This window comes from Lathyrus oleraceus, chromosome 6, assembly GCF_024323335.1.
Source record: "Lathyrus oleraceus cultivar Zhongwan6 chromosome 6, CAAS_Psat_ZW6_1.0, whole genome shotgun sequence".
Classification (NCBI taxonomy): Eukaryota; Viridiplantae; Streptophyta; class Magnoliopsida; order Fabales; family Fabaceae; genus Lathyrus; species Lathyrus oleraceus.
In genome coordinates, this window is record NC_066584.1 from 458,799,812 (window position 1) to 458,871,900 (window position 72,089).

Here is a 72,089-nt window from a genome sequence, read left to right on the forward strand (position 1 = left end):
TCTTAGCATGAATCATAGCTCTGGCAGATTCTTGGAGAGTTCTATTTTTCCTTTCTACCACACCATTTTGCTGAGGGGTAGTGGGAGATGAGAACTCGTGACTAATTCCTTCAGATGAACAGAATCCAGCAAATTTACTGTTCTCAAATTCTTTCCCATGATCACTTCTGATTCTGATAACCTGACTTTCTTTTTCTCTTTGAAGTCTTAGGCAAAGATCTTTAAATACCTCGAATACATCAGATTTTTCCCTTATAAAATTTACCCAGGTGTATCTGGAGAAGTCATCCACCACCACATAAGCATACTTTTTCCCACCAAGACTTTCCACCTGCATAGGTCCCATCAAGTCCATTGGAGAAGTTCCAGCACTCTGGATGTGGTGTCATGTTTGATCTTATGATGTGACATCTTTGTCTGCTTTCCAATTTGACACTCCCCACAAACTCTTCCTTCATCAATCTTTAATTTTGGGATTCCTCTGACAGCTTCAACATATATAATCCTCTTCATTCCTTTAAGATGCAGATGGCCCAGTTTTTGATGTCATAGTTTCACTTCTTCTTCTTTGGCTAGAGTACACATTGATGAATAATCAGTTTCTTGAGAACTCCACATATAGCAGTTGTCCTTAGACCTGGCTCCTTTAATGATCACTTCATTTTTTATTAGTAATCATACATTCAGTTTTTGTGAAGTGCACATTTAGACACTAGTCACACAATTGACTGGTGCTAATTAGGTTTGCAGTCAGTCCTTTAACAAGTAGCACATTATCAAGGTTAGGGACTCCAGGGCAGTTTAGCTTTCCAATCCCCTTGATTTCACCCTTTGCTCCATCACCAAAGGTCACGTAGCTGGTGGCATGAGGATGAATGTCAATTAGCAGGTTTTTGCTTCCAGCCATGTGTCTGGAGCATCCACTGTCAAAATACCAGTCTTCTTTGGCTGAAACTCTGAAGGAAGTGTGAGCTATCAAGTTAGTAGCACCAGTCCTAGGAACCCACTGTTTTCTGTTGATATGGGTGTGGTGTTTGGGTCTAGGTTGATGATGAGTAGGACTAGGATAGCCATATAACTTAAAGCATAATGGTTTTATGTGGCCAAATTTTCCACAGTAATGACATCTCCATCTTTGGTGTTTTCCTTTATGTTGTATTTCCTTGTGATGTTGGGACACCTAATGTGACATCTTTGGTTTGCTACCAGTGTGACTACACTCAGGAGTGAATTCATTGAACCCAAGGCCAGACTTGTCTCCTGCCATTTTTCCAGTATGGAGGATTTTGTCTAAGGTGTCAGATCCACTGTTTAGCATTCTGACATACTTTGTCATCTCATCCAGTTTGGAGTTCAAAAACACGACTTCAATCTTCAACTTAGAAATGGTTTCCAAGTGTTCTGTCTTCTCATCCTCTAGTTGTGTTATCAATTTCTTCTGATTCTCCACTTGTTGACACACTTCTTCACTTCCGTAACACAACTTTCTGTAGGTAGTGACTAACTCATCAAAGGTTACTGAGTCTTCATCAGAACCCCATCTTCCAGTCAAGGCAGTCACAAGATTGGCAGACTCTCCTTCTGTTTCACTTTCATCAGACCAAGTAGCAACAAGACTCTTCTTCTGTTTCTTGAGGTAGGTCCCACATTCAACTCTAATGTGTCCATACCCATCACATTCATGGCACTGAACTCCTTTGCATTGTTTGGATTTTTCCTCAGATTTTGTTCTTCTTCCAACATCATTGGACCTACTGATGTCAAATGAGTTGTTCTTGACATTAGAATTTGACCTTACATCCATCCTTTTCAGGAGTTTGTTGAACTGTCTCCCCAGTAATGCTACATCATTTGCCAGATCTTCATCAGTATCCTGACCACTTTCTTCCTCTTTCTCTTCAGTGTTTGACATGAAGGATATGCTTTTGGCTTTCTTTTCAGATTCATCACTCATACCCAACTCAAATGTTTGGAGGGATCCAATTAGCTCATCCACTCTCATATTGCAGATGTCTTGAGATTCTTCTATGACTGTCACTTTCATGGCAAATCTCTTGGGAAGTGGCCTGAGAATTTTCCTCACTAGTTTTTCATCTGACATCTTCTCACCCAGGGCTCCTGAGGCATTAGCAATTTCAAGGATATTCATATGGAAGTCATGAATACTTTCATCTTCTTTCATCCTCAAATTTTCAAACTTGGTAGTAAGCAGCTGCAATCTAGACATCTTTACTCTAGAGGTACCTTCATGAGTGGTTTTGAGAATATTCCAAGCATCTTTAGCCACCTCACAGTTGTTCACCAGTCTGAAGATGTTCTTATCAACCCCATTGAATATAGCATTCAATGCTTTAGAGTTTCCAAGAGCTAGTTCATCCTCCTCCTTGGTCCATTCTTCCTTAGTCTTCTTATCAGTTGTAACTTCTTCTTCCTTAGTAATAACGGGATGTTCCTAGCCTGTTAGAACAATCTTCCAAGCCTTATTATCCAAAGATTTCAGGAAGGTTACCATTCGAGGTTTCTAGTAGTCATAGTTAGATCCATCCAGAATTGGTGGTCTGTGAACAGATCCTCCGTCTTTATCCGTAGTACCAGAAAGTAACGTCCCAAGATCTCACCCAGAACCAGAGCAGGATGCCTGCTCTGATACCAATTGAATTTCTGGTATCAGATATGAGATGTCGAAGGTAATGTCACGACACTAATATCTGAATAATATAAACAGGATAAAGATAAAGAAACAATAGTACAAGTGACATAAGCAATTGTTAACCCAGTTCGGTGCAAACTCACCTACGTCTGGGGGCTACCAAGCCAGGAAGGAAATCCACTAAACAGAATTAGTTCAAAGACTCTCAGTAAACAACTTCAAGTTACAATCTTTTCACCTAATCTCTACCCGTGTGACTTCTATCTAAGAACTCTTAGATAAGAGACCCTACTCACTCCCCCTCAATCACAACAGTGATGTAAAAGCAAATATTACAAAGAAAGAAGACACTCTTCAAGAACACATACTTGATCTTGCTTAAAAGCTTCAACCAAGTAAACACACACCCATGCTTCAAAGCTTAGAGTGGACAAATTATAACACAAAAGTCAGTCCAATTCAATCATCAATAGGATGAATGAATGGCTCACAATACACAAGCTCACACAAGACTAAAACCCTTATTCTCTCTCACTATTTCGTTCGTTTTCTTGTGTATATTAAAACCAAGTTTTCCATGCCCTTTAAATAAAAGCTTTCGAATGGGCTTGAACATCATAAAACCCTAAAACTATTTTCCTTTCGTATCTTCTTATTCACGACAGCTGATCATATCTTTTTGGAAAATAAGTCAATCTGATTTTAATTCAGAATATCGTGTTCAATCTCCACATCAATCACACACAGATTTGCATGAAAAGCGCAATCGTAAGATACATAACATTCAGACTGAATGTTCTGTATACACATGTCTTAACATCGGGTCTGACATCTCAGCTAAATCCTGCACAACCATATTTAAACACCCTGTAGGAAACTGATATCTCATGTCAAGACAACACTCGTGATAACTCTAGGTTTTACCAAAATTGATGCCAACACATAGAACCAACATTTTATATAGTAGAAGAGAATTCAACTTTTTTTTTATTCAAGAATATTTCAAAAATCAGGAGACAAAATATGTATTAGTTCTAATATTTATAATTATTTAATTTATTAGTATGAGATCTATTAAATAGTTTATTAAATTTAAATAAGATAGTTTATTTTCTACATTAAAGAATATAAAAACATAAGTTATATAAGATTATCACTTTTTGAGTTTTTCTGCCTATCAAAACTTAGTATGTTCTCTCATCTCATTTCTGACACTTGTTCAATAAATTTCATTAATTTATTTTTCTTTAAATATTCTATAATAATAAAAAGATAAATTTCATTTTAAATTATTATATAGTATAAATAGTGGTAATAACGTGTTTCTACGATGTTACTATTAATTGATACCAACATTACCATTTTAAATTTTGAACAAGTCAAGTCAAAAAGAAGTAAAACAAAAAATCCCAACCTTAAGGTTTGCTCTTGACTACATTTCATCATACATGAATCGAAGAGAAGAAGATTCAACATCAAACATCAATAATCAACAAACATTTCATCAAGAAAACATCACACATGCATGAATCGAAGAGAAGAAGATTCAACATCAAAACTTGAAACAAGTAGATCTCACTCAAAACAGCATGGATTTGCACGATTCAAAGCTCAAACTACTCAGCATACTTAGATCTATCACAATAGCATAAGAATTTTAAGAAATAAAGAGATCGATTCTGTAACCTCTTGAAGTGCAGAAATGGAATTCGCTTGATTCAGGCTGTGTAATGGCTCAACAGTTCTTCTATGATGCTTGGACAAGTGATTGGAAGAGAAATTGCAGCTCAATTGTGCATGATTTTTCCAGAATTTGGATTCACCATTGTTGCTTCAAAGCTTGCATATGCTTCAAACAGGCACGAATTGCTATGGATCTATGTTCAATCTTGCTCAATGATGCTTCAGAAAGATGAATTGATCAAGATAAATGCAATTTGTTTGAAGAAATTGAAGGAAAATTTGAGAGAAAAAGTTTGAGAAATTTTCTAGATCTGAAATTGTGATTGTTGTTATGAAAAACAGTTAGGGTTTTTGTTATATACCTCCTACTAATCACTCATTAATCATGCTTAAGCCATTTGGTAATTGGAATTAGCAAAAAGAGGTGTAAGTGCAAAAATGGGATTTTCACCCTATGCATGAAATGCATGGTGAACAGTGCACGAATTGTGATTCATTTTCACTCAAAAATCTGTTTTAGAGCTAAAGGCAATGGTAGAATGCTTAAACAATGCACCAATTTTAAACTTTAAAATTTCCCTCCAAAAATCAAGTGAATTGGCAAATGTTCATGTGATGATAATTGGTGTAATGCAATGCATGATTTGGAAACTATAGGTCAAAATAAGAACAATGGAAAAAGAGCCATCCAATTTGGAGTTTTGGTTGAGAAGTTATGGCCATTTGAATCTTCAAGTACACTTTGCCATGTTTTGATCATATCTTCTTAACCACACATGAGAAATTGATGATCTTGGACTTTTTAGAAATGGGAGAGAAAGATCTACAACGTTCATGTTCAACAAAATTTCATTTGAAGATTTTTTGATGATGTAATTTGAAGTTGAAGTTAGGCTAAAACCTTTCCATTTTCGGCAAATTTGAATTATAGGTCACTTTCTATTTTTGGAAAGTTTTGTCCTAACTTTAAATTATTCAATGTGAATGTTTGAAATGTCAAATGAGACTTGTTTGAACATGAATGAAGTATTTCTAATCACTTCCCACCTCCAAATCCACAGTTGACTTGGCAGTTGACTTTCTAGGCCTTCAGTTGACTTGGCAATGTTCTGATGAAGTTCAAGCCTCTACCACTTGGGGTTTTGATTCAAAATGATAACATAGATCATATGAACTCTTGATAATGATTGTGGGGTCCAAATTCTCAAGAATGACCACCATCTACTGCTCAATGATTGCCTTTGACTGTTTGACTGTTGATTGCTTTATCTGCAAGACAAGGGTTAGATGACATATTTTTGTACTTTTGGTTAGTGGTAAAAGGAAATGCAATGATATACAAATGCAAAACATGCTTGGTGATCAAGAACCACTCTCAACAAGATAACCCACCCACAGGGAAGGAAGCAAGGTGCACAATGATCCTTGAGGCAGTGTGATGATATGATATGATGCCATGAGGTATCTTAGGGACAAAATTGGGGTCTTACAATCCTCTTATTATTTTACAAGTTCCGCATACTATGGGTATGGTTCACATGATGGTTTGTATTAATTTTTCACTAATTTTTTCAATTAAAGGTATGTATGTTGTTGATGTTGTTGTCGATTTTATTTTGTGTTATTTGTTAATAAATGGTTTTTCATGTGCAGGTAGCTAGTGGTTATGATTTACATGAAGGTATTCTTATTCTTCCTATTCTCTTATTTTCTTGTATGTTGTTGTTATGTTTTACATGATTTTCACATATTTTCTTCTTGTTCGAAAGTTTATAGTTTTTTTTTTGTATGTTAATATTGTTATTATTGTTGTTGTTGATAAATGTAGATAAATGTTAGTTGACATGATTTTCATATTATTTACTTTAGTTTAACATGTTTTGTTGTTGGTTATTGTTGACAATTTTTCTCTCCATATTCTCTCTTATTCATGTTTGTTGTTGTTATATTGATCTTATTGTTATGTATGTTAATAAATTTTTGTTGGATTACAATGTACTGCTAGTTTATAATAACATGTTTTTTTATATTGTTTGTAGGTTTAAAATTGATTTGTATTGCAATGAAGAAAAACATACAAGAGATGATGAAGCTGGAGTGAAAGATGCAAACTTGTGTGATAAACCTAGAATGATATTCATTCAAATTTAACACAAGTTTGCAACTTTCTCCTTAATTTCATCATACTTTCATTTTGCAAGTTTGCATACTATATGTGTGGTTCACATGATGGTTTGTCTTAATTTTCCATAATTTATTTCAATTAATGGTATGTATGTTGTTGATAAATGTTGTTGTATGTTGTTGATGTTATTGGTGATGTCGTTTTGTGTTATTTGGTAATAATGGTTTTTCATGTGCAGGTAGTAAGTGATTATGATTCTTTACTTATCACTGATGAAGCTGGTTGCGTGAACATGTATCTAAGAGAGTTGTGAAGTTTTGTTCGCTGTGGAAATATGACGTGAGTCATTCATATAATGTTCCCATAGGAACACATGTTTTCTAATCTCCCTTCTACTTTATCTTCTTCATTGCTTCCATGAACAGTTAGTTATCAAATTCTTTCAATCTATGTTAATTAATTGATATTTTTGTTGATAAATATTGTTAGTGAGTTTGTTATATCATATATGATTGTTTATTTCACTAATCACTCATTGAACTTGCATTCATTTAAATAGATTTTAGAAATAATAATTAGAAAAATTAAATTACTCTTGAAAATCAACTTAGACGATCCAATGTTTATCGAATTGCATGCATCTTGTAATTCATGAATTCTTCTTTAGCCTATAGAATTTGATTCAATGCCACAAATTCTTCAAAATAATTAATGATGGTAAATGAATGTCATTCTGAATCTTTCACACAAAATTTGAGGTTTATAAAATAAACTAGAAAAATAAGAGGAAATCAAATTTTGAGTCACACAAATAAAAAAACATTCATTCATCATCATTACTTTTAAGAATCCGAGATTGAATCAAATTATATGTTAGAAATTTCGGAAATATTGGTGAAACAATGTCCTTTTCCAATAATCATAATGGTTGGCCTGCAACATGTTTCACCAACAGTTGCATGGAAGTGCTCAAGTGCCGTCTACAAGCCGTCACTAGCGCCCCACGGACCCGGTCCCGGTCCCGGAGTCGGAGTCGGTGTCGTCGGTGTCAGCGACACCGACGAGTGGTTGTAAGGTCGGGACAAGTGGCATAATGCTTAGGACCATCATATGTGTTCATGTGACACTTTATCCTCTTTTGTCCTTTTGTTGAGTTAATGATATTAACTCTTTATAAGGACTTACAGAGTGAATAAATCTTCCAATATGGGATTTTATCTCATGCATTTATTAGCATTAACTCACTTCCACCATTTGTCATTTTGGAACACACTTGTATTTAATAAAATTACAATATTATATGGGTTAATGAGGAAATCATTAAATACAAGATGCATGCAATTTGAAAAATATTGGACCGTTTAAGTTGTTTTTCAAGAATAATTTAATTTTTTTTATTATCATCTTAAAAATCTATTTGAAGGGTTATATATGGTTGATAAAGGACAAAAACAAACAAACAATTCTATATTTTATAATAAACTCTTACATGTACCATCACGGTTGGAACATATAGCCATAGTGAAATATTTTTTTATGCACTTTAATTTGGTTGCAGTTGGATATCAAATCCACAAATCTATATTTATGACAACGACTATTTAAGTGGTGATGTTAGTGTTGTTGTTCTTCTTGAGTTATAAAATTTAATATTTTATATTCCAATGAAAGTTCTCCTTAGTTAATGAAAAATTGGACTGATTGAATTTTCACCTTAGTTAAAATTTTCGTGGAAAACATGATAGGAAACCTAGTATTTTAGTAATCTAAATCAATTCATATCGACAGTTTTATTTTTACATATGGCATTAGTATTTAAATGGAAATATGTTTCTGGTACAAAACTTCCATAACAGCATAAACTCATGTCAAGTTAAAAGCTATGCACAACACTTGAGTTTATTGATAATTTCAAGCTTGAGGTTTTAAAAGCAGGTCCTGTATTTTCTTGATTTGAATCTAATATCCATCCACAGCCACGTCTTGGATTGAAATCATGAACCACTCTCCATTTTCCATATATCATTTTCTTTTGAAAATATCAAAGCATTTAGCTCTCAAACTTGTTCCCTTCCTATTTCTTTTCAACAGCACATTTTTTCCCTTCATGGTGGGGGCATCCTTGGCCAAGTAGCATATCCCCATTAATTCCAACGTTACAAGTCAACATTATTAAATAGTCAAAAAGATAAACGTATATGGAAAAATCAACAATATCAAAATTCTCTATCATCCTAAAATAGTTGATTTTGGATTGACAAAGATGTTTGTTATTGATCAAACTCAAGGAAATACTAATAGAATTGTTGAAACCTAGTAAGTCTTTTCATATATGCTTAAGTTTACGGATTGTCATTAATTTGATTCGAGTATAAGTAAAGTATTTATTTCAAATTTTAACTTTGTTATTTGTATCAACAATTTATTTCAAGAGGATTGAAGTTTTATTTGAATGATATAAGAGCAATGTTATTGGTACCAATAATGTTACATCACAATTGAAGGAAACTTATTAACTTTAAATTTCACATTTTTTTATTATTGATTAAATTTGTCTACATTAATATGTAGTGGATATATGGCGACAGAATATGCAATGTTTGGACAATTTTCTATAAAATCGGATGTATTTAGTTTTGGAGTATTGACTTTTAAGATTATAAGTGGTCATAAAAATAGTATAGCGAGATGATGCCGACTACCTATTGAGCTATCCAAGTAACACCCTTCGCACTAAAATTGATTGACATTTATAAATTTATAAATGACCTAGCTAATTGTATTTTGGATATCTGCATTCAATCAAATTCTTGCAGGCATGGAGAAGCTGGAAAGAGGAAAGAGCTACAAATATTATAGATCCATCATTAAATAATATTTCACAAAAATGAAATAATGAGATGTATCCATATTGGTTTACTCTGTCTTGAAGAAGATGTAGAAGATAGACCAACCATGGCTAGTGTTGCACTCATGCTCAATAGTCATTCTCTCACTCTTTCGATACCTTCGAAAGCCACATATATTTATGGAAGTGAAACTAGAAGCTTCAACCACAAGAAATTATAAATATTCTATAATAATAAAAAGATAAATTTCATTTTAAATTATTATATAGTATAAATAGTGGTAATAACGTGTTTCTACGATGTTACTATTAATTGATACCAAAATTACCATCTTAAATTTTGAAAAGTCAAGTCAAAAAAGAAGAAAAACAAAAAATCACAACATTAAGGTTTGCTCTTGACTAATAGGCGTACAAGTTTATGGTCAGTCAACTCAAGAGTCTAACACTCACCACAGCCTTACATTTCATAATACTCCATTTATCCCTTTCCTCTTCATTTTGATACTTGAAAGATTTTTTTTTTTGCAATGCCTCTGCTTTCTTTTTCCTTTGTTTGTTATGTGTTTGTTACAACTATATCTCAAGCCAAAGCTGAAGAAGATCCTGTATCATGTGATAACAACAGAGGCAACTACACTGCCAGTAGCACCTACGATAACAACCTTAAAACCCTTATATCCACTTTCTCTTCTCATAAAGTAATTAACTACGGTTTCTACAATTTCTCATATGGCCAAGATCCAGACAAAGCATATGCCATTGGATTGTGTCGTGGAGATCTTGAACCAAATCAGTGTTTTACAAACATAAACAACTCCTTTGCCTATCTCAAACGACAGTGTCCAAATCAAAAAGAGGCAATTGTGTGGGGTGTTGATTTCACTTTATGGTACTCAGATCGTTCAATATTTGGGATAGTAGAAAATTCACCTACACTATATTTGATATATGAAAGAAATGTAAGCGATGTGTATGCATACAACGAAGAACCAGAATATTGTATATGTAAACTTAATTATTTTGGTTATTATGTAAAGCTTACATGGGAAAATATGAAGATGGAGTTGAAGATGATATGACGAATGTTGAGTCATTGAGATTTAACTTTAATGCCACAATAGTTGCTACAAATGGCTTCTCCAATACTAATAAACTTGGACAAGGTGGATTTGGAGTGGTTTATCGGGTAAGAAAACTTATTTATTTATTTATAAAAGTATCACAATTTTTATAAAAGATTACTATAAAAGAAATATAATTTATCATACATATTTAAAAGTGAAATGTTTTCAGGGTGAACTACCTAATGGACAGATGATTGCAGTTAAAAGGTTGTCAAAAAATTCTACCCAAGGAGATGAGGAATTTAAAAATGAAGTACTATTAGTAGCGAAGCTTCAACATCGAAACTTAGTTAGGTTACTGGGTTTTACTTTAGAAGGAAGAGAAAGACTACTAATTTATGAATATATTTCAAATAAAAGTCTCGATTTCTTCATATTTGGTAGGTTTTAGTATCAACTTAATTACACTTTTGCACAATATAGGGCCTTTTTCTAACTATTCATATTTTGTTTTCAACTTAATTACACATTTGCATAATATAGGGGTTTTATTTAACTATTCATATTATTTTTTTCCATTATTATATATATAATTTTGTTATATGCGTAGATCCCATCAGGAAAGCACAAATGAATTGGGAAATACGTTATAATATCATAAAAGGTATTGCTCGAGGTCTTCTTTATCTTCATGAAGATTCACGCCTACGCATTATACATCGTGATCTCAAAGCAAGTAATATTCTATTAGACGATGAAATGAATCCGAAGATATCTGATTTTGGATTGGCAAGATTGTTTGTTATAGGTCAAACTCAAGGAAGTACAAATAGAATAGTCGGAACATAGTAAGTTTCTAAATTTGCTTAAAATTATTAGTTGTCAAAATATCTTAATTGCAATCAACTAGAGATAAAATGCTAATTTCCCTTCATTACTCAAATATATATATATATATATATATATATATATATATATATATATATATATATAACAATTTATCCAAAAACTTACATGTTTGATTTGATTGTTATAACTTATAAAGTTATTGGAGCCAAACCTTTTAAAAGGTAATTGCATAAAATACTTACACAAGAAATTAAGACTAAAACTGAATTAAGAATACCATTGACAGTATGTAACAACCGAATTAAGGAAAATATTAACTTGAAATATAAAAATATTTATTACTAACTAATCTTATTTATATTAATATGTAGTGGATATATGACACCAGAATATGTAATGTATGGAGAATTTTCAGTTAAATCAGATGTGTTTAGTTTTGGAGTATTACTTCTCGAGATTATAAGTGGTCATAAAAATAGTGCAAGCATTTGTCATGGGAAGAATATGGAATATCTATTAAGTTATGTAACTTTTACATTTCTCAAGTATAATTTATTCCTTATTATTAATGATAAAGATTAGAATACCATATAATCTTAAGAATGCATTTGGATGAGATAATTAATTTTTTTAAAGAATTTAAAAATTTAGGCAATTTAAATGATTTAATTGATTTTTATTCAATTTGATTTTTTTTGTTTAGATTAAATAATGAATTAATCATTGTTAAATTTTTGGGTCATTTTTAAAATTTTTAAAATTTTTTGGTCTTAAAAAAACAAAGATTAATTTGCAATTTTTAAAAATTAAATAGATCAATTAAAATTTGAAAATTATTAAAGATTATTTGCAAATTTTTGAAAAAATTTAAGGTAAATTTGTAATTTAAAAAAAGGATCATTTTACAAAATTTAAAAAGATAATAGTAAATAATTTAATATTCAAATATTATATAGAATGAAAAAATAATTTCAATTCTTATATCATTTTAAATTTATTAAATTGAACTCGATCAAAATACTATACAAATTATTATTGTTTTAATAATTCTTATTTTTTATCTAAATAAATAATTTGATCAAATTATTTTAAATTCTCTTGAATCACACTCTAATTGTGTTATATGCATTTTTCAAATTCTTTTAGGCGTGGAGAAGCTGGATGGAGGGGAACGCATCTAATCTTATAGATCCATCACTAAACAATATATCACAAAATGAAATAATGAGATGCATTCATATTGGTTTACTTTGTATTCAAGAAAATGTAGTTGACAGACCAACCATGGCTACTGTTGCACACATGCTTAATAGTTATTCTCTCACTCTCTCCATACCTTCCAAACCTGCATACTTTATGGGAAGTGGACCTAAAAAGCTACCAGATATGCAACTACTGGTTGAGGATGCAGCTGCAACAAGATTGGATGAATCGATTAACCAAGTTTCAGTTACCGAACCATATCCTAGATAGATTTCAATCATAAAACAAGATGGTTCATAAGTATTATATATATATATTACTTTATCATCAATGTAATTCTACCAAATACTAATTTCTTGAAAATTGTAGTTAGTTTGTTTGAAGTCTTGTAAAGCGTCATAAAAGATAGTTTGGTTGGGTTTGTGTAAACTTCATCAAAATATTCAAGGTATTTTGAATGGGATTTAATGTTCATTCAAATTGTATCCGATATATATATAAACTGGTGCGGGAGAATGAAATCTAAGCTTTTGATGAATCTCAATGTAAGAAAACACTAAGTTGACTAAAAATACTACCTTAAATATGAGCATTATCGCATATTTCCCGTTATGGGAAAAATCATTTCTCATAATACCAGCACATGACGAACATATATACTCAAGGCATCATTTTTTTTTGAAGATATCATCACCCTTCTCACAAATTTAATAGTTTAAATTGGAATGCAACAGACAACTAATGTGAATATGATTGGTGCATAAGATGAAGAAGATGAAGATGGAAGAAGAAAGAGAAGAGGGAATAACAAACTTTCACTATTATGTTAAAACAATTACAGCAAAATAGTTGTACACACACTGCACTACTATAATCAGTGGATACAACTGTTGACAACTACAGTACTATATATATATATATATATATATATATATATATAATAATGTCACGTAGGCGAAATACTAAAATATTGAATTATCCTACAACGTTATCCCTTAATTTAGAATTTAACTAATCAAAACTAATAACACCAATTTCATCCCTCAAATGGAGAAATTGATCAATCTTGATTGTTTTTGTCAGAAAATTTGTCAGTTGTTTCTGAGTGCTACAGTGCATAACTTCTAACACTCATTTATGAACCTGACTTCTTAGAAAATGATATTTAGTCTCAATATGCTTGCTTCTCCCATGCAACACTGGATTCTTGACAAGATTGGTTGCAGACTTGTTATCAATCATCAATTTCAGAGACTTGCTTACCCTGATCTTTAGATCCTATAGTAAATTCAGAAGTCAAACTGCTTAACATGCAGCCACAACACCTGCAACATATTATGCTTCACAGATTGACAAATCAACAACTGGTTGCTTCTTAAAACACCAAGAAATATGACTTCCCAGATACTTAAACAAATATCCAGAAGTACTTCTTTTGTCAATTTTATCTCCATACCAATCAGAGTCTGAGTAACACATCAGCTCTGAATTATCCTTTTCTTAAGAAGGAAACAAAATTTCATACTTCAGAGTCCCCATAATATACCTCAGAATCCTAACAGCAGCTTGATAATGAGACCACTTCGGTTTACTCATGAACCTACTAACCATTCCAACTGCATAACAAATGCATGGTCTGGTGTTACACAAATACCTCAGAGAGCCAACCAATTACTTGAAAGTTGTAGCATATACATCATCACCTTCAGAATTAAAATCCAATTTATGATTTGTTTTTTACGGTGTGACAACAACTTTACAATTCAGCAACTTGAATCTCTTCAGACGCCCAAGTTCATATTTCAGCTTATGCAAAATGATGCCCTTCTCAGAGTACATGAATTCCATCCCTAACAAATATATCATATTTTCTAGATCAGTTATCTCAAACTCATTCATCAGCACCTTCTTGAACTTATATATCTCATGTTCACAACTCTCTGTTAGCAATATGTCATCAACATAAAGACACACCCGAATTATATTGTCTTCAGAAGTATAGTGAACATAAACATCATATTCCATCTCACACTTTATGAGTCCTTGGAGCTTGAAAAATGAATCAATTTTAAAGTTCTAAATAAATAACAAGCATAAGAGTCTACCTATTCAAAAAAAAATGACTTGAAAGAAAATGAAGAGAAAAATGAAAAGAGTTTTACCTTAGTTTTTGTGAATGATTGATGGTATGATTTGTGAATGAAATGAAGTTTATTTATACACTCTAGAAAGGATAGTTTATGAATTATGCAAAGAGTGTGAGTGTCTTCTAGAAATTTATTTAATTAAATAGTGAATAATGATGTATTATATGCATGGAATAATAATGTAATATATGCATGGAATAATAATGTAATATATGCATGGAATAATAATATAATATATGCATGTAATATTTTGGACCTTCTAGAAACATTGATTTTTATTTTATGATACATGAAAATGATTAATAAAATTCAAATGGATATTTTGATGATAAATCAAATGATCATGAATTTTTTTTAATATGCATAATGAAAAAATTCAATTTTAGTCAATTTCTTCAACATGTAAAATGTTGACTTTACGTTGGCTTTTTTACTATAATGCATATATGCATGATTATGGTGACTGTATTTGATGATAAAATGCATATGACTAAAAAATATAAAACTTGACAAATTGACATGTATCAGATAAATTTGAAATACCTGGACAAAGTTGGGGTATGCCAGTTGCCCCTTTAATTACCTTGAACCAGAAGGTATGAATGACAACGGTCTTCGTACATTCGTGATGGAAGATAATTAAATATGAAAAAGACCCGAATTTTGTCCTTCGAGATTGAAGGAAGAAATTCGGAAAGAAAATGCAGTGAGAAATATAATGAGAAAGGTTATCATAAGGTAAATGAAACAATCAAGACTCTCTGAGCATCGTCAGAATAATATCTTGAATGACATGATCAAGATATTCTGAATATTAACTGAGATAAGGGAATGATACCTCAATTTTATCTAGATTTTCTGAATATTAATAGAACAATGTCTTGAACTGAACACACGAGATTCCCTAAGGTTCAACAAGGCAGTGTCTTACATGATATAATCGAGATATTCCAACAAGGGAATGATACCTCAATCATATTTAAGATTCTCCGAGGATACTAGAGTAGTTAAATAAGAGCTTATGAGATTCTCTGAATCAACAAAGTAGTATCTCAGGCAACGTATGAGATTCTTCAGATTAATGAAGTAGTATCTCAAATAGGTAAACAAGATTCTCTGAATACACGAAGCAACATCTTATATGATATAATCGAGATATTCCAAACAAGGGGAAATGATATCTCAATCGTATCTAAGACTTTTCGAGAATACTAGAGCAGTATCTCTAAAACAAATGAGATTCTTCAAATTAATGAAACAATATTTCAAACAGATAAATGAGATTATCTGAATCGGAGAAGCAACATCTTATATGATATAATTGAGATATTACTGCAAGGGAATGATACCTCAATCACATCTAAGACTCTTCGGGAATACTAGAGCAGTATCTCTAAAATAAATGAGATTCTTCAGATAAATGCAGCATCATCTCAAACAGATAAATGAGATTCAGTGAATCGACGAAGAAGTATCTTATATGATATAATCGAAATATTCCAAACAAGGGGAAATGACACCTCAATCGTACCTAAGACTCTTAGGGAATACTAGAACAATATCTCTAAAACAAATGTGATTCTTCAGATAAATGAAGCAGTATCTCAAACAGATAAATGTGATTCTCTGAATCGACGAAGCATCATCTTATATGATATAATCGAGATATTCCTGCACGGGAATGATACCTCAATCACATCTAAGACTCTTCGGGAATACTAGAGCAATATCTCTAAAACAAATGAGATTCTTCAGATAAATAAAGCAGTATCTCAAACAGATAAATGAGATTCTCTGAATCAACGAAGTAGTATCTCAAACGTTCACCTGTTAGGGGGAAGTATTTCAGAAAAGACTCCCTTTTGGAGGAGATTTACTGGAAAAGCTCTGTAGGGGAAACACTCATAAGAATTTTTTTAGGATATCCTCTGCTTGAGGAATATCATTATCAACCATAAAGGTGAAGAAAGACTTGTTGGGAAATAATTCCACGAGCATATGCAGGGTAATAACATTAATGCTTTGAATGAAGACTGTCTTGGATACTTGTGATTGACCATGGATCCTGAATTATGTTATGTTTGATGTTTTGTATGACATTCCACTTTGGATGGAAGTACTTATGCGTGTAATGACGCATGAGATGCATGTAGTATGCAGTTGTTGGGGAGATTTAGGATGTGCATGCAAGAATGTGAATGATTTTTTTTTTTAATTTTGTGTAAGGATATGCATAAGTATGCTGATAATTGATATGATTGTGTTTTTGAATCTTCATGTTTGGCAGGAAAAACATTTATGAATGATGCATGTGATACATGTGGAAATGCATATGGTTGATTGGGCTTTTGTAGAGTTTTATTCTTGATCGCCAATGATCTTGGACTTTGAAGGTGAACTTCTAGATGAGAACTGGTGAAAAGATTAAACTTCCATATGAGAACTTGACTTAAAGGATAAGTTACCATACAAGAACTCGTGAAAATGATTAAAATGCCAGACCAGAACTGACTTTGTTTTTGTTTGTCAGGCGGGAACTGACTTTGTTTTTTGTTTGTCATACGGGAACTGACTTTTAAAGTAAGCTACCAGACGAGAAATGGTTACAAAAGATAGAATACCAGACAGGAACTGGTATCAAAATAGGTAACCAGATAGGAACTTGTTTAAGAGATAATCTACCAGACAGGAACTGGTATTGAAGGAGAAGAGCGATCCAAAACGCAACAGAATTTAAAATTTCTCCTTTAATGATCCTTACGAATGAGCATGATCAGTGATAGAATCGTTACCTTTTGTGGTGATTGTAACCTTTGATGCAGATCTACGGAGCGATCACGAATTTTGAACGATGACAACGCCTCTACTCAGTCCACACAAATGGATTCCTTCAATCTCAGTGCTAGCTACTACGAATGAAGGCTTTGAGTGAGTGAGAGAGAGAAACGAAATTGAAACTGCATAAATGCTTCTGCACAAGGGTTCTATTTATAGAACCACTTGTGTGGGCTATAAGCTAAAAAGCCAACTTAAGTGTATGTGGCCCATAAATGCTTACCATATTTCATATTCTACTTAAGTACACCGTACCTTACGATGTTCTACAATTCACTTAAGTGCATCGTACCTTACGGCGTTCCTTAGTTACTCTATCTCTCATCAATCCGTCCTTTTGTATGTGACCCTGTAGGTTTTCGCGGCATTGACAATTATATTAAATCACATATTTAACATAATAAACAATGAGCGGTATCTAGCAACACATCACTGCTACCCAAGACACGGAAATGTCATATGATCTGACAAATCCTTTTGTGATAATACTTATGTGTACAATTACCCTTTTGCCCTTATATCTATATTGAACAAAAGGCATAGACTGTTTCATCCTTGTCCAGTTCAATATTGGGCTCATAGACATTTATCCTGTTACGTAGGATGGGCAAATTTCATCTAGGTCACTCATGTCCCTTAGCATGCTTCGTGGAGTACCCATCAAATGTCTTTATGGTCATCCAGTTACGGGCAACGTTTGATCAGCAATAAGGCACTTGACTCTACATCTAGGGTCCATAGTGGTTTCAGGTCGAAGGGTAGTATACACCATTATCACCATGAGAATAACTTATGACACTTTGCATATCATTCTATATAGTATTCTCATAGCGGGTCAATCTAGTATAAATATTACTCTTAATATTCATACCTATGTTTAAGACTTGATAACTCCTTATCCATGACCCATGAGATGTGATCATCAGTTTATATACATAATAGTCTTAATGCTTTAATGTTATCCCACTTCACAATAAAGCTCGACTATGGATACTTTAAGAATAGTGTCCTTATGTTTAATGTGATCTCATGATTAAGTCACACTTGATACATTAAACGGACTATCTATTCTAGGGACTTTGTTAGACACACATAATAAAGAAAAATCCTTTTATTATTAATAAATAATTCAATACAAGTACCAAAAGTATTGGCCTCAATGGCTTACACCAACAGGTATTTGGTAAATAATTTTCCATACGTGAATCGGACTTTGAAATGAACTGCCAAATGGTATGCCAAACGAGAACTAGGCCTTGAGAATGATTTTCCATATGGGAACTGGACTCTTATTGAACTGCAAATGAATTGGACTTTGAAATGGTTTTCCAGACGGGAACTAGTTTAAAAGATATTTTCCAGTCATGAAATGGACTTTGAAATGATTTGTCAGACGGGAACTGGACTTTGAATTGCCAAGCGATGTTGGGCTTTAATGTCAAATCTTGTTTTACAGGGTTTTTTGATGTCAAATTTATATTGTGGGTTTATGCATGATGAATGATATGATATGCATGGCTTTATGCTTGAGTGAAACGACATGACTAATGAATGAGGACGATTTATGCAATGATTGGAAGGTTTCTAAAAATGCCCATGTGCGGGTAATGGAAGAGAAGGTTCTTTGAAGCAAGGCATCTACTATAAGGAAAACGTTATTGGATGAGGTGATAGCATGATTCCCCGACACTTGTCTCGGAATCGACGGTTGAGACACGGTAGAAATTGCTTGAGCAACTTAAAGATATAAAGAAGACTTGCTCCTATGTGGCTCATCTTGCCCTAGTTGGTTAGGCTTTGCAGAAGTTTTCCTTGAAAGGATGTTTTGGGAAGTAATCATATTAGAATGATGGTTTGAGATGGCTTGCCCCAGAATGAAAGGATTTATCCCTAATTAACCAACTCATGGAGGGGTTGGATTTGACGTGCTTTTAAGGTAGCTTGCACCGGTATGAGCATTGAAGCGACTTAACTCACACTGATTGAATATTAAAGGGATTTTCCCTGGTTCAATAGAAACTCTAGGTGATATGCCCATGGTTGATAAAGTCTTGAGCTGGTATGCTCTAGATCAACCGATCCCTTAAATGGTTTCCCCCTGATCAACAGATGTTTGAAGACTTTCTTTAGACTGGTCAATTCTTGGAATAACCTTCATATGACCAATTTGATGTTTTGTGTGGCATGCATCTGATTCATAGGTTATGAAGTAGTCTTGATTCTGGTAGATGATCAAGTTTCTCTGATTGCTCTTCGTTCAAATTTCCTGATGTTAAATGCTGAATTGCAATTAAAATTGTTCATTCATAACTGGTAATTTTAATGCGATGCTCATGCAAGTTTTGAAAAGAATCATTTATTGGAACAATGTGATAGCATGTGACGAGTGGACCATGAGTCCAAGCGCAATGATGTTTTAGCAATTTAAAGTGTGAAATATACAACGAGAATAATGAAATTGATGTAGAAGATTAACAAATCTTTAAGAGTCAGTTTACGCAATATTGTTGTAGTATGCTTTCAGAAATAACCCTGCTTCAATTAGGTCTTTTAAGAGTTGTAACGTGGCTTGGTTCATGGTTATTGATCAAAAAGATATAAGTCTCAAAGTTGTTTGTGTACCCACCCCTGCTCCGTGATGAACTCCAATCCTACACTCAGTTAATTCAACATACACGTTCATCTTTTAAGATAGTTTTGAAGGTGTAAGGATAAAGATGATGATTCAAGGTCTCTTGAAATGACAGTCACCTTATTTCGTTTTATGGATGTCAGTGACCCTTTGATTTTGGTATAGTGGTCACTATATCTTATTTTGTTTTTGCTGAGGATTTTCATGACCTCTTTTTATTTTTGTTTTAACCCTAAATTTTGTCGGGACCGCTCTTTGAAGCTTTGAGTCCACCGGGATTGCCCTAATTTTTTCCTAAGTCGCCTATAGACTTTCGACTTAGTGGGCTTTTTCTTTGATTTTTTTAAAGGTTGTTACTACCCAGTTAATGGTCGTTGAAGAACAATCGACATAAACCTTTGATTTTTTCTCATGGTGCTTTCGACACTTCAAGATGTATGCGAAGAATATCATGAGGTTGATCCCCATTCATGATGTATTCCCTTGAAATTCGAATGTGGAGTCAGATCAACTGAACACTACCATGCCCCATGTTCAGTGTAAGGGTTTGTAGATCTGAAAGAAACTCCTACTTCTAGGCTCGAAATGGTTAACTAGGGACTAAATCCTTATTTCTCCGGTGTTTGGGATTTGAAATAATGCGTGTACATCATCAGCAGGATTTTATTTAAATGCATACCATTAGTAATTATGGGTATTTTGTTTTCGCTATCCTCCCTCCAATCTTTGCTAAAACAACAGTTTGATAAAGAAAGTGAAGTGGAGAACATGGATTTTTTTTGATATAAGAGAATAAAAATGAGAGAATGTGAGATAATTGATTCTCAACATGCATTATTACTTCATTAATATTACCATTAAAAAAATAACAATGTTTAAAAACCAGTAACATTTAACAACAAAGAAATTACAAATGCAATGATAAAAATGTCCAAAGATTGCCAATGTTAAGTATGTCTTTATTTTTGAATCACTAGCTCTAGAAGGCACTCCGTGAGGTCTTTGAACTCATTCAGGCGAGAGGTTGATGTGCACTAACAGGCTTCCTTCTGAATAGGATATGTAATTTTTTTCGATCAACTATTGTATTTTGGCCTTGAAAGCATTACAATCCTCAGTTGAGTGATCTATTGATCCATCATGATACCCATATTGCACATCAGGATCATACTCAGGTGGGTATGGTTTCGGAAATGGCCTAAGAGACTTGGGCTCCACCAGCAAGCATTGAATTAGATATGGAAGAAGTTAACTGTATGACATAGGAATTGAATCGAGATGAGCATTCCTTCTTTCCCGATTGTTTCGAGGTCTATGATGGTTCTGATGTTGATCATGATATCCTCGACCACAAGATCTTTGATTTGTATGAGTAGCAGTCCATGGTTGTTGGTATGGTGCTCTAGGCGTTGGTGATTGTCCATAAGGATAATGTGGTGCTGGAAATGGTGACTGCATAAAAGATGAGGGATTATAAGGTCTTGCTAGTGCATCATGAGAATACTTAACATCTGACATGATTGGATTGGTTTTATCTTCCTCCTCCTTTTGGGAATTGCTGAGGGATTCTGTCTTGCTAGCTTAGCTGCTCGAGGCGCCTTGGATTCTTCCACTTTTGAGGGCACTCTCGACGCATTCTCCAATTGTCACTAGGTGGGAGAAGCCTGATAACACACTTCCTACCAACCTTTCAAAGTACGGGTTCTGCAAGGTATCCATAAAAAGTCAACCAATACCTTGTCCAAGAGTGGTGGTTGAACTTGGTTTGCCAATTCTCTCCATCGTTGTGCATATCCTTTGAAAGATTTGTTGATCTTTTGACATAAGCTTTGCAGCTACCTTCGATATGGAGCCCTATCCAAGTTATAGTTGTGTTGCTTTAAAAAGGCATTATCTAAGTCTTCCCATGATTGAATATGGCTTCTTTTCAACTTCATATACCAGTTCAAAGATGGTCCAATCAAATAATCTTGAAAACAGTGAATCATCAGCTTGTCATCGCGAGTATGTGATGCCATTTTTCGGAAGAAGATCACCAAATGGTGCCTTAGACAACTATCCCCTTTGTACTTCTCGAAGTTGGGTACTTTGAATTTTGGCGGGATCACTAGGCCTGGCACTAAGCACATATCCATGACATTGAGACCATGATTGCCATGCACCTCAATTGCTCGGATTTTATCCTCAAGGGCATGAAGCCTTTTGTCATCAAGATTTGTCAACGCCATCAACTGGGATTCTGTAGGAATGTTCACTTGTGGAGGATCATAGTCAGGGAGAAGATCTTACATTGGGTTGGTCATTACAGTAAAGCCTGACGAGGAACCAACATTCTCTATGACAACACACTGAAGATTGGTCTTCGATTGAGCTAGCATAGCTTCCAACATTTGGTCTACCTTGCCTTTCATGTTGTTCGTATCCTTTCTCAGCTAAACTTGTTTATGTTCCAAGCATGTCATTGTCTTTTAGTAGCTCTCAAGGTTCAATACGAGCACCAGGAAGTCAGCCTGTTGGTTATGGACAAATGGTGGGAAGATATTTTTAGTTTATGAAAATAATATGCAATTCATGTTGATGAAATGCGAATGCATAAATTTTATATTTTGGTATGCAAAGAAATTGTAATGTAGGTATAGTTAGGGTCCAGGATAACATGAGTATCACAGAACAACCTACTTGGTATACTCCCTACAGTGGATAGCTTTACACTCTCTACCCATAAACCACTCACAGGGTTAGCTTTGAGGTTTTGGATAAGGTTCCTAGAGTCACAGACGCTAATCGTATCAACATCCTGGTATAGGCTAGCCATTTTATGAAAAGAGTAATAGAAGGTCTATTCTGGGCGGGGGGGGGGGGGGGGGGTGTTCATGTTAGGCGCACGAGGAGTGGTACTCGGAGTCTAACACTACACAACCACAAAGATGGAAACTAATTCTAAAAGTGGCTCCTAGAGTCATGGACCTTTCATGAATCAAGTCGTGCAACAGGCTAGTTGTTTTATGACGAGATCTACGATAAGGTATACTCTAGGGGAAGACGTAATGCTAGGCTCACAAGGAGTGGTCCTTCGAGACTAACACTACACAACTTCCACTTTTAAACTTAGGTGTTTCCTCTTCTTTTTCCAAAGCCCGGGTGTAGAGTTTTACTCATGATATCATCCTAGATCTACAAACAAACAAGATGATAAAGCATATAATAAAAATAAATCATAAAGCAAACAAGCATAAAGAAAACAATTAAGCAAATTAAATATTTATCGCAAAGCCAACTAAGTTAGGCTTGACTCTCTCTTTCTTGGAGCAGAATTCCCCAGTAGATTCGTCAGCTGTCGCATCTCGAAAAATACGATCCCTCGCGATGGTTGCGGAAAAATGATTCGAACAGAATCACCATCGAACTTTATTTATTCCAATGAAGAAATAGGAAAATATCGATAAAACCTTTTAAAAATGGAATAATGGTCGTTTCAACCATATTCAGGTTCATGAGTCAGTTACGTAAGGGGAAGGTATTAACACCCCTCACGTCCGTTGTACTCAATGAGAATCTTTTAGTCTAATATGTGATTTGAATGTTAGCTAATGCTATTGTTTTCTTCGAGTGAATAAAAGATTGAAAAGAGAAATGAAAGGAAACCTCAAAAGGGGAAAATGAGGTTTTTTTACTAGTGTGCTCGCCAAGATTTCACAATCTCGTGCCTACGTATCCTTATAGTGCAATAAGGATGTCAGAGCATTCATAGTTTGGGGTAGCCAAGAGTGTTGGTTGATTGTTTTTAAAGGACGGGTGTTTAAGTCGTATTCTAACGGTTAAGCGCTAGTTTGTATCCGCGTTAGAAAGGACTAAACAATGTCCGTTTATGAAAAGGTTTTCAATCACATGGGGTGAGAAAAGAGTTTGATTAAAGTTGTGTTATGGTGAACACGTGTCTAGATCGCATTATAACGGTAAAACATGGCTTGCTTACTCGCGGCGGAGGCTTAAGAGCAAGTTTGTACGCGTTAGAAGGGATTAGACAAATGTCCTATCTTGAAAGGTTTTCGATCACCCGGGGGCGAGAGAATAAGTTAAAGTTGATGTGTTGTATTATTTTTAGGTGAATGACGAATATTTGGTAAGAACAAGACGTGAGCCTTGGAACCAATGAATTGAGGTATTGTTGGAATGCTAGACTCCAACAATACCTTCTTCATTCAATGTATTCATAAAATTGTTTGATGGACAATGAACATTCAAAAGATTGTTCAAAGGTTCCACCGGAATGCTAGACTCCAATGACCCATCTTTTCGTCCAAGTAATTAGGTATTTTAGAAACGAAAAGAGTGAATGAAAAGCTAACCCAAGACGTGTGCCTCGAGAGCAATCATCAAGGATTCAAGGAATGCGAGATTCCAAGGACTCGTTTCTTTCGTATTTTTTTAGGAAAAAAGTTTAACGAGTTGAGAAAGAGGAAGAGAAATTCGATGTTGATATAGTGTTTTATCGCATTAGTGAAAATGCTTTGTTTGAAATTATATGAGGTGCTTATTAAAGAAAAAAGTTTAGTGGGATTTTGAAAAACGTAATTAATGTTGATCAAATACCTTTTATCTTAGTATTTTTGAAAAGTTAATTTTAATGGTCATTTTGTCTTTTTGAATTAACAATTATGCATCAACTAAAAATACAATAAAATAAACTAAAAACTAAAGCAATAAACAAGGTAAAAGAAATAATAAAAGGGAGGGGCACACTATCAATGCATGAGGTAAAAGAATTAAAAAAACTAAAGAAAATAAAAGAAAAAACAAAAATAAATAAATAAAGTAATAATAACAAAATAGTAAATAAAATATATATACAAAAGACAAAAATAGGCTGAAAATTGGGGATGTAGTTAGGAAAATGCTATAGGTCCAAAAAAGGGAGCCTCACAAAGATGGATTGAGCAATTAGGATTGAGCAATTTGGACCTTCTAGAAACATTGATTTTTATTTTATGATGCATGAAAATGATTAATAAAATTCAAATGAATATTTTGATGATAAATCAAATGATCACGATTTTTTTCTTTCCAATATGCATAATGAAAAAAATGCAATTTTAGTCAAATTTTTCAACATGTAAAATAGTGACTTTATGTTTACTTTTTTACTATAATGTATATATGCATAGTTATGGTGACTATATTTAATGATAAAAATGTATATGAGTAAAAAATATAAAACTTGATAAATAAATTTGAAATATTCTGACAAAATTGGGATATGACAAATGTAATTTGTGTTAAAAACTAGAGAATAAATAATTTGGTTGGTGTGACACTGAATGCACAATGGATCCGTATATATAAAACTGACAAGTTAGAGAATAATATTGAGTTCAGTCTTTCGGTCACCGTGTAGAACTCTGACTACTGCTTTTTCATTAGGCTTCCTCGTAGACACCAAGTGATCAAATTTTATCCGTTCTAGATTTCTAAAAGGAGTTTCATCTTATGTGATATAAACCTCTGTTAGTTTAATGCTTAAGGTGCATGACTAAATAAAATACAGAACATCCTACTACAAAATTAAATTACACAATACACCAGAACAAAATAAAATCTGAGTTCTTCGTAAAGTTAAGTTTTAAAACATGATTTAATTGTGAATTATACGTTGTATGTAGTCAGACTTTGAATGAATGAAGAGTTGCAATTAGAGAAGCAAGTACCTACTAGGTCAAAAATATTGCTAGCATAAAAACCAACTCCATTGATTTCTGCTATGAAGACGAGAGCGTTATATAATAATACATAAAATATAATGTCACACTTCAATAAGTTGAGCATAGGCAAGTGTTTATAATATGAAACTTTGTGAATCATTTCATTTAACAACTAGAATCATAATCGGTGGGGAGAGGCAAAGAAGGGATCATCATTGTCCTCTTTGGATGTTTAAGGGACAATGATAATCTCTTCTTCGCCTCTCCCTCTACCAGACTTTGTGGTGGGAATTCTTTCTTCATGAGTAAATCTCCACCGATCACATCCACGAAGATCCGAGGTGATCTTGAATTAAAAGAATCCAAGGTAGTAATGGAAACAAAATTAGAAGTTACTCCTTCCATCTCAGCGTAAATTAATTAAGAATCCAAAAACTAATGAAAATTCGTTAACTAAGATCTAATAAAAATCCGCAAGAATCCAAAAACTAATTTTATATACTATAGATTGTAAATTAACTTATTCATTGTTGCCCTTATGGCCGACACATAACACTTATATTTGCTCTTTCACCTCATCTTATTTTTAAAGACTTAATTAGTTTGTCTTACATGACATTTAATTTTACACTAAATATTTTATGATAATAATGAAAAACAAATTTTGATTTTATTATTATACATAATAAATAGTTGTAATAAAATTTCAACTAGAAAAGTCTCAATTGCTATTTAAAACTTTGGTGTTACATAAAGATCACCCATTGTGTGGTACTTGGCCATGCTGCCGTGTAAATTGTATACGCATCTCCCATTTCTAACGTTTGAATAAGTCTAACACTATCATGCTGTCAAAAAGAAGAAAAACAAGAAATCCCAACATCAAAATCTTATGGTCAGTCAACTCAACAGTCCAACACCCTCACCCTTACATTACATAGTACCCCCTCCATCTCTTTACTCTTCATTTTGATACTTGAAACAAAATAACTCTTCAATGGCTTTGCTTTCCTTTCTTTGTTACTTGTTTGTCACAGCTCTATCACATGTCAAAGCCGGAGATCCTGTAGCATGTGATAACATCCGAGGCAACTACACAGACAATAGCCCTTACGACAACAACCTCAAAACCCTTATATCCACTTTCTCTTCTCATAAAGAAATCAACTACGGTTTCTACAATTTCTCATACGGCCAAGATCCCGACAAAGCATACGCCATAGGATTATGTCGTGGAGATCTCGAACCAAAAACCTGTCTCACAAACATAAACAACTCCTTTGCATATCTTAAACAACATTGTCCAAATCAAAAAGAGGCAATTGTGTGGGGTGGTGATTTCACTCTATGGTACTCCAACCGTTCAATTTTCGGAATAGTAGAAACTCTACCTACAATGTTTCTAATATACCAAAGAAATGTAAGTGATGTAGATGCATACAACAAAGCACTGAATAACTTGATGAAAAATCTAACGAACAAAGCTGCTTATGGTGATTCTCGTCGTAAGTATGATGCCGATAATGTTAATGAGCCTGCAAATTTTGCAACTATATACGGTTATGTGCTGTGTGTGCCGGATTTGTCTTCGCAACAATGTGTTGATTGCTTGGAAGCAGCGATTTCTGATATTCCAGGTTGTTGTAAGGGAAAGATGGGAGGAAATATTCTTAAACCAAGTTGTCGAATTAGATTCGATCCTTATCGTTTCTATAATCAGACGATTGTGTTGGATTCGAATGCGACGCCTCCTTCACCGTCGCTACAACCACCATCAGAATCTACCAATAACAGTTCTTCACCATCTACAGATATCACTTCTTCAGGTACCTAATCAACTGTAAGGTTTATGTATTTTAAATAAAGTTTTTTTTTATTATATAAAAACTTTACATATAGGATACTGAAAACACAAACTCTATTCCGGTTACCACCACCGACTAGAAGTGTCAAAAAAAAAAGTCCTAAATGAGAAAGCCCCAACAATTAGGCCCTCTATTCGCCCCAATTTTTTTAGGCCCCCTATTAAATCAATAATTTTTTGGCCCCTTATTTTTAAGCCCCATCTTATTTTTGGTTTTTAAGGGGCCTAAGTAAGGGGCTCAAAATATAATTTATTTGAAACAAAATATTTTATTTTTTAAAATATATATTTTAAAAATAATAAAAAAATTAGAAAATTAATTTTTTTTCTGAAAAAAAGTAAAAATTATTTTCAAAAATAAAAAAAAAGTTGATTTTTTCAAAAAAAAACATTAATTTTTTTCAAAAAAAAATAACATGTCGATTTTTTTTTAAATATTTAAATTTTTTATTTTTTCTGAAAAAGTGATATTTCTGAAAAAAAATTATTTTTTTCAAAAATAGAAAAAAAGTTGATTTTTTCAAAAAAAAAAAACTGATTTCTTAATAAAATGATAAAGACGATTTGTTTTTTTTAAAAAAATAATATTTTTTTTGAAAAAAAAACTTGATTTTTTTCAAAAATAAAAAATTATTTTTTTCTAAAAAAAATCGATTTTTTTTCGAAACAGAAAATGTCATTTTTTTATAAATAAAAGAAGTCGATATTTTCAAAAATAATAAAAAAATGTGTTTCTTTTTAAAAATGGCTTTTATCGAAGAAAAAAAAACCGACTTTTCCCGAAAATAAAAAAAATATCGATTTTTTCCGGAAAAATGAAATCGATTTTTTTTTAATAAAAAATTTAGTTTTATTTGAAACAGAATCGACTTTTTATGAAATTAAAAAAGTCGATTTTTTTTGAAAAAAAAAATTCATGAAAATAAAAAAAAAATTCTTTAAAAACAAAACAATTTTTTTTTTTAAAGAATCAATTTTAAAATATGATGGGGCCTTAAGGCCTCAATTGAATTTTATGGGCCTTTATTTTAGGGGCCCCATATATTTTAGGGCTCATTTATTTTTAAAATTTTGGGCCCCTTATATTTTTGGGACCTTAAAAATTAGGCCCTAACCCCTTAAATTGACACCTCTACCACCGACCACTCACTCATTCTAACAAGATAAGAGGGCCCCATCTCTTCCAACCAACAACAACCATCATAAATGTTACTATATGTGAAGCATTTTTACATTGATATAGAACTGTTAGATTTTAATTTATAAATAATAAAATGAACAATATATAAATATATAAAGATAATAAAAGAGCATTAAAACGTACAAACAAAACAAAGAAAGGGTGTTAAGGGTGGCAAAAACATACCAGATCTATTGGATCCGTTAGTTTTGCTTGTCCTAATGCAGGATTGATTAAAGATTTAGGTTCATTTTTTCTAATGCGTCTATCATGTTATGTCCCACTTTTTCCAAACTTTAGCGGACACAAACATTAACATAAATTGTATTTTCAGACTTAAAATTTATAGTCCCTGCATATCTAATTGGTTGGGCATATCCATTTTATTCGCACTTTAGTGTGAGATGGGTGAAGGTTTTAGGTCTGCACCCTTAGCTATGTCAGCTACACGCAGTTTTTTGGCGGACTTTTATAGGACGGGTCTAAATGAGACAGACATGTACGTTTTCCACCCCTAAGAGCGTTCGAACAACAAGTTCAAACAAAAATAAGGTAAATGCCAAAAAATCAACCAAAGAAAAAAATCAACTACAACATAGTGAAAAGAAAAATCAACATTTGAATGGATCCCGCTCACAACATAACAGTGAAATGAAAAAATCTAGAGCATGAGCGTGGACCCATTGGAGGGTGGACAAAATTCCATGATATACAGATAATTAAAGACATCGAGTGCGTCAAATATTTTTGATAAAAAAAGTAACTATGTTTCGCAATTTCCAAATAGTCCATACCACTGAATGTGATATCAAGACCATTTCTAAAGACACTTTATTACCCTGACCTAAACTCTGAAACATCTCAAACACCCTTAAAATTGAATGGGTAAAAGCTCATACCGCTCCACCCACCTAAAAATCCTTTACATATAGTTGATGCAACCTTGCACATACCTCATTGAACAAATGTTCCTCCACAACAAAGACACATTCAAAAAAATCACCCACATTCACTTACTTAATAAATTAAGATTTACTGGTCTAAGATCCTTAACCCCTTAAACCGCCTTTTTCTTTTTGCCACATATCCACCCACCTAACCTAAGCAACCTTAATTCCCTATTTGGAGCATCCATAAAAACATATTTTCATATCAATCAACTTCTGCCATACTGAGACATGTATCTTCGTGATAGATGAAAAGAATATGAGAATAAAGTTCAGCATCTAGTTCAATAGGACCAGCTTTTCACCGAGTCACAAATCTATTCTTTCAAAAACTTAATCTCTTAGAGACAAATATAACTAGAGGATCCCAAATTCCTTTCTTCTTCGGGTTCATCCACCAGAAGCCCTAAATACTTAAAAGGGAAGAGTATCCATCTTGAAATACAAACATTCCCCAATCAACTCCAGAAAAGACTTACTCCCATTAAAAATAAACATACTACTCTTAGAAAAATTCACTTTAAGTCCCGAGGAAACCTCTAAACTTTTAAGAACCACCTTAATAATCAAAAGATTGTAAACCAATGGGACTCTTATGAGCATCCTATCATCGACATATTGGAGATGAGTCACTTTTATCACTTTATCTACCTTAAACCCTTCAAAAACACTGACGGAAACAACTCTTTTAAAGGAAGTACTAAGGCCTTCCATAACCAGGAGAATGAGTAATGGTGCTAAGGGGTCTCCTTACTTAATACCTTTATGGATACTAATCTCTTTCGTTGGGAACCCATTCACCAAAACAGAAAGACTCTCCGAAAAGACACAAGCTCTAATTTAAGCCTTCTACCTATCCATCAATTCCAAATCTCACCAAGAAATAGTTTAGGAAAGACTAACTAATATAGTCATAAGTTTTCTCAAAATTCTGAATACAAAAGACTTTCTCTTAGACACCTTAACAAGATCTAAAATCTCATTAAGAACGACCACACTATCGACCAACGACCCCCCTTTAACGAAAGGCGGCTGCTCTGAAGAAAAAATATCCCTCATCACCCCTGTTAGCCAACCTAGTGACCAACACCTTTGCGACCAATTTAATTATACAAAGAATCAAGAAGAGAAATAGGTCTAAAATCTCCAAATTCCTCGGGAGAATCAACCTTCGTGATAAGCGCAACGAAAGAAGGACGTCAAACTCTTAAACAAAACAACATTATGAAAAAATTGGTTAAACTTCAAATAAATCTTTGATTTAATAAGAAACTCCAAAACTTATGGAGAAAAAAATTAAAACCATCGAAAGTCAAACTCTTAGACCCATCAATTTCTAGGGGTGGCAAAATGAATGAATTACATCGTCAATGGATGAATTAAAACAATCCATTAAATTTTTTTAAAAAATATTCAATCCAATTTATTTATTAAGAATAAAATCCATCTAATTCATCTATTATTATAATTTTAGTTGATGGACATGTTGTTTTTCTTTGAAAAAAATATTTCTTTTTTGAAAAAATCATTTTTTTAATATTAATTATTTTACTTTAGAAAAAATCAATTTTTTTACTTTTGAAAAAAAAATCATTTTTTTCAAAAAAAATAATTATTTTTTGTATTTTAATGGAAAATTCAGTTTTTTTTCTTTGAATTTTTCTTTTGAAAAAAACATATTTTTGTATTTTTGAAAAAAATAATTTAAAAATCGTTTTTTTTTTCTGAATCTTTTTTTATATTCATAAAAAAATAACTTTTTCTAAAATAAAATCGAATTTTGGTATTTTTCAAAAAAATAATTTTAAAATTTTTGAGAAAAATCGGTTTTTTGTATTTAAAAAAAAAATCAATTTTTTTTTGAAAAATAAAATTTAATTTTGTATTTTTCGAATTTTTTTTTTAATATTTGAAAAAATATGTTATGTTTTTAAATTAAATAAAGAAAATTAATCGGATCATTAAATTATGTTAGATGGATTGAATCAATCCATTTTTATAGATAGCTAGATTTAATTCAATCTATTTATTCATTACCTTAATTTTTATGTATTAGATGGGTTTAATGGATTTTTTTAGTAAATGAATTAAATAGATTTTGTCTTAATTCAATTGTCATTTCAATCAATTTCGATTACCAGTTCATCCAATTCCAAAGACATAAACCTCACAAAAATGAACTTTATCTCAACCGACTGAAAATAGGAGAGAGAAACTCCATCAAAGGTAGGCCTAAGAACGACCAAGTTGTTCTCCCGCAACTAAGCTGTTAGTTAAAAATTAAACTAGTTCTTCAAGTAAAAATAAGAAAGAGTTTTATCATTCTATTTAATTCACTTGAAAAGGGAATTTTTTTTTATGAATTGCAATGATACTCGTACTATTTGCGCAGGGAAGAGCAAAATACGAATCATTATCATCTCCATTGCATTGCCAGCTGTTAGTGTGGTTTTGATACTCATTTTTATTTGCATCTATTTAAGATTGAGAAAGCCAAAACAAATGTTTCAAGGTATGTCAAATTTATTATTATTTATCTTTTTATGAAGTAGAAATTTACTTTAACAATTCATGGAGAAACTCTAACAATTTGAAGGGATAAACCAGACTTTTTCTTCTTCGTAAAATCACAGTAGTCATTATCAGATCATCACTTTTACGATTTTTCAAAGTGGTTGGCACTCATGAGTTCAAGTTTGCTACGCAACTTCTTTGACTCCAACTCTAAATTAATAGACCTCTTATTACGTAAAGAATAGTTTTTAAATTTTGATTATTCTAAAAAGCCATTTACCTTTTTATTAAATATTCAATAATAATTGAACTCTAAATAAATATTTTAACAGCTTAAAAGTATGTGTTACTCGATCACATCAAGTAATATAAAACCATAAAAATGGGTCACTATAGGAGACATTTTTGTTGAAGAAAAAAAAAATGAGAAAAAAAATTATTATTATTGAATGTTATTATTGTTAAAAATTGAATTATACTGTATTTATTTATATATAATTAAGTGATTTAACTACTAAGTAACAAACTCTATCTAACTTGGGTTTGGGCTTGAGTTACATAATTTGGATTATACTTTCAACATACTCTCTTATAATTCAAGTCATTAAACACTAACTAATCATAATCGATCTGAACTATTAATAATTTCTTTCTCAAAGTAGGAATCTGTCAATCTTTAATCCTTTGGTGAAAATGTCGGCCAACTGTGTCTAACTCATGTAATGTTTCACATCAAGTTCACCCTAGTTTACCTTCTCCCTTAGGAAATGAAGTCTAGCCTCAATGTGCTTACTTCTCCCATGCAGAACTGGATTCTTTGCAAGATTAATGGTGACTTGTTATCGATCTACAACATCGATGTTTCTTCACTTTGACATCTATCTCTTCTAGCACAAAGCTGATCTAAATTGCTTGGCAAGCATCATAGGACACTGCTATATATTCAGCCTCACATGATGATAATGCCATCACAAGTTTCTTTCTCGAGCACCATGAGATAGGGACACCAAATATTTGAAAAAAATAACCAATTGTGCTTCTCGAGTCTTCCTTATCTCCCCACCAATCAACATCTGAATAACAAATAATCTCAATTTCTTTTCTTTCAGAATCTCAGGATTCTCCTTGTAGACTTCATGTGTGACACCCTTGGTTCACTCATGTATCTGCTCACTAATCTGACTGAGAAACATATACCAGATCAACTGTTGCACACATATCTTAAAGATCCGACAATTTGTTTAAACAAAGTGACATCGACTTTGTCTTCCTCTCCATGCTTTTCCAACTTCAAATTTGGTTCGACAAGTGAGGATTTAGGATTTGACATACTTTCTTTGATGTAACATCATACCTTACTTCGACATTTGAAATTCCATGCCTAGGAACTACAATAACTTTCCCAGATCCGACATTTCAAATTCCTTCTTCATCAGCTCTTTGAACTTCGACAAGTTCTCTAAGCTATTTCCAATTACTAACAAGTCATCGACATATAAGCAGATGATTGATATATCTTATGCCACAACCTGGACATAGACATCATACTCAGATTTGTATTTAATGAATCCCAATTCGACCAAGTATGAGTGGATCTTCTTGTTCCATACCCCAGACGCCTGCTTGAGGCTATATAGCGCTTTGTGCAGACTATATACTTTCCTTGCTTCCTCCATCCCGTATCACAAACTCGTGAGATTGTGTGACATATAACTCTTCATCTAGAGGACCATTCAAAAATGATGATTTCACATCTAAGTGAAATGTCGACCAGGCTTGCTTACATGTCAAGCCTACCACCAAGTGAACAGCCGCCAACCTTGCTACTAGTGCATATACTTCGGAGTAGTCGAGTTCTGCTTTTTGAAGAAATATTTGAGCTACTAATCTGGCCTCGTGTCTTGCAATCGATCTAACATGATTGTGCTTCAGTTTGAACATCCATTTTACTTTGATGGCTTTTGTTTATGCTAGAAATTCAACTAACTCCCATGTGCTATTTCTTTCTATTGCTTGTAAGTCTTCGACCGTAGCTGACTTACATTTTTTATTCTTTAAAGCCTCGATATAGTTGATTGGTTCAACACCTACAAGTAACGCAAATTGAATTAAATCTCCATCTGACGTGAATTTATCATCACCAGCCATTTCACAGTCTTGAAGCCACACCCTCTCGATTTTCCTCTTCGACTGGAATATTATCGACTAGAATTTCTTCATGCTAACTAGTTTCTTCATCAACTTCATATCCCATCAATGACTTGTTAGTCGCGTCACCTGAATTCCAATCCCACGCGGAGTTCTCATAGATCACAATGTCTTGACTCATCACGATCATATTTTTCATTGGATTGAATAACCTGTATACTCCAATATTATGATATCCTACCAGAATCATAGGTTCACTTTTATCATCAAGCTTCCTTACTCTTTCATCAGGAACATGCATGTAGCAAATAAAGTCAAACAACTTCAGATGACTCACTAATGGTTGTTTTCCTGTTCTCACTTCTCCAGGAACCTTGTTCTCCAGCTTCTTGGTAGGGCACCTGTTCATAATATAAACAGTAGTGGTCATAGGTTCACCGCATTAGGATTTTGGAAATTTTTTCTACTTTAGCATGCATCTCTCCTTATCCAATATGGCCATGTTTCTTATTTATGTTATTCCATTATGTTGAGGCGTGTAAGGAGAAGTTACCTCATGATTGATACCATGTTGTGCACAGAACTCTTCAAACATCTTGGACGTGTATTCACTAGCTTCATCGGTTCGCAGAACCTTTATCTTCTTTTCATTCTAGTTTTTAACAAGCATCTTGAATCTCTTACAGGTTTCAAATACTTCGACCTTTCGCTTGATCATATAGATCCAAAGCTTTCGACTATACTCATCAATAAATTAGACAAAATACATGTTTCCACCATTGGTATGATCCTCGAACGGTCCACATACATCTGAATATATTACTTCTAGTATGCAAAAAGACCTCAATGGCATAGTCGAAACGAAATACTTTATGTATTTCTTCCATACTAAGCAACCTTCATAAATTTTATCAGATATCTCAAGACTTGGTATACCAGTTACCATATCTTGAGTAATTAGTTGATTGAGTGACCAAAAATTCAGATGACCAAACCTTAAATGCCACAACCAACTGTTTTTGTGGTCCACAACTATTTTTAGGCATTATACCTAAGTTGAATTGATTATGGTCTTAAATTTCGTATTCTTTGACATGCGATTTTAAGACCAAATTATTTTGAGTGTTGAATAGTAAGGCTCAATCTTTCATAACCACTGAGAAACCTTTTTCGACCAATTATCCAACACTTAGCAGGTTGTACTTCATTCGAGGTACATAAAGTACGTCTTTGATCATAACTTTTGCTCAATTGATCTTTTGAATAACTATGTTTCCAGTATATTTTACTTGCAACAAGTTATTATCTACAAGTTTGACCTTACTCTTCTTCGACTCGTCGAAATCTGCCAACGATACTTTCCTAACAGTCATGTGATTCGAGCAACCTGTGTCGAGGAACCAGATTTTTGTATCGACATGCTCATCTGTAACTGAAGCCATAACCACTATGTCTTCAAAATCATCTTAATCTTGGCGTGCAAGGTTTGCTCCATTTTTCACTATAATAGCATTACATACTTTTTTTCTCTTCTTTGTCTTTCTAATAGGAATTTCTCTCTTCTTTTTTCGAGGATTCATAAGCCTTATCATCGACCTTATGCTTTTGAGGGTTCGACAAAGACTTCTTGATCCGAGTCTTGTCTCCCTTGCCCTTGAACTTGTTGGAACCACCATGTTTCTCCCATGTCTGAGCCTATAGAGCTTGTATCAAATCTTGAACACCTTTCCTTTCGAAAATCTCATGTGCCTCTAACGAACCAACCAAATCTTCCAATTTCAATGTTTCAAGATTGTTGGATTCTTGAATAGCAACAATAATGTGGTCAAAATGAGAGGTCAATGTATGAATTACCTTCTCAACTATCATCTTATCAAGTAGGGTTTCACCACAACCTTTCATGAGATGAACAAGCTTCTGCAACTTCGAGACATAACATACAATCTTTTCTTCTTCTCTCATTTGCGTAATTCATACTTCCTTCAATTTGAGGACTTTAACCTTTTCACCTCTTTCGTAATGTTTGACAAGAATATCTCATGCCTCCTTCGCCGATTCAGGATGAGAAATCAGATCAAAGTGTTTCGCGTCTACCACCGATTAAATATAAAACGCAATCTTTCAACCTTTCTTCTTGACCTCCTTGTTCGCGGCTCTCTAAGCATCATTTGTGTTTTCAGGAAGCTCATGGATGTCATTAGTAACCACTTCTAGGGTTTCATGAAAGTGAAACATAAATTGCATTTGTTTTCCATCAAATACAATTCTTTCTGTCAATAATTGGAAGAGAATTCTGAATGCCATTGTTATCATTCCCCTTTGCAGCAAACGTGATTAACAACCAATGATCCCGAAAACACGATCACCGACGTGTGATTCTTGAAAACACGACCAAAAAACTAATCGGAATTCAAAATACCAATTTTTTAGTGCGTGAGGCAATTTTAGTGAGGAGAGAAATAGAAAGAGAGAATAAATAATAACGATTGTTATAACAAAATATCTATTTATATACAACTAAATGACTTGACTATTAAGCAACAAACTCTAACTAACTTAGCTTGAGTTTGAGTTTCACAACTTGAATTATACTCTCAACAAAATTTAGATATAGTTGGGGAATAAAGTGTGTGACTATTGTAAATCCTAGGTATCAAGTTGATAAGTAGGAATCAATTAAAAACTCTAGTAGTATGTAAAATTTTAAAATCAATAGTCTTTTCCTTCCATTTTTTATTTTGCATCAAGAAGTTATATCAATAAGTAGCACTTCTATTACATTTAGAGTTATAATGTTTCATAAACTAACTTGTTCATCTTGGTTATATCATGAAGAAATTAATAGAAAACATGATGATGGAGATGAAGACGAAATTACAATTGTTGAGTCATTGCAATTCAACTTTGATATTATACGGGTTGCTACAAATGATTTCTCGGATTCTAACAAACTTGGACGAGGTGGATTTGGAATTGTTTATAAGGTAAAATAACATTTTCTTTAATTAGAAAAACATCACCCTTCACAAAATAGTATTATAGACAAAAAATCTATATAATTTGCTATACTTAAAACTAGTATATTTCAGGGTAAACTTCCAGATGGACAAATGATTGCTGTTAAAAGATTGTTAGAAGAATCTAACCAAGGAGACGAGGAATTTAAAAATGAAGTATTATTAGTAGCCCGACTTCAACATCGAAATCTAGTTAGACTACTTGGTTTCTGTTTAGAAGGGATGGAAAGGCTGCTTATTTATGAATTTGTTACAAATAAAAGTCTTGATTACTTCATATTTGGTAAGTTTGAATATCAACATAGTTAGCTAGCTAGACTGTTGGAATTCCTTATACATTATTTGTAGTGTAATAGTACATTTACTAACAACTTTTTTTATATTCATATGATTTTGGTTATATTTGTAGATCCAATCAGAAAAGCTCAACTGAATTGGGAAAAACGCTATGAAATCATAAAAGGCATTGCCCGAGGACTTCTTTATCTTCATGAAGATTCTCGTTTGCGCATAATACATCGTGATATCAAAGCAAGCAATATTCTGTTAGACAACGAGATGAATCCTAAGATATCTGATTTTGGATTGGCAAGATTGTTTGTTATCGATCAAACTCAAGGACATACAAATAGACCGGCTGGAACCTAGTAAGTTTACGAATATGCTTGAGTTTACTAGTTGACTTTATTTGAGTGGATTATAAATAACGTAGTAATTTCAAATAGTGTGATGCATTACATGATTGACTTAAAAACCAAACCTTTTAAAATATATCACAATGTATTAGAGGAAAATAATCAGAAATTTATTATTGATGACATTAATTGTTTGTAGTAATTTAATTAAAGGAAAATTATCAATTTGAAATATTATAATTCTTTTACTAATTAAGTTTGTCTAATTTGGGATGCAGTGGATATATGGCACCTGAGTATGTAATGCATGGATTATTTTCGGTGAAATCAGATGTTTTTAGTTTTGGAGTACTGATTCTTGAGATTATAAGTGGTCATAAAAATAGTGCAAACATTTGTCATGGAAATGATATAGAGTATCTATTGAGCTTCGTAAGTAATACTTTTCTCTCAATAATTTCTTTCATGTCATAAAAAGTATAGATAATAGATTATGTAATTCAAAAACTATTATAGAAATATATTGATGACCTAAATGTTTTTTTGCTAATCCACACTTGAGCAGGCATGGAAAAGCTGGAGAGAGGGGAAATCTACAAACATTATAGATCCATCATTGAAAAACTATTCACCAAATGAAATAATGAGATGCATTCATATTGGTTTGCTTTGTATTCAAGAAGATGCGGCTGATAGACCAACCATGGCAGCTGTTGCACTCATGCTTAATAGTTATTCTCTCAGTCTCACAATACCTTTGAAACCTGCATTCTTTTATGGAAGTAGAACTGGAACTGAAAGCTTGCATGACAAGCAACAATGGGGTGAAAATCAAGATGCAACGACGTCGAATGAATCGATAAACGAGGCTTCGAATACTGATCCATACCCTCGGTAGATTTCATTGATAAGGATGATATATATTTTTTTTGAGTCAATGCCTATATTGATCTATAAATTTGAAATGTCAGTTTCTCAGAAATATAAGAACGGAAAAAACGTCTTCGAAACTTATTGATGTTAGTCATTTATATTACTGTGTTAGTTTCTTAAGCTAGAGTTTATGATGTGCGAGATTAACAAGTATAGTAAATCGTGTATTTTTAAAGTCAATAAATTATGTTACAACAAAATAGATGGTTGTGTAAAGTAATTATTAACATATAGTTTATTTAAGTGTTTTTATTCAACCGATGTGATAGCTACATTTTTTATTTATAAAAAAATTCAAATGAAGTCTTGCATCAAGATGTCAAGAAATGGAATACCAATACAAGGGATGTATTATAAGTATCAAAATCTTTATAATTGGTTGTTAATTTTGTAGTGTTATATTTGTAAAAAGGTTTATTAAAGTAATGGTTAAGGATTGTACAAGGATCGCCTCGCCCCAAGGTCTTCCTATCATTAAGTTATGAGAAACATGGAAAAATACATTTATAAGGCAAAGATAAGTTAGAGTCATTAACTCACCCACATCCTCCTTAAAAATAGGGATTCAGCAATCCACCATTGACTGACTTGGCGGTGTCCCTTCTCAAGAGAATCCTAGACCTTAGAGGTCTCTATAAATATTCCTCCCTCTATGGGAAGAAGGACATATCATTACACTTTAAAGTATATCTCTTAGCCAGATCATAACTCATACTGATCACACCCCTCATCAACATATGCCTAAGCATATCGTCCATCCACATAGTCTCTCGCCTCACGTGAGCAGAACTCCTAAAACTATTGTAAAACACCATCAAACAGGACTTCTCGCTGTCGTGGGAGAGCCTAACCACCATTCAACGTAATGCTAAGGCGTCCTAGTCTCCATGCTCTTGTAGAAGGAACACACGCACTTGTACTTGTTGACCAATACAAGTTCTATAGTAAGAAGTTAGTTAGTAAAAGTAATTAGAAAGAACACTACAAAAAAACACTTATTATCTCAGTTAAAAATGGGGGTTAACCTTAATTCCTATGTGAGGTAACGAAGGACATCATGAAAGTGGCTATTTTCCCTTTCGATTGAACTTAAACAAAGGAGAAAGATTTATTGGTCTTTGGTTCGATCCCCAATAAATATTTTTTTCTTTCAAAACTAGATGGCATGCTCCACTTTTTCTCTCAGTTATATGAAGCATTGAGGTAATAGATTTCGTCTTACTTCCTCGGTTTATTAAAATAACTGGAGAAAAATCATTGTTATTAATTAGTTTTTCTTTTTCTTTTAACCTATATTATTTTAAACATAACCTATTTTGCCCATTCTGAAACAGAAACATTGTAAAAAAAATATGCATTGTTTACACCAATTGCAAAGTTAAAATGGCACACGCCTTATCTTTTTACAATAAAATTAAAATAAATGATTAATCAACAAAAGCAAAAACCAAAATGCAATTTCTTGAACGGTCGTCCAAAAGTTTTCTTCTGTGAATTTTCTAATTAGTCGTTAAACTCCTATAATTTGAAGCATATTTGAAACCAATTAGGATACTTAACAACAATAATATTAAATCTTTAAACATATTAAATCTTTAAACTATTGGTTTCAACAACAACAACAATAACATTCAACTCCAATCTCAACAATAACAACAACGTTCAAACTTCAATATCAACAACATGCATCAATAACTACTACTAACATAAATATTTTATAAGCATATATGAATGTCACAAAAAATAACACTTACTTTATGGATTCTTAATTTTCTAACTTTTACTTCCAAAACTATGCAGCATATGGTATTCTTCAACATCTCTACATGTTGAAAAAGAAATATTAGTAAAAAGTATACAAACGTAAAAATATATATATATATATATATATATATATATATATATATATATATATATATATATATATATATATATATATATATATATATATATATATAGTCATATAAAATATTTTCTTACTAGTTTTCTCACATCCCTTATTGATGATCATAACTAATAACATGCACATCATTTGAATCATTTTCTTCATATGAGAGACGCACATTTGTTGCGAAAGAATGGGTAATTTAAATCTTAATTTTCATCACTATCAAGAATATGTTTTCCTTGTAGAACAATTTACCATCTAATGTTAGAAGGATCAGTGACATAAAAAACTTGTTTTTATGCCATGATGAATGATTCACCCATATTAGCTTCATTTCAAAGATCAACACGCGTGAATACTAATTCACAAATTTCTACTTTAGTGTTATTGCCAATCCACTCACACTTAAATAAATGCACTTTAAAAATAACATAATCAATCACCAAAATCTCCTTAATGACCCCAAAATACGCTTTAGATGCCCGTACAAGATTATTATCTTTGGAATTAGAGACATACATGAATTCAACTTCAACCATAATTGCATTATTTTGCTTTGTGCTACGGTCATTCTTTGATTTTTTAAAGAATGACAATTTAGTAATGTTGTATGCACTCCAAATTATTACATTAAACTTAAGCATATATGACATCCATTTAACTGTCTCATATTCACTACTATCTTTAGAAGCTCTTTCATTAAGTCAATTTATAAAAAAAATTGTTATGCCTTGTCAACATCATTTTTTCACTCATCTAGGGGAATTTTTCCCTAATAAGAGTTTTGTGGTTGAACAAGTAAGGTTGAACTTCATCAACGTTATTCAATATATACAAATATTCTTGAAGAACTACATCTTGATTCATTGTCTTAACATTTAATCTTAAGTACATCTATATTCATATCTTCCATCATGATGAGACTCAAGAATTCCTATAGAGTTTGTTTGTGACAAATAGTTTCTACAAAACTCAATAGCTTCTTTTGTGATGTATCGTTCAATGATCGAAGCTTCCGGTCAATGACGATTCTTCATATACCTTTTAAATATATTCATGTATCGCTCTACCAGATACATTCACCTTAAATAAAATGGAGCATAAAATATAATCTTCCTTATTAGAAGAACGAATAAGTGAACCATAATGTCAAAAAATGATGGAGGAAAATACATCTCTAATTGACACAAGATAATTGCAGCCTCATGTTCCAACTCATCTAAATATCGTACATCGATGCTAGACCAATATGGAAGATCAAGAACACCGGTCAAAATATATTTTTACTCTTTGAAAACAATTGGAAAATGTGTCAAGAACCGTGAAAAACGTTTCCTAAGAGAATACGAGACATTTTTCAGCCGTCCTTTGTGCGAGCGTTGCCTATTGTTTAAGGTGAAGCTTTTCATTGCTCTTTGGCCACACTTTCCTAAAACTTCGTCTAAACTATAGAGAAGACGACGTTTTTTTAGGTATCTCAGGCGAAATTTTGTCAAATATTATTATAACTTGCAACGACTACAAAATGTTTCCTAAAAGTTATAAGTGAGAACACTCTATAGAGACTGTTTTCAAATATAACAACAATTACAAATTGTTCCCGAAGTTGTATTAACTAGCAACAATTACAAATTATTTTCTAAAAATGAAATAGTGAGAACACTTGGTTAATGTATCTATAAGTTACAAGGATTTTTTTTACCATATTTTCATAAAATAAACAATTTAATTAAGAATTGCACCAAATATAAATTGCATGTACCAAGAAAGTTGTTCTAATAAAATTTTCTCACATTTACTCAAATACACACAATAGAAAATGTCTAACATTACTTAATACTATTTAGAAATATACATCTAAAAAATAACAAAATACATAGTTTCTTTAAATTTAATGCTTAAATACATGTCTAAAACATTATCATCCAACTCATTTAAAAACTTTTTTGCATTACCATGCATGATCATTTAAAAACCTTCTTCATCTAATTCTTGTGACAAGTTTTTGTGCGAGAACATTTACCACTAGACCAAACTACACACTTATTTAACCACTTGCAACAAATATATATATATATATATATATATATATATATATATATATATATATATATATATATATATATATATATATATATATATATATATATATATATATATATATATATATATATATATATATATATTACATAACTGTTATACAAATAGTTTATTAATTAGTTTAATTATTTAATATTTCAATTATTTAGTTTATTAAATAATTAATTTATTAAATATTTTAATGATTTAACATTTCAATATTAAATTTTTTTAATTAGTTTAAAAATTAATATTTCATATTTCATATTTCAACTATTAAATTATTTTAACTACTAAACTATTTCAACTAATTAGTTTAAATATAAACTATTAATATTTAATATTTCAATTTTTATATTAATATTTTAAATACTAATTAAACTAATTAAACTATTAAAATATTAATATTAAACTATTAAATATTTAATATTAATATAATATTTTAATTAGTATTTAAAGTATTTCAATAATTAAATATTAAATATTAAATATTAATATAATAGTTTAATATAAACTAAATAATTTAAATTATAATATTTAAATAATTTAATAATAATTTAAAAAATATTTAAATTATTTAGTTTATTAAATAATAAGTTCATAGAATATTTCAATTATTTAGTTTATTAAATAATAATTTTATAAAATATTTGAACTAAATAATTTGAATATTAAATATTTGAACTATTAATATTTGAACTAAATAATTTATAAACTAAATATTTAAATTATTTAATAGTTCAAATATTAATATTCAATTATTTAATTTTTAAATAATTTAAATATTAAATATTAATAGTTGAAATATGAAATAGTTAAAAATATTTAATAAGTTATTTTGGTAATACTGCCCTATCTATGTAATATATATTTGTGTTGCAATAATATAAATGAGTTGGTGAGTTGGCTTAGTGGAAAGAGGTTGTTTTGTGAACTTTTAGGTCATTGGAAAAGAAGAAAAAAAAAGTATGCCATGTGTTTAAGATTTAAGACTCAAATAAAGAAAAAGTTGACGTGGAAATGTTGGTTAATAAAAAAATTGAAAAAGAAAAAAACAGCCTGCCACGTATGCGCCGTTAGCCAAGTCAGTGTTTTTTTAACAAAATTTTAACTCCGAGGACTAACGACAACATAAAAGTGAGATATAGAGACTCAGACAAAAAAAAAATACATGGATCAAATTCAAAAACACGCTAACTTATAGGGACGAAGAGATTATTTAAGTCATAAAATAAAATATTCACTTATATGATTATTTAAGAACACAAACCTTGGATCCAAATAATTTATGCTCTTGCAATCCATCATTGATATTTTTTTCCAAAAAAAATGAACGCCTTTTTAAGTTTACAAGTTTTCATGTGAAATATTTCATTATCAATTTTTAATATTTAAAACATTTTTATAATGAGGGATTTAGGTTTCACTATGATCACTTATGACTGTGTCTTGAGCGTTGATATTCATAAAATAGACTATAAATATTTGTTTAAGGATGATGAAGAAATTGAATAAACACGTTTATATTTGACCTCAATTATTACTTAAAATTGGGGTAAAATGTGTGTCTTTTTAGATAAAAAATACAATAAAATATGTTCCACTCCAAGCGCCACATACCTCTCGATTTCTGTTAAAAATCGAGGACAAAAAACTTTTTTTTTTATATTAACATTGTTTACAGAAAATATTAAAATAAATTTCTTAAACAAATCAAGATTTTGACAACAGATTCTAGAAGAACAACATATCTTTTCAAATTCTTGATAAGTTATCTGTTCCAACTAAGTTTTTTTTTATACTTGCAATACATCCTTGAGAGATTTCATTATCTTCAGTAAATGTATAAAAAATGCTTTCACATGAAAGAGAACATGTGTGAGATATTAGATTGAACTCTAGTATGATTGAATGGTAGCTTTTTGGTTCGACAATTCGACAAGATCATTAGCATGTCGTGGAAGTTTGTTCACATGTTGTAGTCGAAATATGTTATGATTGTTAGCATGTCAAATTGTGCTTGTTTGTTAAGCCCAATTATTTAAGTTAGTTTGTTCTCTAGGTTAGCTTGTGTAATGGATATGTATGTAAAAGCCCATTAGTTTAGTGTGTTAGTTTTCTTATAAATAATATACTAGTCTCTCATCATTGCATAATGCAAATCTTAATTAGGATGTGAGAGACTACTTTCTATTCTGTAACACTTGTAATCTTGTTTTAAAGAGAAAGTAAATAATAGCAATTTATAACCAACTTGTTGTGCTCTTCTTGCTTCCCTTTTTTATATCTTGTGGGTTTCTTGCCGATCAAGAAATCGATTATACTTTGTTATTCATGTATCATTTTTACAACAGCATGAAAAAGAAATGGATGATTGTATTTAGGAATAAATTTCTCAATGTTATCAACCTAGGAAATCAATAAATTTTTCAATGTTTTCTTTGATTGACAATATAGGAAGGTTATTACAAAAATACAACAACATCAACATAATTATGTGAGATAGATTTTAAAGGCAGGAAAAATATTTTGTTCAAGATTGAAGAATATTGATGATTTTTTCTATCTTGCAATCCATCTCAAAGAATTATGCATAAGACTTTAGAGCGGCTACATATAAATTAAATTTAGTGTAAAATCTGATTAACAAGTTCTTTTATAATAAAATATGATAATCTAATCCTCCGTTATTAAATATAACAGAAGGTATAGATTATTAATTAAAATTTTAAAATAAAATAAAAATCAAAGCATCACTTTTAAAGAAATAAAAAATATAAGTTGTTGTTGCTGGGATTCGGAGGATGTCCTGAATTAATTTTTCCCTTGGTTATATTTAGAAATCGAAGAAATATGTGGTATTTATTAAAAGTAAAATAAAATATGATCCGCCTTGATATTTTAACTCGATTTTTGGTTGGGTGAAATGAAAATTTTATCATAAATTGTATTATTTGTAGGAATCATTCTATTACTCAATGTTTAGGTTTTCTAAAGAAAAAAATAAGTAAGAAACAACACGTTTTGATATTGTGAAGTTTACAAAATTTTGGAGACACAAGATATGAAGAAAGAACGTCTAGAGACAACATTTGAATAGATGGAATTTTTCAGATAATGTAGAACTATGTGAAAAGTCATGTGTGTTTTGTGCTTATTGTTTGAATCTTAGTTTATGATTTGTTCAATGTTGCTATATACTTTGAAATATTAATTGCTTTTGACAATATGGATGTGTTGTCAATTGTCATAGATAATATGGAAGCTATTAATTATATCAATTAAAAAAATTGTTAAAATATGAATTTTCTTTTATCAAATTTATTTATAGGTGAGACAATGATAGATAATATGCAGGATTTGAAAAAAAAAGTGACGGATATCAACCACCACAGGTAAAGGTATTTGTCTATCGTTTTTAATCAAGCAGATAGATAGATAGTAACCAATAAATTTTTCGTTTATATAAAAATATATCTTTTTAGATGTGATTAATTGTCTCGGTTATAATTCATAATAAATTATTATAATATAAATTTATTAATCATATTTTGTCAAAATAAATTCTTATTATATTTAAAATTTAATAAAAAATAATAAATTAATTAACATGCGCGGATCTTCATCTAAGTTTATCATTAAAATCAATTCAATCAATTTATTTGAAAGAGGTGCACTTATTAATTCAAATATGACTTTTTTATACAAAAAAATATCATTATAAATTTGTTAAATTATAGAGAATTCAAATCAAATTATAAAAATCAGATACAATCAATATGTAAAAAATAATAATAGTACAATAAAAATAAGCATGTGAAAGTTACTTTCTAGAAGATGGACACAAGTGCAGTTATTGGTGTAAGACTAATTTACATCAATAATAGTACATCACTATTGAACTTTATGTTCTACTAGTATTTAATAAGACATTGTATATATTTATTGAAAGTATGATGCTAAATGAGCATATATCACCCATATGACTACAATTTAGTAAGGATCTAACTCAGCACTTGAATTCTGAGTGACTGATTTACTCTTGGATTGAATTGATCTTGTTACCCCTTCATCTTCCCCGGATGACATGTATGGAAGGCTTCTAGTTCTGCCGCCAATAAAAGATGCAGGCTCTAAAGGTTGCGGCAGAGTCAAAGAATAACTACTAAGCATGAGTGCAATGGTTGCCATACTTGGTCTTTCAACCACTTCTTCTTGAACACAAAGTAAACCAATGTGAATGCATCTCATTATTTCATTTTGTGAACCGTTGTAATTTAAACAAGGATCAATTATATTTGTGATTGTACCGTCCCTCCAGTTTCTCCAAGCCTGCTCGATTACATAGATTACTAATTAAAATTCTACCTTAATATGCATTCTTTTCATTGGCATGGAAGAAATACTAATGAGAGATAACAACTTACAAAGCTAAGTAAATCTTCCATACTCTCTCCATGAAAAACTCCACTACATTTTTTGCTACTTATAATCTCGAGAACTAACACTCCAAAACTAAAAATATCTGATTTTATTGAAAATTGTCCAAACATTATTTATTCAGGAGCCATATATCCACTGCATAATAAATTAAAAAATGTAATTAGTCATAAATAATTTGAGTCTTTTTGAGTTATAAATATTCAACCTGATTTTTGAGTTACAAATTTAATTAGTGATACTAACAACAATTTTGATTTGTATTAGTATAAAATAATTTTTCATTTCTTGCATAGCATCTTCAAAAGAACTATACATCAATAAATTACTTATTCAAGATTAGAGAAATAATGGAGAAAAACAAATTGTACTTGACAAGGTATTGAAATATTATCATAATACTTACTATGTTTCAACGATTTTATCTGTATTTACTTGAGTTTGATCCATAAGAAGAAGTCTGATTATACCAAAATCTGATATTTTAGGATTCACTTTTTCGTCCAACAGAATATTACTTGCTTTGAGATCACGATGTATAATACGAAGTCGAGAATCCTCGTGAAGGTAAAGAATACCTTTAACAATGCCTCGAATGATTTGGTAGCGCTTTTCCGAATCTAATTGTGTTTTCTTTATTGGATCTATGCATACACATAATTAATTATTTAGTAGTTAAACATATAGTAAATTTGTTGAACCATAATTAATGTAAGAGAGCAACAATCAAATAAAACATATATTGTAACCTACCAAATATAAAGTAATCAAGGCTTTTATTAGGAACAAATTCATAGACAAGTAGTCTTTCTCTTCCTTCAAGACAAAAACCAAGCAATTTAACTAAATTTCTATGTTGAAGTTTAGCCACTAAAAGCACTTCATTCTTAAATTCAATCTCTCCTTGTCCAGAATTTATGGACAACCTTTTGACTGCAATCACTTGTCCATTGGAGAGTGTACCCTGCAAATATATTTTACTTGTGTATAATAAATTCCTTAACAATGAAATTTTTTATTTTAGAAGCAAAATAGATATTTATATCAACCAGAGTCTAATGGCACAAACAAAAATATAAAAGGCAAAAGCGGAGAAAAAGAAACACCTAAAAAAGAAGCAAAACATCTACAAAGAACACAATAGTGCTACTTACCTGATAAACAACTCCAAATCCACCATGTCCGAGTTTATTAGCTTCAGAAAAGTTGCTTGTAGCCTCTTGTATTGTGTCAAAGTTGAATTGTAATGATTCGATGTCATCACTATCATCTTTTATTTCTGCAAACATGATAAATGGGATGTTAGTCAAGTAAAAATAGAAAAATATCCTTTATGTCTAACTTTTGAAATCAATACAATGACTATTGTGAATTATTGCATCTAATTTACTTATCAGAATGCAACTTTCTTAACCATCACAACATATTATTGAGGAGTAGATACTTTATCGTCAAAATTATCCAACCAATATCAAGATAAATCACGGTTGGATGATATGCCTTTGCGGTCTCTTTCCTCGAGTGATGTTGAGATGCTTTCTCTCCCATTTCTCCAATAAGAGATTGATCTGGCAGTCTCTTTGTGCAATGGAGACCTTTGGCCGATGGGTCTGTGGTAGTTAATGACTTGGTGGATCTAGCGAAGTCATCATCAATCTATTATCTTATTTTCAAGGTGGAAGGATTATGATTATGTGGAGTGGGTTTTTTAAGCCTATATGCTTTCTAGGTTTGGGTTTGATTTGAAGTGGCACACGTGGTTTTTTTAGTAAACTGGTCATACTAGTTAATGAGTGTCCAACTTGATATAATTTGTTTAGGTGTGGGTCATCTTGGATCCGGTTCGGTTATCTTGTTTTTTTTTTTGCTTTAGTATAGTTGTTGTCTTATTTGTATTTTTATTGTGATGAAGTAGCAGGTCTCATTTGTATTTTTATTTGCATGAATTAATAGTGTTTCGAGTCTGTATGATGTTTATTGGTTAGTGTCTTTTCCCGTTCTCTCGTTCGATTCTACTATGGGAGTTACTGACTCGTGATGTTGGGTCATAGTCGATGTATCCTTAATGGATAGAAGTCTGTCCCCAATTTCTTCACTTATTTGTAGATCATGTTGTCTTCACTTTGAGGGGGGTTATTTGTGATTATCTTAAAGATGTTTTTGGTTTTTCATGTTGTACTTGGATTAACAAGGCATTTTTTGTGCCGAGATTTAAATTGGTGCACGATTTCTTTGAATTTTATTGTTATATATGGTGTGAGTACATGATTACATTTAAGACTGACAATGAACCGAACAAACTTATACATAATTTGAAATCGATTCGACTACTAAATCGTTGAACTAGATTCATGAATCAAATGAGCAAAAACTAAATTCAATAACTAAATGAGCTGAACTTGAAGTTTTTTTTTTTTAAATAACTAGTTTTTAAAAAAAAATACCAAAATAATCAGTTTTACAAGAGGATGCGCCAGATAAATTGGCGCATCCCCTAACCATGAAGAGGAGGTGTCAATGCTATTGATGCATGCATTGGCCCTCATGAGGAGGTGTCAATGCTCCTGGCGCTTAGTGTAATTTGTAGTGTGGGCGTCAATCCTTATGGCGTCTTCATAATATGCTTCATACTACAAATTGCACTAAGGTCCCAGGAGCATTAACGCCTCCTCATGAGGGTCAATGCATGCGCCAATAACATTGGCGCCTCCTCATGAGGAGCCTAATGCATGCGTCAATGCTATTGGCGCCTCCTCTTCATGTTTAGGGGGATGCGCCAATTCATCTGACACATCCTCTTTTAAACTGGTTATTTTAGTATTTTTTTGAATTATTGATTATTTTCGATTTTATTTTGAAAAGACTGGTTATTTTAAAAAAAAACGAACTTAAACCATGTATAGTTCAACTCGTTAGGTTCATGAGTCAACTCAATTATATTTATATGAGAAGACTAGATTTAAAGACTTATCCAACCATAAAAAAAAAGACTTACTTCAAATAATAACTCTCTATTTTCATTTAATCTAACGATTTTAATTGATTGTATATATTTTTAAATGAGTAAAATGTTTATAAAAATAATTATATAAATAAAATCATAATTATATAAAAAAAAGACTATATATAATGGTTAAGGATTAAATTTCTATATTAAATAAAATAATTAGATCAAAATTATATATAGCATTGAATGATTAAATTCGTACATAGTACTCTAATTTTCAAAAAATAAATAGACTAAACCTTCTTTATCAAAAATTTATATTGGTGAGTGCACCTTACTTTTTTTTATTTAAATAGCGTTTAAAAAACTAAAAAAACGATTCCTTAATAATAAAATATTAATCTAAAGTGTCTACTGTATTAAAAACCATTGCACTTTAAAAAGATAATTTTTAAATCTACGAAGCAAACATGTTAGAATGATACGGGCCCTGTTTGTGAGAACCCACAACAGCAAGATAATAGGCCCAATAGTGAGAGGGAGACCAAAGTAGAAAGCCCAAAGCTTGGAAAAAGGTTGACCAAAAAGCCAGCTTGGATGGAAGACTTTGTTTGTTAGAGGAGAGTCCTTGGTGAAAGGCATTAGTGGTTTAATTGTGTTGCAATTCCGTTTTTTACCCTTCCGTATTTTTCGCAAGTTGGTTATGATGTAATAGCTATATAACTTTGTGTACTGAAACAGAATAGTGTGTGGAATGAATAGAAACTTCTTCTCTCTCTTTTTTTTCTTTTCTCTCTCTAAGGAGTACACACTCACTCAAAGAGTGCTTTCTGGTATACAATTTGTGCAGCAGGTTGTATCACTGGTGCTTTCATCATGAACCCTTCTGAGCTTATGAACGCCCTTCAATCCAAAATGGACGCCCAATCGGCTGAGTTACGTGATCTTCTGAAATCATCACTTGCCTCACATTCTGACACCATTCATTCCACTCTCCATAGTCATTTACTGGAGGTTGATGCCAAGGTTGCTAACCTCCGTTCCACGTATCAACATCCACCGCACGGGTCTCCGGAAACGGGATCACGTTCGCTTAAACTCAGTGTTCCTCGTTTCGATGGTTCTAATCCAATCGATTGGCTGTTTCAGATCACAGCTTTTTTTGATTTTCACCAGACACCAGAAAACGCACGTCTTCAGATCGTGTCATTTCACATGGAAGGTCGCGCCGCCGCATGGTTCCAGTGGGCGATGCGCAACCACTTGCTTCCGTCGTGGACCGTCTTCATGGAAGTTGTTCGCAACCGCTTTGGCCCAACTCCATACGAAGACGTAGAAGGTGATTTATCTAAACTCTCTCAAATCGGTTCAGTAGCGGATTTTCAGGCCCAATTTGAAGATCTCATGAACAAAGTTACTGGTATTTCTGAATCCTTACTTATCAGTTTCTTTATTACTGGTTTGCGACGAAATCTCCGCCGGGAATTGCAATTCCACCGACCCTCAACACTTATGGAAGCTTTTGCTATGGCAAGGGCTTATGAAGCCCGTTTGGATGACACTCCAACCCAGGGAAAATTTTGGTCCAAAGGCCCAGCTCAAAATACAAACCCAAACATATCATCTATTGCAACTTCTACGACCAATCCCCAAAACACTCCCTTCGCCCATAATACTTCTCCCACCCTTAAACCGAATACCCTACCCCCATTACTACCCACACCTAAAACCAATGTTGCTGTCCGTCACATACCTCCGGCGGAACTCCGGGATCGCCGTGCCAAGGGGTTATGTTTCCGATGCGATGAAAAATGGAATCCATCCCATCGTTGCAGTAGCAAGGTTCCCATCCTCTTAGGTGATGAAGACGAGGAACCAGACCTAGAACCGGAGGACCACCCGCCGGATGAAATTTCAGGTGACATCTCTAGCTTACACGCGTTATCTAGTCAATTACAGAATCGTTCGCTGCGCGTTACAGGGGTGTATCAGCACCACAATTTTCCGATTCTTATTGACAGCGGAAGTACCCACAATTTCATTAAACCAACACTGGCAGAGCGTTTGGGTCTAGCTGTGACTCCGTGTTCTCGTTTCTGGGTGGCAACCGGATGTGGCACCTTCTTGGTTTGTACCTTGTGCTGTAAGAATGCTCCAATTACCTTACAAGGTATTACCTTTTCCGTTGATCTGTTTGTCTTAGCAATTGAGGGCCCGGAGGTTGTGTTGGGTTTTCCGTGGCTTCAATCATTGGGAAAGGTCTCCCATGATTATTCTGCTCTCACCATGGAGTTTTGTTGGAAAGGTACTCCGGTCACTTTGGTGGGAGACTCCTCCTTGGCACCACACTCTGTTTCCTTGCATCAACTCCAAGCCCTTGTACACAGTGATGATATTGCGGGTATTTTCACTATCACAAAGTCCCTCCCGGAGTCACATAAAGAACCTGACTCCACCCATTCCTTTCCCAAACACCTCACCTCACCATTTCGCGACCTTTTACAGAGTTACAATCACATCTTCACCACCCCTATGGGCCTCCCTCCCTGTCGTTCCGTCGATCACCGCATTCATTTGATTGAAGGAACAAAACCTGTAAATGTGCGACCATATCGTTACCCACAATTTCAGAAAACAGAAATGGAGAAATTAATCCGCGAAATGCTTGATCAAGGGATCATCATTCCCAGCCATAGTCCTTTCTCCTCGCCTGTATTGTTGGTCCGAAAGAAAGACGGCTCTTGGAGGTTTTGTGTCGATTATCGTGCCTTGAATGCAGCGACGGTTAAGGATAAATTTCCTATCCCCACCATCGATGAACTTTTGGACGAGCTTGGTGGGGCAACTGTGTTTAGCAAACTGGACTTTCGCGCAGGGTATCATCAGATTCAAGTGCATTCTCGTGACACGTACAAAACGGCATTTCGCACACATGAGGGCCACTTTGAGTTTTTGGTCATGCCTTTCGGCCTTACTAACGCGCCTTCAACTTTTCAGGAGACCATGAATCAACTGTTTTCTCCGTTCCTCCGGAGGTTTGTGATTGTTTTTTTTGATGACATTTTAGTATACAGTTCTTCTATTAAGGACCACTTAAATCACCTGGATTTGGTTTTACAGTGCCTGTTAACTAATTCATTTTTTGTCAAGTTGTCCAAATGTTTGTTTTGTCAGGAATCCATTGATTATTTGGGCCACATAGTGTCTTCCAAGGGTGTTCATGCTGATCCCACCAAGTTGGATGCCATGATGAAATGGCCGCCGCCTTCCAATGTTAAACAACTTCGGGGATTCTTAGGCTTGACTGGTTATTACCGCCGTTTTATTGCAAATTATGCCACGATTGCAGCACCGTTGACAGATCTCTTACGCCATGATTCTTTTAGCTGGACTACAGCCGCCACTGCTGCATTCTCTGCTCTTAAACAGGCTATGATGGCAGCTCCAGTTCTCCGATTACCAGATTTCTCTAAAGAGTTTGTCATAGAGACTGATGCTTCTAACTTCGGTATTGGGGCTGTCCTAATGCAAGATGGTCATCCCATTGCTTTTTTTAGTAAGAAACTTGGCCCAAAATTACAGGCTGCATCTGTGTACATAAAAGAACTGCATGCCATCACCGACGCAGTCCTCAAATGGAGACAATATCTTTTGGGTCATTTTTTTATCATTCGGACTGATCATAAAAGCATCCGGGAATTATTACAGCAGGTTATTCAGACTCCCAATCAACAGGCATACGTGCGAAAGTTATTGGGTTTTCAATTTCGCATAGAGTATAAACCCGGTGCCTCAAATAAAGTTGCAGATGCTCTGTCCCGCGTACCGGAGGCATGGCCCGATTGGGATTCACCTGATTCTTCTGCACTTTTGGCTTTAGTCTCTTCCCCTACTTTCGGAATTATACAGCAGCTCCGAAAGGAAAATGCCTCGGATTCTTTTTTGTTGGCTTTTCATGAGAAATTTGCACAAGCTACCTTGATGTTTCCTTATTCCATCAGCAATGGGCTGGTTTTACGTCATGGGCGTTATGTTCTTAATCCCTCGTCGCCGCTTTGCACTACTATTATTAGTGAATTTCATGACACCCCTAGTGGCGGGCATGCAGGTGTTAAACGTACCCTCGTTCGTGTTGCAGCCAAATTCTTTTGGCAGGGTATGCGCCAAGCTGTGGAACGTTTTGTAGCTTCGTGCCTTCTTTGTCAACAAATTAAATACTCCACTCAAGTTCCTGCCGGGCTGTTACAACCCTTGCCTGTGCCAGAGGTGGTGTGGGAAGACATCACTATGGACTTTGTTACAGGACTACCTTCAGCTCATGGTTATACGGTGATCTTAGTGGTGGTTGACCGCTTATCCAAATCTGCTCATTTTGGTGCTCTCATGGCATCCTTTACTGCTTCCAAAGTGGCTGAATTGTTTGTTTCCATGGTTGTTCGCCACCATGGTTTTCCCCGCTCAATTGTGTCTGATCGTGACCCGATCTTTATGAGTAACTTTTGGCGCAAACTTTTTGAGTTGAGTGGCACGAAGTTATCTATGAGTAGTGCCTACCATCCGCAAACAGATGGGCAGTCCGAGGTGGTTAACAGAGGCTTGGAGCAGTACTTACGGGCATTTACTCAACACAAACCTTCTACTTGGGTTTCTTTTCTTCCATGGGCCGAATTCCACTACAATACTAGTTATCACAGCAGCCTCAAAATGTCACCATTTGAAGCTCTGTTTGGTAGAAAACCTCCTTCCATTCCGGTGTACACCAGAGGATCAACTTCTATTCAAGCATTGGAAGATGCTCTCCTTACTCGTGATGAATTATTACGCACTCTTAAGGAGAATTTGCTAGCTGCTCAACATCGTATGACTCAAAAAGCCAATGCCCACCGCCGCGAACTCTCGTTTGCTGTCGGAGACTTGGTCCTTGTTCGTCTTCGCCCATATCGTCAAACGACGGCACGTGAACACCGCTATCACAAGCTGTCTAAGAAATATTATGGACCGTATCCGGTTATTGAGCGTATTGGTCCTGTTGCCTACAAGCTGCAGCTGCCACCGGATAGTCGTATTCATCCCGTGTTCCACATTTCAGTCCTAAAACCATTCCGCGCCACTGATATTCCGCCTCCACAGGACCTGCCAAGTGACAGCTTCAACAACCAGCCCCTAAAACAGCCGGATGCAATAGTGGACACACGCACTGTACTCATACATGGTTTACCAACATCTCAAGTTCTAGTTCAGTGGAAAGGATCTCCAGTGGAAGAGGCATCTTGGGAGGATCTTGCCACATTCACATCTACTTATCCTACTTTCCACCTTGAGGACAAGGTGATTTCGGAAGGGGAGGGGAGTGATACGGGCCCTGTTTGTGAGAACCCACAACAGCAAGATAATAGGCCCAATAGTGAGAGGGAGACCAAAGTAGAAAGCCCAAAGCTTGGAAAAAGGTTGACCAAAAAGCCAGCTTGGATGGAAGACTTTGTTTGTTAGAGGAGAGTCCTTGGTGAAAGGCATTAGTGGTTTAATTGTGTTGCAATTCCGTTTTTTACCCTTCCGTATTTTTCGCAAGTTGGTTATGATGTAATAGCTATATAACTTTGTGTACTGAAACATAATAGTGTGTGGAATGAATAGAAACTTCTTCTCTCTTTTTTTTTTCTCTCTCTAAGGAGTACACACTCACTCAAAGAGTGCTTTCTGGTATACAATTTGTGCAGCAGGTTGTATCATAGAATCTAACGAGCTGAACCGATTTGATCATAAATTTAGAATAAATTCGAATTTGAACTTGAAAAAATAATCTATCTCGAGTTTCCAGTAAAGTTTTAAACTACACCAATTCTTATCGAGTGAGAGACAAAATAAGGACACTTCGACTCGACTTATTTTTAATCTAACCGATCTATTTTGATATTATTAAAATCTTTTTAAAAAGACTTGTCTATGGCTTTCTAAAATTGAAGTTAGAGTAAATCAAATATTGAAACATACCTTTGAGATCTATCTCTACTTTACTGTGGCAGTTTCTTCTTAAGCATATGCAAATGAAACTTAGCAAAGCAGCAGAAACAACAACAGTAGGCACAACTATGGCGATGGTAGTATGCGATGATTTATTTTTTTCTGCAAAAATCAAAATCCTCTTCTCAAAGTAAAATTTAATGATTAAGAATAGTAAACTAATACCAACAAATAAGTCTATAAATTTGGAAAATTGTCAAAATAAGAAGAAATAAAACAAAAGCAACACATTTTAATTACCTTGCAATTAGCAATTAAGTATAATTAATGACAAGTAATTACCTTCTGATGGGAAGTTTTCATCCTGGTCTATTAGAGGTGTAGGATCGTAGAAGAGAGAGGATTCATATCTAATATTACAACTTGGTTTGATGACTTTACCACCAATCTTTTTATCACAACAACTTGGAATTTCTGAGATCGCATTATCTAAACAAACACTGCAATCTTGCAATGACAAATCAGGTGTACACTGCACAAGACCATATATGCGTAGAAAATTCAAATTCACATCAGTTGCATTACGTAGCATACTTAAGACGAGAATTGTCACTTGATGTTGCTTTTTCTTTCAGTTTCATCATCAAGCTTGAAAGAACTCCATTAAATTCATCCACTTCTCTTACACTGTTTGGGTTTGAAAAACCTTGTGTAGGTGAACCTTCCATTTTACTGAATATCGATCGGCTCGAGTAGCGTAACATGCAGAGATCATACCATCCAATAGCTTCTTTTTGGTTTGGACAAAGCTTTGTGAGAAGAACTCTTGAATGGTTGAGACAACTGCGGCAAACATCTGGTTTAACATCTCCTCGGCAGAGGCCAATGGCGTTTACTCTGTCGTTGTTTTGGCCATAAGTAAAATTGTAGAAACCGTAGTTGATTTCTGTGTTGGAAGTGAGATTGGACAAAAGGGTGTTCAAGTTTTTTCTATATGTGCTGTTGGCTGTGTAGTAGCCAGTATCGTTTATACAAGAGTTGTACAAAAATTTGGCTTGAGATACTATAATAATTAGAAGAAGCAGAAAAGAATAAAAGGAAAATAATAACTTGCAAGAATTAATTGCCATTCTGATATTTCTTTCTTTCTCAGAATAATTAACAAGTGGAGGGTTGAAGCTTTTGATATGAAATTCACTCGATTAATTTTCCCTTGATATATATATATATATATATATATATATATATATATATATATATATATATATATATATATATATATAAAATAAATTGCCGTGGATGAAGTGATTTGTTGACTAATATTTGTGGTTTGAAATGAAGCTTTTGGTCTTTTATCAATGCAATTTGTAGTAGCTTTCTGTTCTGTGTTCCTACTGAATTGCCTAGAATAACTGCAAAATGGAAAATGCTAGAAACTTCTTGTATTGCTTACCGCGAGAATCATTAATGAGAAATTTTCCAAATGCAAAATCTTATTTTATCCAATAAAGTTAGGTTTATATCAGACGTATCAAATACTAAATATAAGGAATTTTTTTACCAAATTAATCTAGTTTTTTTTTAAAAATTCAAAATAACTTACGTTTTAGATAAATTCTCAAACAGTCCCACTTTAAAAAAAAACATTAACATATAAGTGTTATATGAATTGGCATCTATCCTTAAATTTAAAAATGATGCCAATTCAATCCACGCTTGTGTAAGGAATATGAGGAGGCATCAATTGATCTGACGCCTGTGTGTTGTGTAATTTATTTATTTTTTGTATAAATAGAGGTGTGGTGTGATTCATTTTCCACATCTCTTTTTATTATATTGCAAATATGGTTTGTCTTCGTCGCCGATATAGGAAAGTGTTTTATTCGAGAGACAAGTCTCCGATGTATATGCTCTTCTGAAACATCCTTAGTTTCGAGCAACTACTGAGGGTGTGGATTCGTTGGTTAGACAGGGATATACCTGAAGGAGAAAAATTAGAAGTATTGAGAGACACGATGCCGAACATGGGTGGATGCGAGTTAAAAATGATAAGGATGCGAGGGAAATGATGTTTGGAACAAATTATATCAGTTTCATTGTTGTAATCAGTTAGAAATGTTTTGTTTAAATGTTGTGGTTAAATATTTTTATTTGTTTTGATATCTCTTGTATGTGTTGTTTATTCAGACCTGTCACCAATGTTCATTTTGTGATATATGGTTTCTCGTTAGAAAGTATTGTTGTTTTTAAGTGTGTTTAAGTTGGGGTGATGTTTGTTGTTAACATTGTTGTAACAAAATGTTACTAGTATATATATCAAAATCAAAAGTTACAAAAATTGAAAGGAGGTACTAAGTTATGATGCAGAGGATGCTCCAAGATTGAGACGTTTTTTCTTATTCTGTCCGGGTTGACGACATATACTACATAATCTTATCATTTTATCATCCGTATTCATTTCTGTTATAATATGCGTTTTGTTTGGTCGTCATTTTTTCTTTCTTCGCATCTCATCGTTGTGTCAAACTATGTCCCCTTGATATGGAGACCAATATTCCTCCATTGCTAGCACTGAGAAGCTTTAATTGTAGACATTCATGACGGTAATGGCCTTATAAACATCGAATAGATGGTCGTAAGTGTCATGGCGAGTATGTGCGCATGCCACAATGACATGGGAGCAAGGTATACGAAAGGTTTGGAACTTGCCACAGTCGCACCAACTTCTATTTAGTCTGACAACATAGGATAAATTAGGCACCCCCTCATTATGGTCCATTGTTTCCTGTACACTGAAATTTTTCCTATGACAGTCAAAGATTGTAACCGCGTGTGTGCTAGCTTTGATAGTTTCCTCTTTCGTCACTTTCTTACAACATTCACTGAATAATTGACCTGACATTAACATTAAACTCCATCTTTCACCTCTGATTGCAAAGGTTGATGTCAACCTAAAATAGGTTGTTCTCACAAATGCAGTTATTGATAGATTTCTAATGCCTTTCAAGACGTCGTTCATGCATTCCACAAGGTTTGTTGTCATGTGGCCCCATCGACATCCTTCATCAAATGCCTTTATCCACTGCTCTAATGGTATGTTACCCACTCACATTTCTGCATCTACATTTGACAATCTAATTTCGTCACGATAATGTTAAAATGACGGCTGAGTTAGAGCATATCTTACATCCACTACTTTTTTGCGAAGGTTATTGTCTTTGATTGCACGCATGAAGTTTTATGCGATATGGATAATGCAATAGACATTGGTAGAAGGAGGATTATGTCATTCGTTATCATGGTTATTTAAGCACTCTCAATAGCAACATGTCTGTCTGAAATCAAACAGAGATTGGCTTGTGGAGCGACATGCTGAATTGTAATTCCTTGTGTCGAAGCAGGTCGCTTGACAGAGCAAGGAAGTGTTGAACCACCTAGTGTGTTAAGTTGTGTTAGTGTGTCGAAGTGTCGAAACATGCTGCTTCATACAGGATTTCGACTTAGGCCTATTTTAGTAGTGTTAGCTATTTTGGGCTTTTATAGTTTTGGGCTTTGCCTTGAGATCCAAGTTAACCTAAATCTATAAATAGAGGGAGTAACCCATATTTTTTAATAAAGTGAATAGAGTATTCATAACATTGTAATTCACAGTATTTTGCAGTTGCAAAGTGAATAACAAGTTTTCCACAGTTTGTGGGCAGAGAGAAACTCTACGAAATTTTAATTTTTCTTCTCCTTCATCGTTCTTTACACTCTTTCTTTCTCCATTGTTCTTTTATTTTATTGTCATTGTGTGGCTGATAACAATCTTCTTCATCAAGACTGATTGAAATTCTCCATAGGTTTTGGGGGAAGAAAATAATTCTGGCAACGAATCATCCAAACGAGCATTTTTTATAAAAAAATATCTAAAAGGAAGAAAGATATAAATCTGTTGTATTGGTTCTATTATGCTTTGGTACTTGTTTATTAACTTTATTTAATTAATTAACTTTTAATAAAAAAAGAAATAATAAAAGGAAGAAAATCTCTAAGCATTTATTCAAACAAATATATAAATATCTAAACAAATCAATTTTTTTAATTTATAACAATAGCTATCATTTTTATTATATTTTATCTAATTAAGAAACAAAATAAGACCTTAAAAAAGGTTTAATGGAAAAAAGAAAAACCAATGGTTGTTGTATCTACCCACTTTATTACTCTTAACTAATTAAATAAATAATATACATTAATATCCTTATTAACAAAATAAAATCTATTAAAGTCTAATTAAAACTAAAAAAAAGTTCACGAAAATCTAATACATAGAACCTGAAATAAAGCATAAAACAATCATGTTTTTTTTGAATTAAATAGGGGATAAAAAAATTTAATTTAAACCAAATAATTACGAAAGAAAAATAAAATAAATGGATCAAACTTGAGGCCTAATGTTAATAGAAGATGTATCAACCACTAGGCCATAAGTGTCTAGTTGGGAAATATATTTACTCATTAATCCAAATATCAGAACTAACTGAATTTTTTAATAAAAAAAAAACAAATGGGCCCAAAATGGATGGACAATCTTTAATGGGGGAAGACGGGTCAGGAGATCCAATTGGATCTCAACCGACCCGCCTGAAAATTACATAATCTTTAATGGGGGAAGACGGGTCAGGAGATCCAATTGGATCTCAATCGACCCGCCTGAAAATTACATAATCTTTAATGGGGGAAGACGGGTCAGGAGATCCAATTGGATCTCAACCGACCCGCCTAAAAATTACATAATCTTTAATGGGGGAAGACGGGTCATGAGATCCAATTGGATCTCAACCGACCCGCCTGAAAATTACATAAAACAAATCTAGTGAAAACAAAATCCCTAGCCCTAAACAAAGAAACGGCCGCTCAAGACCTCTCACATGGTTTCAATTTTTTCATCCTCACAAAAGGACAAATTTGGTGGAAATGGACCCTTTAAGGGACAAGACAAAACTTTTTTTTTGTGACTAAATTTTTTTTAATCTTTGTAATAACTTATATGTAACTTAAGGCAAAATGTAAATTTAAATGTAATATAATTTTTGTAATTTATAATGCTTTGTAATATAAAAATGAAAAAAAGTATTGTAAAACTAAAACAACTATTATAAAATGTAACAAGAAAATAAAAAGATTTAAATAAAAAAAATAATAAAATAAATTATAATGCCAATTCTTATGGAAATACTAGAAAAATTAGATTTATATATAAAAAAAAACTAAAATTACTTCTTACTCCATAGTTTAATTTTGAACTTAAAAAGAAACATAAACTTTTACTACCACTTCTAATTAGCACACAAGAAACTTGCTTGAATTGAAATAAAAGACATGACACAAATAAGGACCTAAAAAAAAATCATGGCACCACTATTAGAAATTTCTTTAAAAAGTTTAAAGACACAACTCTAAACATAAAATGCCAAACTTGATGAAATTCCAAATCAATTCTAAACATTCATGCTAACAAGCACTTCATGTGAAACAAGTCTAATGAACACATGTGGACATGTAATAAGAAGGGTATGGAAACACAAATTTATGAATGAACATGTTGTACGAATGTATATGCACGAATGCATAATGATGTGATTTTAAATTGGAAACCTAATGGAAAATCATGATTGTGGACATGTAATGAATGATAAACAATATAAAAGAAATGCAAGATTGTTCAAAATAAATAAATCAAGCAAATTGACTATAAATCCTGAATTATGTATGGAACATGAAATCTTCACGACCCAGATGACCATCAATTCAGACAATGACATGTAAATGAATGAATAATTACAGATGCATGACTTTAGGCGGGGTAAAATTTAGGGTATGACATCTAGCAAATCCTCTGATTCTCAAATACAACAATTATAAGAATTGGTGCAAGAAGACAAAGGTTGTGTTCTGTTACCAAGATCTTTGGGATCTTGTGAAGGAAGGAGTAGAAACGCTTGTAGAAGCCGCGACGGATCAAGAAAAGGTTACACATAAAGAATTGAAGAAGAAAGATTATAAAGCTCTCTTTATAATCCATCAATGTGTTGATGCAGATAACTTTGAAAAGGTTAGTGATGCAGAGTCAGCGAAAGAAGCATGGGAAATTCTAGAGAAATCGTTTAGAGGCGCAGAGAAGGTGAAATAGGCGAGGTTACAAACTCACAAAAGGATGTATGAATTGCTTCAGATTGAAGACAATGAAAGTATAACTGATTTCTTCACCAAAGTTATGAAACTGGTGAATCAAATCAAGGTATATGGAGAAGTGTTGATATCAAGATCTGTTGTTGGAAAGATCTTGAGATCGTTCACTCCAAAGTCAGAGAGTGATATGGCTTTGCAGGCTCAATCAGCAAAGGAAAGGAAAGACAAAGGTAGCTGGAAACAGAGGAGGTTACAATAATTCGACTGGTTGAAATCAGCAAAAAGGAAACTGGTCGAATCAGAGAAAACCCTGTAACCAAGGCAACTAAAGAGGTGGTGTTGCAGGTAGAGGAAGAGGTGGTGGTAAAAAGCCATACAAGAGTCACATTCGGTGTTACAATTGTCAAAGGTATGATCACTATTCTAGTGATTGTCCAGAAAAGCAGAAGAATCAAGAGACTTATACAAAGCTGGCGAAACATGAAGAAAAAGAGACGTTGTTGATGGTTACAACAAGAGAAGAAGAGAGATTCAAGGACCAGTGGTACTTGGACTCAGGATGCTCATCACACATGTCTGGAAGAAAAGATTGGTTTGTCAACATAAAACCCTCAATGAAGAATATGGTGAAATTCGCAAATGACAACACTCTAGCAGTTGAAGGTGTTGTTCTGATTATGAGGAAAGATGGCAAGAGGTCAGTAATTTAAAATGTGTTGTACATACCAGGCATGAAGAGCAATTTTCTCAGCATAGGGCAGGTAGTCGAAAAGAACTACAGAGTGTCGATCAAAGACAAGATGATGAGAGTTCTCGACTCAAATGGAAGGTTGATCTTGAAGGCTCCAATGTCTCAAAATAGAACCTTCAAGATTGAACTAAATGTGATGGAGCATAAGCGCCTTGCAACAGTAGCCAACAAAGATGAATGGATATGGCATTATAGACTTGGCCATATAAATTTCAAAGACATCGGAGATTTGAAGAGAAGAAATATGGTTTCAGTGTTACCAGAAATCAACATTCCAAACGAAGTATGTGAAGAATGTGTGCAAGCAAAGCAGCATAAGAACAACTTCAGTAAGGATGCAGGAAGCAAGTCGAAGGCAATTCTTGAAGTCATATACTATGATGTATGTGGTCCTCTCCAGGTGGATTCGATTGGAGGTAACAAATACTTTGTTACATTCATAGATGATTTCAGTCGAAAACTGTGGTCTTACTGTCATACCCCAAAATCCTCCTTACCCTTCACATAATCATATAGGTCACTAAACCCAGACATTTGCATATCATTTTCATCCATTCATTTCATTTGAATAAGCATGGTTCAACCAGAGGCGACACGTGACTTTAATTCATGTGTTTCTGGTGCATAATTGGGTTGATATTTGTTCATTCATTTGATTATGGTTCAATCCGATTTACAAGTCGTGTCAGTTGGATTCATCAGTTCATTGCATGTTATCATTACAATCAACATTATGTCAATTTATTTTTTCAAGTCGATTTTAGCTTCAATTTGATTTTTGGTTCAAATTAAGTGTTGAAGTTTAAATCGATTTTTTTGAGGTTAGATTTTGATTTGTGGAATTTAAATTTGATTTTAGAATCATTTCGTCTTTTTTCAAATTAATTCTAGGAACCGCATTATTTTTAAAGTTCAATTCGATTTCGAATACAAAATTGATTTTGAAGTCGGGATTGATTTTTGAGATTTTTGATTAATCTTAGAAGTCATGGCATCATGTACAATTAAGTTTTCGGTTTCTATTTAATTTTAGCCTTTTAATCAATTTTTAGAATTTTCTTTCCTTTTCTTGACGGGCCATGATTGTTGAGAAGAGTAAGCTCATTCACCTTTTGTTTTGTAAAAAATAAGCATAGCCCACTTTGCAGCCCAAATACAATTAGCCATTATCCATTTTATAACCAAATCCATATCCAGTTCAATTATCCAGTTTATAATTAAAATCCATCAAAATTCATTTCTAATTCATAACCAAGTTACCATTCCAATTACCCATTATCCGATTAAACCAATAATACATCCCATATCCATTATCCACAAAGAAATAAAATAGGAAAATGAAGGGAGAACCATCACAGTCCATGAAACACAGTTCACAATAATAGAGCTTAAACGCAAGCGCAACATTGCAAACGGCGGAAACGACATGAATAGTATCAATCCAATTGAATCATAATGAAAACAAACCATAAAGGCGATAGGATGCAGATGAACACATACATGCAAAACGACAAGAATGTCATGGTTCCCTTCCCTTGGATATAAACAATAACAAGGTTGAATATGCATTAACATTAAGGCACAAAATATGGCTAAATACAATGACATCACAAGGTGAGGTAGGTATGGATGACAATATTGATCATGGTTTTTAGGCATTGAGATAAACATAAACAAGACATGACGAAGTTTCACATAACATCACAAGACATAACACATTGATGGTGAAGACAAAATCATATTTGACATGGTAAAAGCATTCATTAATACATGGTAAATGCAACATGAATTAATTTAGCTCAAATATGCATCACATTATAAGTCTTCACAAAAAACATTAAACTTGAATCAAAGTTCATGATAAGATCAAGCTTAAGTGAAAACCTAATCACCTTCTAACCATTCATTTAAGCATGTTTTCAAGGTGAATCAATTGATACATTGTATGAATATAATCAAGTTCAAACATGTTAAGGATAACAATTAACATTTAAAAGAGTGTGCTTTAATCATACAAACTTTCAACATCAAGAACAAGCAAGACATAAGCCAAAATAATCAATTAGGGGCCTAAAAAAACACTTAAAAGCACATGTCTTTCATCCAATCAAAAGTGGTGAAATAAATAATATTTTTGGGATTTTTTTGGTGTCATAATAAAATAGACATTCTCATGAACACATGACAAAAAGAATGGGTCAAAAATGTTAAGGGATCATGAAGTTATGTATATTTGAAGTTATGAAGAAAAATGAACATTTAACAAGTGAGAAAAAAATAAACAATACACTAGCCAGGTTCAAACCAACGTCCTTGGGGTTCCATGTACTGTTTGGAAAAAATAAAAACCAAAGTCTATGGCAAGGGGGATTCAAACCCCAGAACTGTTGGTTACAAGTGACTTTAGACACGCACTTCTACCACTGGAGTGGCTATACATCCGTTAATTAAAACACAAACAATTGTATATATTATATAACATGTTTCCTTTTGACTTTTTCAATGCTAACTCATCATCGTCTTCAACCTCTCTCTCTCATTTTCGTTTTTTTCCTTCCATTATTTTTCAAATCTTCCATCAATCATATCTCTTTCATTTCTCAACCATTTTTCATGAAATAAAGATCAAAATTGCTTAGAAAAATGTAAGGAACCCCAAATGTAAGGAACGAGGGCCCAAATCTTTGGCGAGCACACTAACTTAAAACTTATTTTCTCCCTCATCTTATTCTTTCATCCCACTCCCGATAGCAAACGGCTTACAGATGAATAAACACCCATACACATTTGATACGAGAAAGTGGTTCCCATGGAGTACCATGGATATGAGGGGTGCTAATACCTTCTCCTTGCATAAACGACTTCCAAATACGATCTTGGTTGCGAGACCGTTTCTCCCATTTGGGGTTTTATCGCTAATTTCCCTTTCCTTTGGAATAAATAAAATCCGGTGGCGACTCTGTATTTTTCGCGACACTTCACTTACCTGATCAAGAAGAAAAGTGAAGTGATCGAGGTATTTGCCAAGTTTAAATCTATGGTCGAAAGACAGAGCGGTTGAAAGATTAAGATTTTGAGGACTGATGGTAGTGGAGAATATGTGTCAAAAGATTTCGATGCATTATGTGTGAAAGAAGGGATTGTGCATGAGTTGGTGTCGCCCTACACTCCACAGTAGAATGCAGTCGCGGAAAGGAAGAATAGAACCATCATGAATATGGTTAGAAATATGTTGAAAGACAAGCATCTAACCAAGAAAATATGGGGAGAAGTTGTGTCGACTGCGACATATATCCTAAACAAATGTCCAACAAAGAAGCTAGAAGGAATCATGCTAGAAGAATGTTGGTCTGGTGTCAAGCCTAGATTGAGTCATCTGAGGGTGTTTGGATCTATAGCACATAGACATGTGCCAGATCACTTGAGAAGAAAACTTGATGACAAGTTGAGTTAGATGATCCTGATAGGATATCATTCGACTGGAGGATACAAGTTGTTCGACCCAGTGAATAAGCAAGTGGTGATGAGCAGGGACGTGATCATAAATGAGCTTAAGGAGTGTGATTGGACTGAGAATGTAAAGAAAGATTCAGTGAGAATCTTTTGTGATGAACCAACTATGAAGTCGAAAGATAAGTTCGACAGGAAGAAGTCAGAGGTGAAGCAGACCCAAGTAGACCTCAGAGAACAAGACATATGCCTGCAAGATTGCAATAATGTGTAATTACATCAGATGATGTGGTCAATGAAGAAGGTGAGCTGGTACATTATGCTTTTTATGCAGATGTTGAACCTGTCAATGCAGTTGAGGCATTGAAAGGTTCAAAGTGGATGCAAGCAATGGACGAAGAGCTGAAGTCAATCGAAGTCAACAACACTTGGTTACTTGTCGAATTGCTCCAAGACAAGAAGACAATCGATGTGAAGTGGGTATACAAGGTGAAGTTAAATCCTAGAGGATAAGTGACTCGACAAAAGGAGAGGTTTGTAGAGAAAGGATTTCTTCAGAAATAAGTAATCGACTTCGATGAGGTTTTTGTACTTGTTGTTAGGATCGAAACAATCAGATTGGTTGTTGGTCTAGCAAACATGAACAACTGGCAAATGTTTCAGATGGATGTGAAATGTGTATTCCTTAATGGCCCCTTAGAAGAAGAAGTTTATGTTGCACAACCAATTGAGTTTGTGAAACATGGCGAAGAAAGAAAAGTGTACAGGCTGCATAAAGGCTTGTACGAACTTAAACAAGCTCCAATAGCTTGGAACAAGAAGATAGATGGCTTTCTAAGGGAGAAGGAATTCGTGAAGTGCAAATATGAACATGGAGTATATGTAAGAAGAATCAAGAGTGAATTGCTTATACTATGTCTCTATGTCGATGACTTGTTGATAACAGGTAGTTGCAAGAAGGAGATCGAAGACTTCAAAGATGATCTCAACATGGAATTCAAAATGTCATATCTGGGTGACATTTCATATTTCCTTGGCATAGAATTCTACAAGAGTGGTATAGGTTTGATGATGCATCAAAGAAGGTATGTAGGCGAAATTCTCAAGAGATTTGAGATGCAAAATTGCAAACCAACTTCGACTCCAGCTGAGCCCAGATTACAACTATCGAAAGATTCAGATTCAGATGATGTCGACCCAACCCAATATAGAAGACTTATTGGGTCACTTTGATACCTTTGTCACACACGGCCTGACTTAGCATACAATGTAGGTATGGTGAGTAGGTTCATGCAGAAGCCAAAGGTATCACGTCTAGCAACGGCGAAAAGGATACTAAGGTATCTGAAAGGAACTCTAGACTATGGAATTTTGTTTCCTGCAGCTGATGAAGGAAAAGAATACAAATTAGTGGGATATACCGACTCAAGTTGGTGTAGTGATGCTGAGGATCAAAAATCTACAGTTGGCTATGTGTTTATGTTAGGTGGTACACCATTTGCTTGGAGTTTGAGAAAGGATCTAGTATTGGCATTATCTTCGTGCGAAGAAAAATACATAGTTGCTTCTCTTTGTGCATGTCAAGCAACGTGGATGATGAATTTGGTTGAAGAGATAACAACAAAGAGTCATGGAGCAATTACCATGAAGATCGACAATGTAACACCCCTTTTTCTACCCCAAATTATTTAGCATATAATCAGAGTAAATAAGCACGCATATAAAGAAAAGGGCGTCACATCGACGTTTTCGAAACTTAAAACTTTCAAAAAACCAACAATACACCGTGTCATTCAAAATAACACATTTCACTCATCATGAATATTCAAGCAATATGTGTTCGCAGCGGAAAATAAAGAATACTCATGTATTTCATAATATCATCCATGTCCCATACCATGATCATATCTCAATAATCACTTCAAATAAAATAAAATAATTAATTACATAAAGCATATCAAAATAAGATATGAGTTCAATACCACTAATCTACCCAGTGTTACATGACCAGAGCATTGGCTCATTACCTAATTTCAAACTAAATACGGAAACTCTCCAGCTAATCTTGAGCGAGCTACCGTCCACCTACTCCAGCAATACTACTCTGTAGTATCTGCACGATACCCATGTAAAGGTAACATTCAAACAGAAAGGGTGAGAATTCCAATCATTATGAAATAGCATAATAAGGCACAATGAATTAAAACATAATTTAAGAATTCATCACACTTGGTATAATCACGTCAATAATATTAACCAACAATCATCTCACATATTTCAAACGTACATCGCATCCACATCAATACATGCATTCAATGATCACATAACTATAGACGACTCGATGCAAGACAATGTGACTCTATGCATGTGGTACCTCAATGTGAACTCAAAGTTTCACCGCTTTCCGATTCAATATCTAGAATCCAAGCCACGCTTCCGTACCGGATAAGACCAAAGCCCTACGTCTGTTTCCAATGAAGGATCACCGCTTAATACTACGCCTAATCCCAATTAAGGATTAACGTCTGCTACGTCTATTTCCAATGAAGGATCACCGCTTAAATACTACGCCTAATCCCAATTAAGGATTAACGTCTGCTACGTCTGTTTCCAATGAAGGATTAACGTCTGCTACGTCTGTTTCCAATGAAGTCAACCATGCTATGAATGAATGCACACATACCAACACATATGCAATTAAGACCATCTATATACCGTCTTAACATCCCACATATCACCATGACTCACAATTGGTACATATACACATTCATCACAACACATCAATTACGATTACGTATACACATCCATTACCATAAATCATTCACAATTCAATAATGGTATACATACACATTCATACAATATATTATTCACCAATATAGGTCAATCATCAAATATGTACACATAGATTTCATTCCAAAACGCACACAACATTTAAATATCAATTTTTCACTTTTCAAACAGTGTTAACCGGTTAACGCCCTGGGTTAATCGGTTAACGCAAAACAGAATGCGCTTCTTGGCAATTTATAACAGTGTTAACCGGTTAACGCCCTGGGTTAACCGGTTAACGCAAGACAGAATGCAATTTTTCAATATCGTAACAGTGTTAACCGGTTAACGCCCTGGGTTAACCGGTTAACGCAAAACAGAATGTTGTTCCTGCGCTAACACGAAACAGAATGCAGATTTCCCCGCATTTTTCATTGTTGGAGGACTTCCGGACCTCCGATTTCGATTCCGTAAAAAGCTACACGTTCATAAAATTATGACTCATCCAAATATATATTCATTCACAGTTTTAGCATAATTTAATCGTCACAATTCAAGAGTATTTATCAAGACCTAATAATTCCAAACCATGCCAATTAAGGATTTCAACCTAAAACATGTTCCTACCCATTGACCCAATCATACTAACCCGTAATAATAAGAATTTCCCCCCTTACCTTGTGAATTTGATGGAAACCTTGACTCCTCTCGCTTTTCCTCTCCTCTTTCTCTATTGCCTTCAGTGCTCAAGTGAATTCTAATTCTCACTTCCTTCACTTTTACTATTTATAATAGTATTCTAGTTGGGCTTAAATCATCTAATTTAATCACTAGGCCCAATAATACCTAATATTTAAATACCTCTATTTAAATTTAAATAATTAACCACTCACTATGCAACCAAGTTAATTAATTAATTCAATTATTTAATTATTTCTCATATCAACTAAATAATTAATTCCCACACTAATTAAGTTAATTAATCCATTATTATACTACCTCACAATCGCTTAATTACTTAACACTCCAAATAATTAAATATAATATAATAAAAATAATATAATAATTAATTCCTAAAAATTGGGCTGTTACAACTCTCCCTCACTTAAAAGATTTTCGTCCTCAAAAATTTACCTCAAACGAACAACTCCGGATATGATTCCCTCATCTTATCCTCGAGTTCCCACGTAATATTTCCATTGGCGACTCCGCCCCATATCACTTTTACCAAAGCAATCTCCTTACCACGAAGCTTCTTCACTTCTCGATCTTCAATCCGCACAGGTGATGTATCAACCGTCAAATTATCCTGTACTTGCACATCATCTAATGGAACAACATGCGATGGATCCGCAATGTACTTCCTAAAGAATCCTCTTTCTCAAATCCATACCATCCGGAACACACACTCGATCACGACACCTCATGATACCAGTCTCATCAATCCGAAAGTCACCACCTTTACCTTGGTTAATCAATGTCATAACATCAACTAACTTCAAATCTGACCTCTGACCTTCTCTAATCTCGTCAAGAATGTCACACGTAAGCTTCAACATCCCAAGCTTAACACACGAAGACGTCGCTTCACAAACCAAACTCAAATCCCTAAATTGCTCCAACAATTCAAACTCTCGCATCATCAACATAGACATATGCAATGACTTCCTACTCAATGCATCGGCTACAACATTCGCCTTCCCAGGATGATAACTCAAACCAAAATCATAATCCTTCAAGAATTACAACCATCTCCTTTGCCTCCTATTCAATTCCTTCTGATCGAACAAGTACTTCAAACTCTTGTGATCACTAAACACATCAAACCTCGATCCAAACAAGTAATGTCTCCAAAGCTTCAACACAAACACAACGGCAGCCAACTCTAAATCATGCGTCGGATAATTCTTCTCATGAACCTTGAGTTGCCTCGAAGCATAAGCTACCACTTGCCCCTTTTGCATCAGAACACCTCCCAAACCCAACAAAGAAGCATCGCAATACACCACGAAGGTTTCTAACGGATCCGGTAAAATCAAAATAGGAGCCGTAGTCAATCTTCTCTTAAGCTCTTGAAAATTCGCTTCACACTGCGAAGTCCAAATGAAAGCTTGACCCTTCCTAGTCAACTGCGTCAACGGCAACGACAACTTAGAAAATCCCTCAATGAACTTCCTATAATAACCAGCCAAACCAAGGAAACTTCGAATCTCAGCAACAGACTTAGGAGCTTCCCACTGAGATACAACTTCGATCTTCGTAGGATCCACAGAAATCCCACCGCTCGAAATCACATGTCCAAGAAAACTTACTTCACTCAACCAAAATTCACATTTAGAGAGTTTAGCAAACAACTTCCTCTCTTTCAACACCGATAACACAACCTTCAAATGCTCTGCATGATCCTCTTCGCCCTTGGAATAAATCAATATATCATCGATGAACACAACTACAAACTTATCCAGATAATCATGAAAGATTCTATTCACATACTCCATAAATACACCAGGTGCATTCGTCACCCCAAAAGGCATCACAGAGTACTCGTAGTGACCGTACCTTGTCCTAAAAGCAGTCTTCTGAATATCCTCAGCCTTTACACGAATCTGATGATACCCAGACCTCAAATCAATTTTGCTAAACACACAAGCTCC

General features: G+C 33.4%; 1 protein-coding gene and 2 pseudogenes across 1 annotated transcript; 2 read left to right on the top strand and 1 right to left on the bottom strand.

The window, feature by feature from the left end:
• The first annotated feature begins 9,720 nt into the window (after positions 1 to 9,720).
• On the top strand, positions 9,721 to 12,963 carry LOC127091324 (cysteine-rich receptor-like protein kinase 29; annotated as a pseudogene).
• Positions 12,964 to 26,507: 13,544 nt separating this feature from the next.
• LOC127091322 (cysteine-rich receptor-like protein kinase 44) lies at positions 26,508 to 39,228 on the top strand. Its single transcript, XM_051029936.1, has 7 exons — positions 26,508 to 27,564; positions 32,122 to 32,241; positions 37,227 to 37,375; positions 37,481 to 37,691; positions 37,818 to 38,055; positions 38,322 to 38,475; positions 38,609 to 39,228. Exons 1-7 carry the CDS (start codon positions 26,736 to 26,738, stop codon positions 38,939 to 38,941), a joined length of 2,034 nt encoding a protein of 677 aa, XP_050885893.1. The 5' UTR covers positions 26,508 to 26,735; the 3' UTR covers positions 38,942 to 39,228.
• Positions 39,229 to 46,658: 7,430 nt separating this feature from the next.
• Positions 46,659 to 57,491, bottom strand: LOC127091325 (cysteine-rich receptor-like protein kinase 44; annotated as a pseudogene).
• Positions 57,492 to 72,089: the final 14,598 nt, after the last annotated feature.

What these genes read in the sequence shown, in the direction of transcription:
- LOC127091322 (XM_051029936.1), top strand. Translation starts at nt 26,736, where the DNA reads ATGGCTTTGCTTTCCTTTCTTTGTTACTTGTTTGTCACAGCTCTATCA. An exon ending in TACAGATATCACTTCTTCAG is followed by an intron (nt 27,565 to 32,121) that starts GTACCTAATCAA and finishes CTATTTGCGCAG; the next exon opens with GGAAGAGCAAAATACGAATC. An exon ending in GCCAAAACAAATGTTTCAAG is followed by an intron (nt 32,242 to 37,226) that starts GTATGTCAAATT and finishes TATATCATGAAG; the next exon opens with AAATTAATAGAAAACATGAT.